The sequence below is a fragment of the Nicotiana attenuata genome, chromosome 7 (genome assembly GCF_001879085.1).
Source record: "Nicotiana attenuata strain UT chromosome 7, NIATTr2, whole genome shotgun sequence".
NCBI classification, from domain to species: Eukaryota; Viridiplantae; Streptophyta; class Magnoliopsida; order Solanales; family Solanaceae; genus Nicotiana; species Nicotiana attenuata.
The window spans coordinates 54,414,406-54,486,494 of record NC_031995.1 but is presented as its reverse complement, the minus strand read 5'-3'; the positions used below and the strand labels follow the sequence as shown (position 1 = coordinate 54,486,494).

General features: G+C 39.4%; 1 pseudogene; it reads right to left on the bottom strand.

Moving 5' to 3' along the window:
• On the bottom strand, nt 39,606–67,049 carry LOC109230053 (annotated as a pseudogene).

Below are 72,089 nucleotides of genomic sequence, written 5' to 3'. Positions count from 1 at the left end.
TATTTCTCAATTAAAGGAAAATAAGTCAATAGGAAAAATATTTTTCAAACCATTTATGTCAATCAAATATGAGAAAATGAAAAAATATTTAATAAACACGGGGATTAGAAATTAAAATGAACCGGATTGGGCTTGAGAAGACAAAGTGTCCAGTACGGACCACTTTGTCTGTCTATTCTGTTAAACTGTCACGACCAAAATCCAATCTGCTAGGCAAGCCAATGCGTGAACCTCCACTTAACTATCCACTTTAAAGTTTTAAAATCGGGAATTTCATTAAATAAATAGAATAAAATCTTGCATTCATAGAAACCTGAGATTTTATTTATCAAAATTCCGAATATAAATAAATCATAAAGTGAAGTGTTCATAATAATGTGAAATAAAATAATGAACATCCACTAGGAAACCCCAAACCTGGTATCAGAAGAGCATGAACATCTACTAGAATAATATAACACTACCACAATATCTCTGAAATATAAAATAGACAAGATATAATAACTGAATAAGATGGAGACCCTGTGTGCTGCGAATCATAGCGTAGAATGCAGCTCACTATAAATTCCCCTCAGCAGCTGCGCCAATGCGCCAAGATAACCACCTAATGTACATGCCTCAGTACCTGCAAATTCAGTGCAGAAGCGTAGCGTGAGTACGTAAATCAACGCGTACCTAGTAAGTATCTAGCCTAACCCCGAAGAGATAGTGACGGTGGGTCGACATTGACACTTACTAGTGGTCCAATAAATCAGATATAATAAGGTAGACAAGTATGAAACATAATAAGTAAATAGTGAGAACCGATATAGATAAATAATATGGTCTACAACTGAACAGTGAACACAAAGTCCTCAATTATAGGATACCTCCTCAGATGGAATACGTAATGGTCAATACAAAATCAATGGTCACATCTCAAGTTAGGAAACTCATGAGTACGTGGACTTCTTATCAAGTATTTCGCACTATTCTGCCGAGGAGAGTGACCCGATCCCATAAGAGTGTTTCATAGAACTGTCGAGGCAAACAGACCGATCCCATAAGAGTATGATACATAATCCTACCGAGTCGAGCGACCCGATCTCATAAGAATATGATACATGCCCATAAGAATATGTTACTTTGCCGAGGCGAACAACCCGATCCCATAAGAGTGTATTACATAATACCGCCGAAGCGAACCGCCCGATCCTATAAGAGTATTGCTGAGGTGTTCAGCCCAATCCCATTAGAATATGAAACTTTGACGGGTCACTGACCCCACTCACAAATATACGTGTGAGTTATAAAATTTAATAAAAACTATCGGACGAATATGCACAACGCAGAAGAAATTCGTAAAGGAAAGTATAATTTCCACGGCTAATCAAGTAGCTTGTCAAGATCTGAAATAGCAAGTCTGATACTCTACGTGAGTCTAGTCTTAGGCTAAATATAAATTAAAGCATTTAAACATGCAAGAATAACTCAAATGTATAAATAATGCATGGTGTGAGTCTAATTCTACCCGGACATGATCAGGAATTCTAGCATACGCACAGACTCTCGTCACCCCATACGTGCATATCTCCCACAACATGTAGCACATAATAAATATAACACCTAAGGGGTAAATTCCTCCTCACAAGATTAAATAGGAGACTTACCTCGTTACGAAATCTGATAACCGGCTCCAACGCCTCTCTAACTCTTCAAATCGATTCCAAACGCGAAACTAATCAAACAACGTGCAAACCAATCAAAATATACTCCAATACTCATAATTTAACAATTTATAACAATTTCCAACTCCGCTCGTAAAGTCAACATAGTCAACCCTCGGGCCCACATGCCTGAATTCTAAAAATTAACGAAAATAATTATTACCCTTAACTTATATAGTATATATCCAGAAAATCATTCAATTTCGTCCATGAATTGACCCTCAAATCAAGGATTTCATTTCTCAACTTTGGGTCTCAAAATCTAAATTTCTACAATCCAAATACGGATAAAGTAATAATGAACGAAAATAATCATAAAAAAATATCAGAATAAGGGTTGTGTATTTATTCCCTTGTTGAGAAGAGAACAACGCCGCAAAAATCACCTCAATTGGAGCTCTAAAATTTAAGATATGCTCAAAATACTAAAATGCTCGGTCTAGCCATTTAAAACACTTCAAGGTAATTTTTGTTCTTCGCCTTTGCGGGACACCTTAAAGTTCGCGAAGAACAATTTTTCGCGTTGACCGGTCAACCTAGAGATACTTCTTCACGTTCGCGGAACCTCTCTCGCATGCGCGAAGAACAAAGGTTCGCACCAGAAACCAACAACCTTTTCCGACACGGAAATGGGCATAACTCTCTCATACGACCTCGGAATTCAACGATTCTTATTGCTATGGTTCCGAATTACGATACAGATCTAATGGTTCAATCTAATCACAAATTAAAGGTTGTTTGATCAATATAGTATCGTTTATACCCAAAGAAACGATGTTGAAACATTAAATAAGAGCACACAACCCAAACACATCTAAAACACACCCGAGGCCCTCGGGACCCCGTCCAATCATACAAACCAGTCCCGAAACATAACACGAACCTACTCGAAGTCTTAAATCACACCAAACAACATTAAAACCTTGAATCGCACATCGATTCAAGCCTAATGAACTAATGAACTTTTAAACTTCTAAAACCCATGCCGAATCATACCAAAGCAACTAGAAATGACCTCATATTTTGCATGCAAGTCCAAAATGACACAATGGACCTACAACAATTCCCGAAATCATAATCCTTCGATATCAACAAAGTCAACTCTCGGTCAAACCTATCAACCTTCTAAACCTTCAATCTTCTATCTTTTGCCAAAAAGCATCAAATCAACCTACGGACTTTAAAATCCAAATTCAGACATATGTCTAAGTACAAAATCATCATCTGAACCTAACGGAACTGTCAAAACTTTGATCCGAGGTTATTTACTCAAAAGTCAATCCTTGGTCAACTCTTCCAACTTAAAGGTACTAAATTGAGAATTATTCTTCCAAACTAACTCTGATCTTACCGAAAATCTAATCCGACTACACGTGCAAGTCATAATACATTAACTGAAGCTACTCAAGATCTCAAACCTCCGAACGACATGCTAGAGCTCAAAACGACCGGTCAGGTCGTTACATTCTTCCCCACTTAAACATACATTCGTCCTCGAACGTGCCAAGAACAGTTCCAGAGTTGCCCAAAATCACTGTTTAACTCCTCGTGCACCTACCCATGCCACCACACCCCATATGAGCACATTAGCTCAAGATACACTAAAGATCCTTCCTGCTACCTTAGCCCACAAGCCTTAGAACCAACTTGCAACAATCAGAATTCTCTACTATGTCTGATTCTAACATACGCACGCCGTATCAATCTCAACTCGCTGTACCAAAACATGATCGTGCACCTATGCTGATTTCATGTAATGCACCGCATAATTCGTATGCTCATAATAACATCCTCCAACCACAATAGTTGCAAATTCACGAACCTGATGCCCGTAATATACCTCATAACGCATATAAGCCCTGTTCCAACCCTCACAATATTACAATAATAAAATAGATGTGTAGAAACTCAAAACCGCCTGCCAAATCAATAACTCATGCAGTTTTTCCGTTCGGCGAGAACCAATGCCTCATTCTGAACTGATTACTGACATTTTCCCTCTAATATGCATTATATAAATCTGATTGCACTAATTCCAGGTCCAACAACCTCGTCTCACCCAGTACAAGTTGCTCGGGCAATAAGCCACCTCAAACACCATCTAAAATCTCATACGACATCGTCAATGCACCAATTAGCCACAACTCGAATATGACCATTAAGGAATAACGAACCCGAATACAAGACTATCCCGCCTGCACAACGAACAAAAACAATCAAACCAATGCTATGAACCTATCTCAGAGATGAAAAACAAAACACACAAAATAAGTATAAGGAAACGTACTCAATATCTCACTGTTGCGGCTTGCATCCCGATCTAAACATCATACCCGTGGCGGCGTGCCACCCAATCCACACATAACGATCAATAAGGAAATACTCATCGAGCCAAAATGCTCATACCCACAAAATGCCCGAATATCGACCACAACACGCCAAATGCAGAAACACTACCTTAGGGAGACAAATAGCGACATGCGCTACAAAATGGCAAGCACGACTAAGGTGAAATAAATGACCTGCATCTCGAGAGCCATCTCGCTCACATAACACCACAACCTACACAGGATCTTAACACACGTGTGAATAATCAAGTCGTCTCACAACCACATAGCATAAAGAGTAGCACCTGAAATAGGCGAAGGCAGGAATATCATCCACCACGCTTGAAGACCCATCCATAAGAGATGCTATGCCGAATAAGCAAATCTTATCTGGTATAAAATATATATTCACATTAGGCCTACCAAGAGACCTCAAGCCGATTCCGATCATCCCAAAATAGGCCAATAACCTTCCAAAGATCCCCAATGACCCTATTCATGGTACATACGATCTACCCTCTAATCTGGAACAAACTCCCGTAGTCCGCAACCAAAGAAATAGAGTGTTTCTCAGATATAAACTCTCCCATCAGTGACAGTTTTAGAATCTCCATACCTAATTTCAATCTCTACCACATAAATGGCTGACACATCACACTTATGCAATCATCCCGCAGGAGATACTCCCATCACCTTCCGTACCAGGTAGAAAAATCTACACATCCATTGCTACCAACCATATTACTATAATGCAAATCAAGAATCCATAAATTAATACACAATGCCTCTTCCATAAAACACCATTCTCAGGCGACACAAAAATAACGCCAACATACTCTGAACATCTGAAATCTCTCCCCAGCTCTTCCGAGCTCGTGACATTCCTGTCAAAACTGGACCGCAACCTTGATCCGAAAATTCCAATTCCTCACCACTCACTGCACCTATCTTGCTGCTACGTGAGAGTATAAGAATTTCATAATAACTCTTGAACCACCAGTAGAATAAGCATTTCATCGGCTAGAACCTTTCACTTAACTCATTTTAGAAGAAGAATCGTGACACAAAACCAACTTCCCATAGCCACAAAAGACATAGAACTCCAGTCGTGTTCTAATCCATCATAACTCTTCCGGGACCTATTTACACATAATCAAAACCATCAGAATCAAATACCTCCAAATCAATCAAATTACGAAGGCTGTCAAGCCTGCACGTGCAACGACAATTACAAAACATTTGTATTGCCTTACCACACCGAAAGAACCGATCATTTCCTTAACTATGCCGATCCAAACCACTACTAGGCTGATTCAGCTTCTTCCGATTTCTTCTTGACATGCCTTCAGAATCAATACCTCTATTCAATCACATAATGGATCCCAATCAACACTCGTCCCGAGTGACCCAAATTACGAGACCACGTCATTTCAATACCCATAAGCCATTTCATACCCTCATCATGCAGTCTATTGTAACTCCAACTGATATACCTAGGCTGATTAGATTTTCTGTGAATCCGAAGCTATTTCTCCTATTTTTCTAACACTGCACCGCAGACTCATTGATAACATAGAAATGCTCCAAGTACCCTTCACACTCTACTACAAAACCCAATCCCCAGCCACATAGAGAACCTAAAAATCCTTAAGCATTATACATAAAATCTCGATTCCACTAGAACCATTTAAGAGTAGCCCACTCTAGTCAAGTCCTGATTATTTAAACAAACTACTAATGCTTCATTAGCACATGAGCACTCCAATGAAACAACCAGATGAATACTTTCCCTTGTACACTATCAAATCCCCTTCTCAAATTAGCCATGATGTTTTCCTCCCTTTAGTAATAACTAATCCACCAACATAATGATAACTCAAAACTGCAAAGGCACGTCACCGCGTGACCCAATCATAGACGGTAGGCTCCCCCACTTAGCTTCAAGCCACAATCACATAAATCCAGAACCCATAATGACTCCTCCTCCTCCTCAGTTACCACGATCTCGCACATTTGCTCAGCCAAATTTCTCATAAGTTCTTGTGGCACTGATCATAAAACATACAAAATTACCAGCCACAATCACATAATCGACCTCCTGACAATCGTAACATCTTCTTCAAGCGATCCAAGCTCACATCACAGTACATGCATCCCATTGGATAGAAGGCAGAACTCTTTATAGGAACTTCATTAGGAGTCATGCAACCCCTAACCTTCTCACAGGAGATAGCCTACCTGTGTAACCTCATACCGACATCCTCCAACGGTATAGTCATAACCACATCCATTATGAAATCAGTTGATTCTCCTAGGTCCACACTCATCCGCCAGCTGCAAGAGTCCGTTCATCCCATTTTCATCAATTGAAGGTCCAATAATACGTTCCATAACTTAAAGTCATGTTGCATCCCAAAATGATAATCAAGCTTACACATCCCTCTACGTTCCAAGCAAACTCTTCTTGTCACATTCAAACTTCCTAAGTAAACTACTCGATCTTTGCTGGTCGTACTTGACCTGCTAACAACTCATCTACTACAAGACATAACCCTCTACGTCCTTCATCATCCTTCGCTACTAAAATACTGCCTCAAATTATAATCCATCTCTGTAGCATCCGAACTAATGAATTGCCACCAACTCTAAGCATCCATAAAGATCATCTTTCTCGAGCCATCAACACTAGAAAAACCGATTCGACCCTGAAGCTTCCACACACTGCCATCTCTAATACCCGCTTCTTAGGTACCATTTCACAAGACCCTGCCCCGAGGACAAATCGATGAAGACCATCACACAGACGAGCCTAAATGCGTTCAAACAAAGACGACGACACCGCATCCCGAACAAGAATTCTACCAAGTTCAAAAATATCCAATCACGCTACTCCATCAACCAGAGCTTGAACATTAATAGTTTGGCTACCTCTCCTCCGTTGGAATTAAATGCCGAATCTCTAAACCATGAACCGATAAATCCTCCTCTAGGAAATTCACTACCGCAAAACATAAATAAGCATCTTACCATTCAAACCAGCACTGCGCGATAACAACGCATGAACATCACAATACACTATGCATAGCCTCGAACCATAGGCAACTCTAACACTAGGCTGAAATGATTAAACACCACTCCACAAGGCGACGATAATAGTTCGCCCGAATACGCAAGGAAAAACATCATGCGCCACATCTGCAACACCACTACAACTCCTCGATGACCAATTGATAATAAACACTCAACATCATATAAGAATGAGTAGGAAGGAAATGAATACATAAAATTCAATAAAATCAAACCGCACGACGAGGAATAAAGAACGAAACTTCTCCTAACAGCCCTGTAGCCTCTCGAAGATAAGTACAGACGTCTCTGCACCGATTACCAAGACTCTACTAGACTTGCTCATGACTCGTGAGACCTAAGAGAACCTAGTGCTCTGATACCAAGCTTTCACAACCCAAATCCAATAATAGGTCGTGATGGCGCCCAACTATGCTGCTAGGCAAGCCAACGCATGAACCTCCACTTAACTATCCATTTTAGATTTGTAAAATCAGGAAGTTCATTAAATAAATAGAATAAAATCTAGCACTCATAGAAACATGTGCTGTTCTTTATTAAATTTTCAAATATAAATAAATCATAAAGTAAAGTGATAATAATAACATGAAATAAAATAATGAACATCCACTAGGAACCCCCAAAATCCGATATCACAAGAGCATGAGCATCTACCAAAACAATACAACACTACCCATAACATCTGTCTGGAAGATAAAATAGGCAAGATATAATAACTGAATAAGATGGAGACTCTCTGTGCTGCGAATCGTAGCATAGAATGCAGCTCACCATAAAGTCCTCTCAGCAGCTGCGCCAAGATGACCACCTAATATACATGCCTCAATAGCTGCACATTCAGTGCAGAAGCATAACGTGATTAAGGCTTGTGAATTGAGAATTATTCTTCCAAACCAACTCTGATTTTCTCGAAATTTAATGCGACTACACGTGCAAGTCATAATATACGAAGTTAACCTACTCAAGGTGTCACGACCCCGGTTCGCCCTCCGTGAACCATCGTGACGACACCTAGTCTCTATGACTAGGTAAGCCTAACAATGCGGAATATAAATAACAGTTGCGGATGAAATAATTTAAAAACCGAAATAGTAAAATAAAATAGTGTTTAAGATGCCACCTGGCACATAACAGTACAAAATCTCAACCTAACACTCCCAAAATCCGTAACCCCATGAATCACAAGCTAAGCGATACATAAGAAGCTCTAACTCCAGAAATGTCTAACAAAAGGAAAACAACAGAAGGGCTATATTATTACAGAAAGACAGAAAGGGACTCCTCGGTTTGCAGATGCGATAGATATACCTCGAAGTCTCTACAGAAGCGCCTTGCCTCAAGGATGATAAGACTGAGTGGAAGTATCTAGATCTGCACAACGAAAAATGTGCAAAAGAGTAGCATGAGCACACCACTGCGGTGCCCAGTAAGTATCAAAACTAACCTCGGTAGAGTAGTGACGAGGAACAGTCAAGACACCTACCGGTCCAATAAACTATACAAATATAGGAACAACAGAACATGATGTCTATATAAGGACTACACGAAATGGCTAACAATACTACAATCACAATAGGGGAAGAAAACAAGAAGTAACAACGAAAATACTAAGAATAATGACATGGAAGAGCGAGCAAAAACACAAACCCAAATCTTAAAGTCACAATACAGTAAAGGTAAGCAATAACTCAGATCCTGTGACAGTGTTCACATCAGGTCTTATCCAACAATTTCCACGAAGTACTGAATCTCGGACAAATTACAGCTCACGAGTCCCAGTACCTGAAATCTAACACTTGGCATCGTGTGCCCTCTTCAACCTCATGGTCATGCTGACAACTCACTTGTTAACTAGAGCCACTCTCACATATATAACAAGTAAACGAGGGTGTACATCTATACTCAGCAAAATCAGGAGGACTTCACATCCAATAGGAGTGTTCAACTACGTGTAAGCTTGTGCAAGTGCTTTAACATAGTTCCTACCAGCTAATAAGCGTAAGGAAAAGAATGGACATCACGTAAGATGTTTCCTCACAACTTCCACGAGATAAAGCTCATACAGGTAAGCGTACCACAACACAATATTAAACAACAAGAATGCCCCTAGGCCATCGCAAATCCTCACAATCAATCCCTGACATAGCCCACATTGTCTCGCCACGTGTGCAAATAATAACATAATAAATGCCGCCTTGTTTCGCCACACGTGCATCATAATGTTCCCACCTTGTCTCGCCACATGCGCAACCCACATATAAGCATATATATATATATATATATATATATATATATATATATATATATATATATATACATACATACCTCGCCTTGTCACCCTGCATGTGCAATATATCAATAGTAGCAGTAGCACGACAGAAACCTCTTGCAACCCCATAACAACATCCGCACGGTACAAACCTCATGCATCATAATATCAACAACCGCACGGCAGAAACCTCGTGCACCACCACAACAAGTATAACAACAACAATAACAATATTGACAAGAACACGACAAGTAAATCAAATCAAGAACTTTCGATCATAAGGAGACGGTAAAACTAGCTCAAAAGGAATAACCATAATAGAGAATACTAAGCGTGATAAGAACAACTCAACAAGGAAGAAAATAATATAAAGCAACGATCCCACAACATGTAATTCAACAACAAGGAAGCTAACACGAATCAAATAATTCCAAATAAGGAAATGTCGACTAAATATAGATTATCTAAACTTCTTTTAAGGTAGGGCAATTTACGAAGGATATACAATAATTTCAATTAAGGATGGGCAGCGGGAAGATAATCATCACCTCAATCCAGACTAAACAATTACAAGAGAGATAATAATGATTTCCAATGAAGACGAGCAGTTATGAAGGATAGCATGACAATAGAAGAGGTAAAAATGTTCAGTTAAGCAAAATAAGAGTCAAGTAGGCAATAAGAATGAATCATGAGCATGTAGAGGTGAAACTAGTTAGTCGAATATTCGAGCATATCAAGTACACATTCATACACAGTGAATATAAGGACCTAAGAACCCTAGAAGGCCAATTATTCCACAAATAAGTCCGAGCACGCACTCGTCACCTCGCGTACACGAACTACAATCAACATAGCAGACTCAAATCCTAAGGGGAAGTCCCCCACACAAGGTTAGGCAAGATACTTACCTCGAACCGGCTAAAAATCAACCCGAAACTACGTTCTTACCACATGTACTAACCTCCAAATGGCCTAAATCTATCCAATTCAATTGCATAATGTAAATAACACTTCACGTAACTGATTCTGCAAACAAATTCTAAGTTAATATGCGAAATTAGGTAAAATGACCAAAATTCCCCTCGGGCCCACGCCTCGGAATCGGGTAAAATTTATATTTTCAGAACCCTTGTACTCTCACGAGTCTATACATATCAAGAACACTAAAATCGGAGTTCAATTGACCCCTCAAATACCCATTTTAAGGTCTCTTAATCTCAAGCCCTAATTACCCGTTTTGCACTGATTTTTCCCTAATTTTTCACCACTAATTAGACCTTTAATCACATATAAACGATTTATTACCTCCAAGTGATTCCCCTTTGGTTTCCTCAAAAATCTCCCTCAAAAGCTTCAATCCCATTAAAAAATGGTGGAAAAATGAAGAAGGGTCGCAGATAGGCTATTTAAATACTACCCAGGTATTTGTACATCGCGATTGCGGGAGAAGAGATGCGATCGCATAGAAGAAATAGTTGCTGGCCCAAAGTGTGCTACGCGATCGCGAACAAATCAATGCAATCGCATAGAAGGAAAATGCTACTGTCCAAATTTTGTGCTACGCAATCGCGAACAAATCAATGCGATCGCATAGAAGGAAAATATGGCAGGTTGACATTGTACTACGCGATCACGGCTATGCCTATGCGATCGCATAGAAGGCAACACCAGATAGCAGAACAACAGTTCAAACATAGGGAAAAATGACCCGTGGCCCACCCGGAACACACCCGAGGCCCCCAGGGACCTCAACCAAACATGCCAACCAATCCTAAAACATCATTCATACTTGTTCCAACCTTCAGAATGCTCAAAACAACATCAAAACACCAATTTTCCATCGGATTCAAGCCTTAAAATCCCCAAAACTCTCAAATTACGCTTTTGATCAATAAGTCTATCAAACCTCGTCCGAATAACCTGAAAGTTTGCACACACGTCACATTCAACACTACGGAGCTACTCCAACTTCCGAAATTCCATTCCGACCCCGATATCAAAATCTCACTATCGAACCGGAAACTTCAAAAATTCAACTTTCGTCATTTCAAGCCTAAATTAGCTAAGGACCTCCAAAACACAATCCGAACGCACGCCTACGTCCAAAATCACCATGCGAAGCTGTTGAGATCACCCAAAACCCATTCTGGGGCCGTTTACTCAAAAGTCCAATTCTGGTCAAATTCTCACCGTTCAAACTTCCAAACTAGATTCCTTCTTCCAATTTGATTCTGAATCATCCATTAACTGAATTCAACCATGCACGCAAGTCGATACTCATATTATGAAGTTGTTCAAGACTGTGCGCCGCCGAACGGAGCTTAAATTCTCAAAACGACCAGCCAGGTCGTTACATCCCCCCCTCTTTAAACCAACGTTCGTCCTCGAACGTGCCAAGATTCGCCTCGAAGTCCTCAAGTCATTGAATGCACACTTACAACATACACCCGCGGGTGATACCACGTCACCCCAGTCTACATAAGCCTTACGACACCATCTCAACTAAAATTTAGCCTTTCTAGCAATACGAATAAGCCTTAGAACCAGAATTCTCACCTTCCATCCATTTCCAAAGACCCAATTCTAAATCTATACCCGGTATCAGTCTCAACAAGCTACATCAATTCTTACCAATGCCCATATAGTACAACCTTACAACATGACACATCATATATAGGCCCACAGTAATATTTCTGATCATAATATTCGCCCGAAATCAAATTTAGCACCGGCCATAAGCCTCATATTCAATAAGAACCCGTTTCAAACCTCCACAACACTGGCGATGATACAATAACCATGAAAGCCACATAACTGAACACCCGAATCACCAAATCTCAGCTAATACCAATGGGCACACACCCCACAAGCTAAAACTCAAGAAGCACAGAACGAAAATGACTGAATATGGAAAGGGAAACGCATAAGGGAACTATCAAACAAGACCGACAAGCACAAATTTTCTATCAACACTAATCTACAAAATAATCTAACAAGAAAGAATTAAATCATATAAAAGAATCAAAAGGATCTCATACTTTTATAACTCCCATCGCGCTACACATCCCGGTCTCAACACATCAAATCACATGAAATCACGAGGGTCCTGCCCTCAACTCTGAATCACAAGTAGGGTGTACATCAAACCAGCTAAAACCTTTCACTAGATCAGTGCCGTCAACAAGATTACAACACGTACTAGCTCCCACACTAGTAGAGCATAAAAAAAAATCACAGCTCGTAGCCAAAAATACTCAAAAATCGCATCAAACCTACCAAAATGGACAACAGGAATATACTACTAGTCCCATAACTCCCGACAATGGCTAAAAACAGACGATAGACACGACTATCACTCATAGAACCTCCCAAAAAGTTAATCACATAAACAGAGTGCTAATTCATGAAACGCACCCATAAATGGAGCAACAAATAGGGGAACTCACCTCGATAAGCAGAACTGTAATGAACTACGGTTTGTGCTACTCTATAATAAACCGAAATCATACCTGAATGACATTCAACTGGCGTAGCAGCCTTAAGCCTACTATATGAAACACATCAACGAGCCGGGCCTCCCCCTCTTGGGCGCCCTCTACTCACCTGAATACCTCGCTGTGACACATTGGCCCGAAGTTTGGGACTATCTCTCACCATATGGCTAGTATCTCCACACTCAAAGCATCCTCTCCGCTGATTAGGCTGTGGGAACTGTGCGGTACGGGTACCTCGAAACCCATGAAAACCTGAGTCACCATGCAAAGCCTGAAGCGCGAACTGAACTGGCTGACCCAAAACCTCTACCATGTCGCACCCTGCCTCCAAAATAAGGACCAGCAGATCTCCCCGGTCTATGAGGCCTCCTCGCCTCCTCAAACTCTCTCTCCTGATCTCGTCCACCCTCTCTCTCGTGGCCCCGCATGTCCTCTCTCTCCCTTGCATGCATACCCTCTATCCTCCTATCAATGCTCACCACCTGCTGATAAGAAATATCCATCTCCAACTCACAAGCCATGCTAGACCTGATGCTGGGAATAAGCCCCTCAATAAACCGGCGAACCCTCTCGCGAACAGTAGAAACCAAGGCTGGGGCATGTCTAGCCAAGCTGGTGTAATGGACAGCATACTCCGAGACAGTCATAGTACCCTGGCGCAAATGCTCAAACTCTGCGCGCCATGCATCCCTGAGGCTCTGAGGGACAAACTCTCTCAGGAACATATATGAAAATTGGGTCCAAGTCAGTGAAGCTGCCTTATCCAGACTGTCTAACTCATAAGTGCGCCACCACTCATAGGCGGCTCCTCGAAGCTGGAAAGCAGTAAATGAAACCCCACTTGATCCTGATATACCCATAGTGCGGAGGATACGGTCACACTCCTCCAGAAATCCCAAGGCATCATCTGCTGCTAACCCACTGAATACAGGAGGATCATACTTCTTGAACCTCTCAAGTCTCCGTTGCTCATCCTCTGAAGCCGCTGACCCATCCTCGGGCTGACCTGAGACTACAGGCTGTACATGAATAATCTCTAGGGCCTGATCAACATGCACTCGCTGCTCAGGAGTGCGGGCGGCTGGAGTCTGTGCTCCTGCCTCGGCCTGAGATGTGGCTGCAGCCAGGGGAAGCAACCCTCCCTGAGCCAAAGTGGTGTACATGCTTATGAACTTCATAAGAGTCTCCTGAAGAGCTGGAGTAGTAGTAGCAGTAGGCGCATCAGGTGCCTGGAATCCGGCTGGAACTGCTGGTGGTACCTCGGTGGCAGCTCGTGCGGGTGCTCTGGCTACACCACGTGCGCGTCCTCGACCTCTACCCCGGCCCCGACCTCTGATGACTCCAGAAGGGGGTGCGGGTGCCTGATCATCTATGACAGCACGTGTCCTCACCATCTGTGAGAGAATGGAAGACAAAGGTTTAGGATTGTGATGTCAAAAATATCGCACAATAGGGAAATCAAATGATATGGAATTTTCCTAACGGTTACATAGCCTCTCGTAGATAATACAGACGTCTCCATACCGATCCGCGAAACTCTAATAAAATGGCTTGTGATTCATGACTCCTATGAACCTAGAGCTCAGATACCAACTTGTCACGACCCCGATTCGCCCTCCGTGAACCATCGTGACGGCACCTAGTCTCTATGACTAGGTAAGCCTAACAATGCGGAATATAAACAATAGTTACGGAAGAAATAATTTAAAATCCGAAATAGTAAAATAAAACAGTGTTTAAGATGCTTCCTGGGACATAACAGTACAAAATATCAACCTAACACTCCCAAAATCCGGAACCCCATGAATTACAAGCTAAGAGATACATAAGAAGCTCTAACTCCAGAAATGTCTAACAAAAGGAAAACTACTAAAGGGCTATACTCTTACAGAAAGATAGAAAGGGACTCCTCGGTCTGCGGACGCGACAGATATGCCTCGAAGTCTCTACAGAAGCACCTCGCCTCAAGGATGATAAGACTTAGTGGAAGTACCTGGATCTGCATAACAAAAATGTGCAGAAGAGTAGCATGAGCACACCACAGCGGTGCCCAGTAAGCATCAAGACTAACCTCGGTGGAGTAGTGACGAGGAACAGTCAAGACACCTACCGGTCCAATAAACTATACAATTATAGGAACAACGGAACATGATGTATATATAAAGACTACACGAAATGGCTAACAATACTACAATCACAATAGGGGAAGAAAACAACAAGTAACAATGAAAATACTAAGAATAATGACATAGAAGAGCGAGCAAAAACACAAACCCAAATCCTAAAGTCACAATACAGTAAAGGTAAGCAATAACTCAGATCTTACGACAGGGTTCACATCAGGTCTTATCCAACAATTTCCACGAAGTACCGAATCTCGGACAAATTACAACTCACGAGTCCCAGTACCTGAAATCTAACACTTGGCATCCTGTGCCCTCATCAACCTCATGGTCGTACTGACAACTCACTTGCTAACTAGAGTCACTCTCACATATATAACAAGTAAACGAGGGTGTACATCTATACTCAGCAAAATCAGGAGGACTTCACATCCAATAGGAGTGTTCAACTACGTGTATGCTTGTGCAAGTGCTTTAACATAAATCCTACCAGCTAATAAGCGTAAGGAAAAGAACGGACAACACGTAAGATGTTTCCTCACAACTTCCACGAGATAAAGCTCATACAGGTAAGCGTACCACAACACAATATTAAACAACAAGAATGCCCCCAGGCCATCACAAATCCTCACAATCAATCCCTGATATAGCCCACCTTGTCTCGCCACGTGTGCAAATAATAACATAATAAGTGCCCGCCTTGTTTCGCCACACGTGCATCATAATGTTCCCACCTTGTCTCGCTACATGCGCAACCCACATATAAGCATATATATATATATATATATATACATACACCGCCTTGTCACGCCACATGTGCAATATATCAATAGTAGCAATAGCACGGCAGAAACCTCGTGCAACCCCATAACAACAGTTGCACGATAGAAACCTCGTGCATCATAATATCAACAACCGCACCGCAGAAACCTTGTGCACCACCACAAGAAGTACAACAACAACAATGACAATATTGACAAGAATACAACAAGTAAATCAACTCAAGAACTTTCGATCACAAGGAGACGGTAAAACTAGCTCACAAGGAACAACCACAATAGAGAATACTAAGCGTGATAAGAATAGCTCAACATGGAAGAAAATAATATGAAGCAACGATCCCACAACATGTAATTCAACAACAAGAAAGCTAACACGAATCAAATAATTCCAAATAAGGAAATGTCGACTAAATATAGATTATCTAAACTTCTTTTTAGGTTGGGCAATTTACGAAGAATATACAATAATTTCAATTAAGGATGGGCAGCGGGAAGATAATCATCACCTCAATCCAGACTAAACAATTACAAGAGAGATAATAATGATTTCCAATAAAGACGAGCAGTTATGAAGGATAACATGACAATAAAAGAGGTAAAAATGTTCAGTTAAGCAAAATAAGAGTCAAGTAGGCAATAAGAATGAGTCATGAGCATGTAGAGGTAAAACTAGTAAGTGAAAAACTCAAGCATATCAAGTACACATTCATACACAGTGAATATAAGGACCTAAGAACCCTAGAAGGTCAATTTTTCCACAAATAAGTCCGAGCACGCACTCGTCACCTCGCGTACACGAACTACAATCAACATATGAGACTCAAATCCTAAGGGGAAGTCCCCCACACAAGGTTAGGCAAGATACTTACCTCGAACCGGCTAAAAATCAACCCGAAACCACGTTCTTGCCACGAGTACTCAACTCCAAATGGCCCAAATATATCCAATTCAATTGCATATTGTAAATAACACTTCACGTAACTGATTCTATAATCAAATTCTAAGCTAATACGCGAAATTAGGTAAAATAACCAAAATGCCCCTCGGGCTCACGCCTTGTAATCGGGTAAAATTTACATTTTCAGAACCCTCGTACTCTCACAAGTCCATACATATCAAGAACACTGAAATCGGAATTCAATTGACCCCTCAAATACCTATTTTAAGGTCTCTTAATCTCAAGCCCCAATTACCCATTTTGCACTGATTTTTCCCTAATGTTTCACCACTAATTAGACCTTTAATCACATATAAATGAGTTATGAAGTCAAGAATATTACCTCCAAGTGATTCCTCTTTGGTTTCCTCAAAAATCTCCCTCAAAAGCTTCAATCGCGTTCAAAAATGGTGGAAAAATGAAGAAGGGTCGCAGATGGGCTATTTAAATACTGCCCAGGTATTTGTACATTGCGATCGCAGGAGAAGAGATGCGATTGCATAGAAGAAATAGTTGCTGGCCCAAAGTTGCTACGCGATCGCGAACAAATCAATGCAATCACATAGAAGGAAAATGCTACTGTCCAAATTTTGTGCTACGCGATCGTGAACAAATCAATGCGATCGCATAGAAGGAAAATATGGCAGGTTGACACTGTACTACACGATCGCGGTTATGCCAATGCGATCGCATAGAAGGAAACACCAGATAGCAGAACAACATTTCAAACATAGGGAAAAATGACCTGTGGCCCACTCGGAACACACCCGAGGACCCCGGAACCTCAACCAAACATGCGGACCAATCCTAAAACATCATTCAAACTTGTTCCAACCTTCGGAACGCTCAAAACAACATCAAAACACCAATTTTTCATCGGATTCAAGCCTAAGAATTCCAAAAGCTCACAAATTACGCTTTCGATCAAAAAGTCTATCAAACCTCGTTCGAATAACCTGAAAGTTTGCACACACGTCACATTCAACACTACAGAGCTACTCCAACTTCCGAAATTCCATTCCGACCCCGATATCAAAATCTCACTACCGAACTGGAAACTTCAAAAATTCAACTTTCGGCATTTCAAGCCTAAATTAGCAACGTACCTCCAAAACACAATCCGAACGCACGCCTATGTCCAAAATCACCATACGAAGCTGTTGAGATCACCCAAAATCCATTCCGGGGCCGTTTACTCAAAAGTCTGATTCCGGTCAAATTCTCACCGTTCAAACTTCTAAAACTAGATTCCTTCTTCCAATTTGACTCTGAATCATCCATTAACTGAATTGAACCATGCAAGCAAGTCGATACTCATATTATGAAGTTGTTCAAGACCGTGCGCCGCCGAACGGAGCTTAAATTCTCAAAACGACCGGCCGGGTCGTTACACAAGGTCTCAAACCGCCGAACGACATGCTAGAGCTAGGTTATTCAATAAACCCTCTTAAACATATACCTCCACAATGAAGTCTATTTTAGGATTTATTGAATTGATTTTTTTTGGATATTCAAAATCAATGTGGAGGAGGAAAGGATGCATCCCAGTTGCAGTGGAAGTTACAACTTCAATATAGAAATTCGGCAGAAAGAACACATGTCGCCTTTGTAAAAAAATTAAAGGAGTTTTATACTTATTAATTTGTTATGTTGATTTATCCTCTATGTCTTATTACTTGGGTGTCCTGAACCGAACCTTTTTCTTGCGAATTTTTATAGGTGGAACACTCAGCAAAAAAAATTCTATGTTATATACTCCTGTTCAATTTATGTGTGTATATATTTTCTTTTTAATCAATTTTAAGAAAATGAACTCTTTCATAATAAGGTTAATTTTAGGATTCCATGATATGCTATGTTTTACATCACAAGTTTTAAAATATTTATAGCCATACCAAAATTATGACAAATGTTTACAACCACAAGTTTTAAAAGTTTTGTTATTTTTCTTCAGGCAGAATAGTTTGGATGACACTCGTACTTATTCTGATTTGGTATCCTGGTTCCTATGCTTTACAAAGTTTCATCTAGATACCTGAACTCGATCAAAACTAGCATTTTAAACGCTTCTGACTATTGACTAAGCTTATGTGGCATAAATATTGGTGATTGGACAGAATACCTGCTATGCACGCGCATAATGAGCGTAAAATGGTGATTTTAATCTTTTTAAAAGACTAAATCAGGAAAATGGACCAAAAATAAAAAGAGAAAGAAAAAAGAAGTTTAATAACTCATATCATCACCAACCCACGTTCCTCTTCGAATTGGTGTTTGCGCCGTCGCCTTCTCCCATTCCACCACCACCACCACTACCTCCTTCTACTCTTCCACTACCATCATCACCTCCCTAAATTCAAGAATCGTTTCAGAGCCATTTTTTGTGCTGCCACTACCACCACCTTCACTATGACAAAGCACCTCCTCTTCTCCCTATTCCTCCACCAATTCATACCGTACAGGAAAACAAATAAAACAAAAATTTAATTTTTTGAAGTGTTGGTGACTATTATGAATGAATTTGTTGAGTCCTAAAATAGGTCAAGCTCAACAGATTGGGTGATTTGGTTCTTAATGGCGATATACCATCAACATTAATTGGAATTTTACAGGCCTTCTTGTCCACATATCTATGCCCTTAAACAATTCAAGTTCTCTGTTTTCTTTTTGTTGGCCTTAAAGAATGAAGATTTGCGGCTATCGGCAAGCTTAGTTGTTTAATTATTACTCCTTGTGCAGAATTTAGATTGTTATATTGGGTGGAATTGAGGGTTTTGACTTTTTGTAATTTGGGAAGAATAGAGTAGAAATAGTTGGTTAAATAGAGGAAAAAACTATGAAGAGTGGCAAGAAGTAACTTGTCACCATGTGAGAATTTTGTGAACTTTCACTATCAAAAATTCAGGGAAAACCGACCAAGCGACACCAACCAACATTGGTTTGTCAACAAAAGCGACCGTACCGTCCAATACGGACGGAAACTACTAAAAAATATTTTATATTTTTTTAAAAATTATACCGATCAAAATTGATCGGTATATTGGTCAAACATTTGACTGCAGTGGTCAGAGTTGCTTAGTTAAAGCACCTTTTTGATTACCGACCAATATTGGTCGGTAATGTGGACCCACTTTTTTAAATTTTAATAATTATATTATTATTTAAAATATTTTATAAAATTTATAGTTAAATTTACCAACCAAAGTTGGTCGTGTCACGATCCAAAATTCATTAAAGGTCGTGATGGCACCGGCACCGTTGTCAGGCAAGCCAACAATTAAATAGTTAATTTAGTTCTCATTTAACATTTTAGAAGTCATAATTTCCTTTGAATAAATAGTGAAAGTAGACTTTACAGAGTAAATAATAATGTTTTTAACAATTTCAATAATGAACAACTCGAAATAACCCCAAAACCCGGTATCACAAGTGCATGAGCACCAACTAGGAGAATAAATTAACTACAACATCCGTCTGGAATACAAATTTGGACAGGAAAGAAAAATACAAATACTCTGAAAGAGACTCTGCTGGCTGCGGATCGTGACATACGATGCAACTCATCTAAGTCCTCGTATCAACCATGCCGTTGCGCCCGCTAGGCCACTATACATACATATGCCTGTACAACAAAATGTACAGCAAGTGTAGTATGAGTATGAAAACCACGCGTACCCAGTAAGTATCCAGTCTAACCTCGAAGAAGTAGTGACGAGAGGTTGACTCTGACACTTACTATGGCCAACAATAATATACCGATAATATAATTAATCATGGATTTTATAACACGACTATAAACTCAATAACATGAAACAAGTAATTAATTCTTTTGTTAATAGGAGATTTTCAAATTTATTTCATCATTTATCAATTTATCTCAGGCCAATGAGGAAATATCATTTATTATAAATGCCAAAGCAATCAATTCTGTCATGCGCAAATCATGCCGAGGTCGTACAGTCCGATCCAATGTAAATATTTAAACGGTGCACTGCCGAGGGTCAAACGGCACAACCAACATATAAATATAAAATGTGCACTGCCGAGGGTTGAACGGCACGAACCATAGATACATCTATTTACATGCTGAGGCAAACGGCCCGCTCCTATGAGAGTTGTGGGAATTTATCCCGCTCGCTGAATATAATTGCGATGCCGTTACACATAATATTCCTCAATTCTTTTTTTGAAAATACGAAGTTCAAATGAAAATTTTTAAATCTTAAATTCCTTGATTTCAATTCTTTTCAAGACAATTATTACGCAACCTCAATCTTGCTCCTTCTCAAGGCAAACAATAACCATAAGTCAAATAGTAATATCAATAAGGTATGATGTAAACCTAACACTACCCGGACATAAGCATAGCTAGTAACTACGTACGGACTCTTGTCACCTCGTGCGTACGTTTCCCCCACAATTAGAAGCACATATTAATGATTTAGTTCACTTATGGGGTTAATTCCCTCTTACAAGGTTAGAAAGGAGATTTACCTCGCTCTGAAGCTCCATAACCGGCTCCTAAGCCTTTCCAACATCTCAAATCGATGTCCAACGCTCCAAAACTAGTCAATAAATGTGAAAACCCATAAATATACACTCAAATACTCATTATAATCCTATTTACAACAATTCCAATGTAACGACCCGACCGGTCGTTTTGAGCTCTAGCATATCGTTCGGCGGTTTGAGGCTTTGAGCAGCTTCACTTCAGGCATTGTGACTTGTACGTGTGATCGAAATTGAAATTTCGAGAGTTCAGGGTTGATTTGGAAAGAAAATTCTCATTTCAGAAGCTTTAAGTTGGAAGAATTGACTAAGATTGGATTTTGAGTAAACGACCTCAGAATCAGGATTTGAAGGTTCCAGCAGGTTCGTACGATGATTTTAGACTTGGGCATAGGTCTAGATCGAGTTTTGGATGACCCGGGAGCATTTCGGCGTCTATTGTGGAAGTTCGCATTTTAGAAGAATTTCATAAGATTTGGGTTGAAGTGCATTTCAATGTTTTCGGTGTCCGTTTGGGATTCTGAGCCTGGGATAGCTCCGTATGATGATTATAGTATTGGGAGCGCGTCCGGAAGTGGATTCGGAGGTCCGTAGGTCATTTTGAAGTCATTTGGCTAAAGTTAGAAATTTGAAGGTTTTTGAGAAGTTTGACCGGAAGTGGACTTTTTGACATCGGGGTCGGAATCCGATTTTGAAAATTGGAACAACTCAATTATATCATTTATGACTCGTGTGCATAATTTGAAGTCATTCCAGATTCATTTAATAGGTTTCGGCACGAGTTTTGTAAATTGGAAAGTTTGAAAATCAAAAGTTGAATCGAGGTGTGAATTGTAACTTTGACGTAGTTTGGTGTGATTTGAAACCTGAGTAAGTCCGTATTATGTTTCGGGACTTGTTAATATATTTGGACGGGGTCCCGAGTAGCCCGAGTGTGATTCAGATCGAAACCGGAACAAAAGAATTTGACCGAAGCAAAGCTAGTTTCACTGTGTCTCTCATCTCGCCTCTTCTTCTATCTTCTATCTAACTAATTCCTATTCACACGTCCAAATTTGAGCCACCCCTTAATTCAACTCGATTTGATCTTATTGTTTTCATGGGAAATCTTAGCCTCATCAATTCTGAAAATTGATTCTTGTGGGAGTTATGGCCCAATAATCAGATGTTCTATGTTTGTCTATATCTTAATCTCAGAGAATGGATCCGGTTGTTTCTTGTTGGAGTAGTGGTAGTTTTGGTTGTAATCTACGGTCAGTTGTTAGTCAATTGATTGACGATGGATTTGAATACAATGGAGATTTCCATCTCTAGATCTACCAATTCAAGATTTTATCTTTTCTCCAACTTGGGAGGAATTGAATTGTTCTTAAGCTTCCTTTCCAGATCTACCAAACAAGAAAGGTCCATGGCTCGACTTTATATGCACGTGAACTAAATTACATATACAGAGAGACATGGCTGAGAAAGCATCGAGTGTTTACCAGTGTTGTTGCATCACTGAGAGGAAGAGATTTGAGTATTTCGGATACAAATTCGCGAGGCAAAAATTTATTGAATTTTTGAATTTGGTTGAAAAGCTAGGTAGTGATTTCTTCCCATTGTGAGTTAAATACATGAATTATACATGGATTGTATCATGAAAATTAGTAGAAATTAGGGGTTTGTTGGAAAAACCTAGAATTTGTATTTTTTGATTTATACCACGAATTTGGGCATGAAATTGAGAATAAATTATATATTTGAGTTCGTGAGGCTATGGGTAAAGTTTATTTTCGAAAAATTTCGGAATCCGGGCACGTGGACCCGAGGGTATTTTTATCGTCTTTTCGGTCGGGGTTAGAAATTGTTATAAATTGAATTATTATGAGTAATTGAACATGTATTAATGAGTTTACATAATCATTGGCTAGTTTTGGAACGTTGTGCATCAATTTGAGTCTTCGGAAGGGCGTGGAATGCCGGTTATGGAACTTCGGGGCGAGGTGAGTCTCCTTTCTAACCTTGTAAGAGGGAATTGTCCCCATAGGCGAGTTAATTGGTTATGTGCTCCTATTTGTGGGGGCTACGTACGGACAAGGTGACGAGAGTCTGTGCGTAGGTACTATTATGCTTAAGTCCGGGTAGTTTAGGGCCCAAAAGCATGCTTTACTTGTAATATTTGCAACCATGTTGACAAATTTAAAAATGCTTAAAACATATCGAACGTGTAAATGAATTTCTAAAGGGCTTGATATCATTTCTTGACTTTTAAAAGAGAAACTTGCCTTTTCCTGAATAATTGCTCCTTGATGAATTATTGATTTGACTGTTGAATGTGTTTATCTATTGTGGAACGGGCCGAACGCCTTGGTAGATTAAATAGATGCATCTATAGTTCGCGCCATTCGACACTCTAGCAGTGCACAATTTATATATTGTTGGATCGGGCTGTACGACCTCGGCATAATTTGCGCATGCTTGTATTTTTTGCCTTGAAATTTATTGAAGTGATGTTGTTTCTTCCCGGCTTGAGAATAAATGTATAAATGATGAAAAGGAATTTGGGAATTTCCTATAAAAGAAAGAATTGTTTACTTGCTTCATTCTATTGAACTACACTCATGTTTATAAAAATCCTCGATTTATTATATTATTGACGTATCATTATTGGACCACTAGTAAGTGTCGAAGTCGACCTCTCGTCTCTACTTCTTCGATATTAGGCGGGATACTTACTGAATACACGTTGTTTTCGTACTCATGCTACACTTGTTGTGCATTTTTGTTGCACATGCACATGTATTTCTAGTGGCCTACTGGGCGTAGCAGCATGGATGATACGACGACTAGGTGAGCTGCATTTCTCGAGGCGACCCGCAACCAGTTAGTCTCTTTCAGCGTATTGTATTTACTTTCTGTCCAGTTTGTATTCTGGACAGGTATTGTACTTTATTCGATTCCTTAGTAATTGCTCATGCACTTTTGACATCGGGTTCTGAGATGTCTATGGGATTAGTCAGTATTTTGAAATTGTTAAAGATATCATTATTTATTCAGTGGAATTTATTCTTTATTGTTTAAATGTATAAAAGAAGTGAATTCAGAATTATCTAAAACGAGAAGTTACTAGTTATCTAGTGTTGGCTTGCCTGACAATAGTTCCGGCGCCATCACAACCCTTAGTGGATTTTGGGTCGTGACATCCAAACTCCGCTTGAAAAGTCGATAAAATCACCCTCGGGCCCACGTGCTCGGATTCCGAAAATTTTCGAAGATAAAATTTACCCATAACTCCACGAACTCAAATAAATGATTCATTCTCAATTCGATGCTCAAATTCGTGGTAAAAAATCAAAAATATTAAATTCTAGGTTTTCTACCAAAACCCCACAATTTTTACTAATTTCCATGTTTAAATTCTTATACAAACCATGTATTTAACTTAAAATAATTGGGAATCTTTTACCTTGTGTTGCTCGATGAAAATCTCCCTTTGAAGCTCTATAAAATCTGCCCAACCAAGTGAGAAATGAGAAAAGAAGAGCCAAATCTTGCTCTTAAAACCATTCTGCCCAGCGCCATTTCCGCACCTGCGGCTTCTCAGGTGCAAGACACCTTCCGCTTTTGCGCCTTCTTCCGCATTTGCGCTCCATCCTTTGCTTCTGTGCTTGCGCAGATGCGGCTAAAAACTCCGCACTTGCGGTCCTTCACCTGGCCGACCTACTCCGCTTATGAGACTCCTATGTCGCTTCTGCGCCCTCCGCACCTACGGCCAAAACCTCGCAGATGCGGTTACACCTGATGGCAACATCCCTCATCCCTTCTTCCAAGTCCAAACTCGATCCATTGACCATTCGGATTCCACCCGAGGCCCTCGGGACCTCAACTTATTATACCAATACGTCCAAAAATACATTGCGAACTTAGTCGAGCCTTCAAATCAAATCATACAACATCAAAATAACGAATCGCAGCCCAATTCAAGCTTAATGAACCTTAGAACTTCAAACTTCTATATTTGATGCCGAAACCTATCGAATCACGTCCGATTGACCTCAAATTTTGCACACAAGTCACATTCGACATTACATACCTACTCCAAATTTCGGAATCGAAATCCGACCTCGATATCAAAAAGTTCACTTCCAGTCAAACTTCTCAAAAACCTTCAAATCTCTAACTTCCGCCAAATGATTCCAAAATGATCTACGGACCTCCGAATCCTCTTTCGGACGTGCTCCCAATAACAGAATCACCATACGGAGCAACTCCCAGACTCGAAATACGAAACGGACATCAATAATTTGAAATGCACTTCAACCCAAATTTATGAAATTCTTTCCAAATGCTAACTTCCACAATAGGCACCAAAACGCTCCCGGGTCATCCAAAACCCGATCCGAGCATGCGCTTGAGTCTGAAATCATCATATGAACCTGCTGGAACCTTCAAATCCCGATTCCGAGGTTTCTTACTCAAAAATCCATCCGTAGTCAGTTCTTCCAACTAAAAGCTTTCGAAATGAGAATTTTCTTTCCAAATTAACTCCGAACTTCCGTAAATTCAATTCCGACCACGCATACGAGTCATTATACCTGAAGTGAAGTTGCTCATAGCCTCAAACCACTGAACGACGCGCTAGAGCTCAAAACGACCGATCGGGTCATTACAGGTCGGTTATTGCAGGGGAAGATTTTACCGACCAACTTTGGTCGGTAAATGTAATTTCTAGAAAATAACTGATCAACTTCGTTCGGTTCATAGGTCAGACGTGGTCATTATTTTGTATCACATTAATATTTACTATCTAAATAATATAATTGTAATTCGATAACACTTTATTTTAAAATACTAATAATGATTACACTAACATATACAATAACAAGCTATATATAGTTAAAGTAGTACAAAAAAGTGTGTTTTTGTGTGTGTGTGTGTGTGTGTGTGTGTGTATATATATATATATATATATATATATATATATATATATATATATAGCCGCATCTAAGAACATGAAGCGCTAGGGCCATAAGGTCGGGTTCTTTTGGGGATAGACTTGTGAAGACGCAATAATCTAATTGGTATATATAATTGATCATCATCAAATATATCTATTTGTAAGTTGATTCATCGACTTATAACTTACTTAGATATATCGATGAATATTAAAAACAAAACGTCTCGGCCTATATCGATTAATCTATGTCATACATTATTAGTGATGAATGAATGAAATGTAGAAGAATTAACACTAAACATCTTTGACATATATATATGGATCACAAATTAAAGAAACAAAAGAAGTTATTAGCATTAAGTAAATGAGTTAATATGACAATCAACTAATCATATTTAAAATAGAATAATATTGGTTTATCAATTCATCAATTGATAAAATTTTCGTACGTAGTAATGTATGTGATTGATCATCAATAAAAATATTTTTTGTGTATGTTTGTGTGTGTGAATGTGACGACCCGGCCGGTCGTCTTAAGAATTAATGCCCCGATCACCTATTAACTGCTTCCCCTAAGTTCATTTTTGCTATTTTGGTTTGCCGGGACGTTCGGTGTTAAGTTTCGGAGAGTTTTGGGACACTTAGTCCCTAAATGAGAGCTTAAGTGTTGAAAAGTGGTCCGTAGTCGGAATAGTGTGAAGAAGACCTCGAATGGAAATTCGATGGTTCCGTTAGCTCCGTTAGGTGATTTCGGGGTTGGGAGCGTGTTCGGAATGTATTTTGGAAGTCCGTAGCTCATTTAGGCTTGAAATGCCGAAGGTTGAATTTTTGATGTTTCCGGTCCGATAGTGAGTTTTTGATCCGAGGGCCGGAATGGAATTCTGGAAGTTGCAGTAGCTCCGTCGTGTCATTTGGGATGTGTGTGCAAAATTTCAGGTCATTCGGACGTGTTTTGGTTGGGTTTTTGATCGAAAATGTATTTTGATGGAATTGGAAGTTCTTAGGCTCAAATCCTTGAATTAATCGAGTTTCCGACATTGTTTTAGGTGGTTTAAGGATTGGTACAAGTTTGAATGAGGTATTAGGTGTTATTGGTGCTTTTGGTTGAGGTCCCGGGGGGCCTCGGGATGATTTCGGGTGGTTAACGGAAGATTGGAGAGGTGTTGCAGCAGCTGAACCATTGCTGCTTCTGGTATTTTCGCATCTGCAGCTTGGGAACCGCAGAAGCGGCTAAATGGCCGCAGAAGTGGCTTTGCTCCTTTCCCTCAGAAACCGCAGAAGCGGTGCTATTCCCGCATAACCGGAGCCGCTGAAGCGGCTCAGGCATCGCAGATGCGGCTCCAGCGTTTCCTTAGGTTCCGCAGAAGCGAAAGTTCCCCCGCAGATGCAGTTTCGCACCTGCGACCCCTTTATCGCAGATGCGGTCCCTGGCCTTTTAGTGAAAATTGCAAAAGCGGCTCTTGTTCCGCAGAAGCGGGACCGCAGAAGCGGTCCCTTGTCCGCAGAAGCGGAAATGCCTGTGCAGATATAGAAATTTCGAGAGTTTGATTTCATAAGTTAGAAAAACCAAATTTGAGCTCGGGTAAGGGCGATTTTCGGAGGGTTTTGAAGAGAAGACTATTGGGTAGTGTTTCTTTAATCCCTTCTAGTTATATTTCATCATTTTGTAGTTAAATCCATCATTAAAATTCGAATTTGGGATCAAAATTGGAAGAAATTGGGTAAAACTTCATAGGCTAAACTATTGAATTTTGAGTAAGCATTTGACCTCCGATTTGGGAGATTTTTATATGGTTAGACTCGTGAGAGTACGTGGGTTCTGAAAATGTGAAAATTATTCAATTCCGAGACATTGTCCTGAAGGGCATTTTGGTTATTTCACCTAATTTCACCCCGTAGCTTTGAATTAAATAGCAAAACCAGTTGTTTGCAATGTTATTTACGATATGTAATTGAATTGAATAGATTTGGGCCATTTGGAGTCGGATACTCATGGCAAGGGCGTGGTTTCTAGTTGATATTGAGCCGGGTCGAGGTAAGTGGCTTATCTAACCTTGTGTGGGGGACCTTTCCCCTTAGGATATTATTACTTGGTATTTTGAGTGCCTTGTACGCGAGGTGACGAGCGCGTACTTGAGCCAATTATTGAAAATTCGATTTTACTTAAGATATTGCGATTGAGTTTCTTTCATATTTGCTTTATTCTACTTGCAATTATAACCTGTGCTAGATTAGGAAAGCATGTTTAGTTGATTTAACTTGCATAATTGCTTAGGTTTCCTTGGCTGTACTACGTGAAGCATGCTAGGCCAGTACTACCTGTTACTTGTCTTTTGTACTTCATTTCTGTGTATCTTCTGGTTGTGATTGCGCATTTATATTGGGACTACGAATGTGGGATTCCGGTAGCTCCCCCCTTTGTTTGTTTACTTTGGGACTACGGGTTCGATTCCCCGGTAGATCCCCCTGCACTTTTACTTTGGGATTGCGGGTTAGATTCCCGATAGATCCCCCTGCACATTGATAGTTGGACTACGGGACGGTATCCCGGGAGATCCTTCGGATTTACATATATGATGGGATACGGGACGGTATTCTGGGAGACCCACTGGACAGTTGAGAAAAGGACTACAGGACGGTATCCTGGGAGATCCTCTTGTTATCATTCGTATTGAGATGTACATATTCCGTGTTTACTCCGTTTCCTTGTGTAGATGTTATTGCCTTACTTGACCTGTCTTATCTCACTACCGTACTCATTATTACTGTCAGATTTTCATACTGTTAATTTATTATTATATTTTATCTCAGTAGGGCCCTGATCTTCCTCATCACTACCCAACCGAGGTTAGGCTTGGCACTTATTGAGTACCGCTGTGGTGTACTCATGCCCTTCCTGCGCATGTTTTTCATGTGCAGATCCAGGTACCTCCACTCAGGCGCACTATCCTTGAGGTCAGGAGAGCTACAGAGACTTCGAGGTATATCTGCAGCGTCCGCAGACCGAAGAGTCTCCTCCCTTATTCTATCTGTAGTGTTTAGTTCCTATCATACTTTTGATATAGACATTCTGAAGATTAGAGCATTTACAGTATTTCTATTAGCCTGTGGTTCCCGTGAGTTTTCGGATTTTGGGATGAGATTTTAGACTTCTGCATTTATTATGAGTTGTATGTGCCAAGTGGCAGTTTTATACAGATTTCCTATAGTTGTTCAGCCTTAATTTGTTATTTTCGTAAGTTATGTTGTTTGTTCCGCACTGTTAGGCTTACCTAGTTGTAGGAACTAGGTGCCATCACGACATGTTCATGGAGGGTGAACTGGGGTCGTGACAGTGAAATTACTCATATACTTAATTATAACTTACAAAATTAACTTAGATAGATGAATACAAAAGGTAAAACGTCTTGACTGATATTTATTAATCTATGTGATTTGTAATTAGTTATAAAACGAATGAATATATAAGACGAAATGTAGAATTCGAATAAAATAAACGTCTCATATATATACTTTTATTTTTTTATTATGGTGGTTTAATTATATATACGTGTGAATAAAATATATCCTTATAATTTATTAAAATTAATTAGTTAATACAATTATTTATAAATATTATGCTTATAGTTTATAATTATTTATAGTAAATAAATATGTGAATGCTTATAGTTTATAATAATTTTTTTTAGTTTATAATATTTTAAGAAATAAAAACACACAAAAAATAATTTAGTTTTTTTTTTTTTAAAATAACCAACTAAAGTTTGCCGGTTAATGGTCAAACACAGTCAACGCTCGGTCACTTAGTGTACCGACCAACGTTGGTCGGTAATTCTAAATCTAGATCCCAAATACGGGATTTCCCCCTCATTTCTCTTACTCTCTTCTCAAATTTTCTAACTCCCCCCTCTCTTCTCCCTCACACACACAACACCTTCCCCCTCTCCTCTATTTCCCTCACAAAAATCCCATTCCCCACCCCACGTCGCCACTACCCCCCACCGCCACCGCCGCTGCCCGTTGCTACGGCCTCCACTGCCCCTCCCCCTCCACCTCCTAAAAATTCCAGGTTTTGATTTGAACTTACATTGTTTGTATAATTTTAATATCTTGCTATTTTGTTAAGAATTAGTTAATTATTGTTTAAATTTAAATTTTATTGAAATCTAGGGTTTAGGTCATGTTAAAATTGAATTGAATTGAATTGATTATCTAGGGTGTAAATTCAATGTTTAAGTTTGTATTGACCTGAGTAGTTTTGTTAGGAATTGAATGTTTAACTTTGAATTGAATTGTATTTTTAGGATTTGTTCTTATAAATTGAACTTTTAGTTATGAATTGAACTTTTAGGGGTAATTGAATTGTTTAGGGTATTAGTTGAATTGATTAGGGTATGGGTTGAACTTTTAGGATATGAATTGAACTTATAGGGGTTGGTTTGTCACGACCCGGATTTTCCACCCTCAGGAGTTGTGATGGCGCCTACTAGTGAAAGCTAGGCAAGCCAATTATTTCAAATATTTCTCATTTTTAATCCTTTAACAGTTATGAATCAACATTATATAATCAACGGAATTAAACAAGCGGAAGAAAAAATTATAACCCTTAAAATATCACCAATACAATTCCTTAAACATAGACTACCCAGAACTGGTGTCACAATTTCACAGACTGTCTAAGAGTACTACAAATAAAAGTTCGAAAAATAAATACAAACTGTTTCAGAAATACATAGAAGAAACAATAGAGAAAGATAGAAGGAGACGCTAAGGCCTGCGGACGCCTGCAGGACTACCTCGGCTCGCCCGAATGGACTGAAGACAACACCCTCACTGCTGTCCAAACCGTCCGGTATCAGTATCTACACACAGTGCAGAGTGTAGTATCAGCACAACCGACCCTATGTGCTGGTAAGTGCCTAGCCTAACCTCGGCGAAGTAGTGACGAGGCTAGGACTAGACTACCAAATAAACCCGTGCAGTTAAATCATATACAACGAAAATAAAGGAAGATATTTACAGTTAAAGAGGGGAGGGGAAAAGCATGCTGCGGGGAGTATCAGATAACAACAGAATACCATAGAGGAATGTAAGGAAACCAAAATTCAATTGCTAACAAGAATAAGAGAAACAAACACAATATTCACTTTCATCTCTTTCTTGTTGCAGGCGTGCAACCCGATCCCATTTCAAATATCTTGTTGCAGGCGTGCAACCCGATCCCATTTCATATATCTTGTTGTAGGCGTGCAACCCGATCCCATTTCATATATCTTGTTGCAGGCGTGCAACCCGACCCCATTTCATATATCTCGTTGCAGGCGTGCAACCCGCTCCCATTCATATATTTCCGTTGCAGGCGTGCAACCCGCTCCCATTTCATATATTACCATTGCAGGCGTGCAACCCGCTCCTACTTCATATACCTCGTTGCAGGCGTGCAACTCGCTCCCAATTCATATATCAACACCAATCATAAAAAGAATCCCGGCGAGGGAACACTAATATAACAACAAAATCCCGGCAAGGGAACAACAATACAACAATAACATCTCGGCAAGGGAACAATAATATAACAACAATATCCCAACAAGAGAACCGTAACATAACAACAACATCCCGGCAAGGGAACCACAATATAACAACAACATCCCGGCAAAGGAACAATAATGATAATCATCATATTAAGCATGAACAAACCACTACAGAGTCACAACAATTTACAATACAAGACTCACGGGCATGCTTGACACTGACGTATAGATACTCGTCACCATGCCTATACGTCGTACTCCACAATTTACACATAGAAAATAAGACACCACTCCTAATCCCTCAAGCTAAGGTTAGACCGAACACTAACCTCGATGCCACGAACATAATTCAAGCCTCAACTACTGCTTTACCTCTTGATTCCACCACCAATTCGCTCGTATCTAGCCACAAGTTACTCAACTATATCAATAAATGCTAAACGAATCAATTCTAATGCATGAAAATAGATTTTCTAAAGTTTTTCCCAAAAAGTCAAAAATCAACCCCGCGCCCATATGGTCGAAACCCGAGGTTCGAACTAAAACCCGATTACCCATTCACCCACGAACTCAAATACATAATTTATTTTGAAATCGGACCTCAAATCGAGGTCCAAATCCCCAAAATTTGAAAAACCTAAGTTCTACCCAAAACACCCAATTTCTCCCCATGAAAACCTTTGATTTTGAGTTGAAATCATGAGAAAAGATGTTAAAGATTAATGAAAATGAGTTAGAAATGACTTACAATCGGTTTGGAGAAGAACTTTTCTTTAGAAAATCGCCCAAAAGAGTTTAGGTTTTGAAAAAGTTGTAAAAATGGTTGAGATCCCGTCTAAAATTCATTTAGCAGGTCTCTGATGTCGCAATTGCGACCTGAGTTCGCATTTGCGAACCCTTAAGGAACCTGAATTCTTCACATTTGCGATAGGGGGTTCGCATTTGCGAACCCTGAGGATTTCTGCTTCCTTCGCATTTGCGAAGGTATTGTCGCATTTGCGACAGCTGGGGAGTTCTGAGTACTTCGCATTTGCGAAGGAAATGCTCGCAATTGCGAGCAAGGCTGGCCAGGGCTTACTTCGCATTTGTGAAGAGCCCCTCGCAATTCCCAAGATCTCAAACTTCGCGATCCCTGATCTCGCAATTGCGAGATCAGAGGCCAGCACCGGACCTGCAACAATTTCCTAAGTACAAATTTCACTCCGTGGCCTATCCAAAACTCATCTGAGCCCTCGGGGCTCCAAACCAAGCATGCACACCACCCTAAAAACATCATACGGACTTGCTTGTGCAATCAAATCATCAAAATAACATCAACAACTATGAATTAAACCCCAAATTCATGCAATCATCCAAGAACACCAAAATTTCCAATTTCTCAACTTTAAGTGCGTTTTATACCAAACCAATCCCTATCTTTACCAAATTTTACAGATTCAACCAAACTATTATTTCAAACTCGTACCGGGCTCCAAAACCAAAATACGGGCCCGATACCATCAAATTCAAACATATTTCATTTCCAAAAACTCATATATGTTCCAGAAAATAATTTTCTTTAAAAATTTAGTTCTCGGGCTTAGGACCTCGAAATTCGATTCCGGGCATACGCCCAAGTCCCATATTTTCCTACGGACCCTTCAGGACCGTCAAATCATGGGTCCAGGTCCGTTTACATAAAATTTTTACCGAAGTCAACCTAAATTCATTTTAAAGGCAAAACTCATCATTTTTCACAGATTTTCACATAATGGCTTTCCGGATACACGCTCGGACTGTGTACGCAAATCAAGGTGAGACAGAAGGGGAGGTTTTAAGGCCTCGGAACAAATAATTTACTTTCAAAATTAGTGATGACCTTTTGGGTCATCACATGGTTGATCTTTTTGGATGTGAATTGAACTTTTAGGGATAATTGTTGAACTTTTTGGGTGTAATTATTAAAAATTAGTTATCTTAATTAACTAAAAATGATTTAATTAATTTATAATTATAGAATATATTAAGTAGTTGTAATGCTTATGGAAATATCTCAATTTTTTATTTGTATAGATGGAACATCGTACTTGGATGTACAATAGGAATTATCCTAACCTGCGGGGATTGCGGGAGGATTTTATAGAAGTGGTTGATGACTTTATTAGACATGCAATATCACTTTCATCATACCAAATTGAAGGAGTAATTAGGTGCCCTTGTGTCAAGTGCGATTGTGTGAAGTTTAAAAATCGGAGGAAGTTAAGCTTCATCTTTATAGGAAGGGGTTTATGGAGAATTACTTTGTGTGGACTAACTAATCATGGAGAGATCGATGGTAGCCTTGGAATATTCATAACATGGTTGTTGGTGAAAGTAGTAGGTCGGTGGAGAATAGAAATCATGATTCTAGAATTCAGGATATGGTTGCGGATGCTTTTGGGGTGCACTCTGGGGGTGAGCCCAATGAAAATGTTGAACAAACTCCTAATGATGATGCAAAACGTTTTTATTAATAGTTAGAGGAAGCTAGTCGTCCACTACGTGAAGGAAGTCCGCACTCTGAGATGTCTGTTATAGTTAGATTACTAAGTATCAAATCTAATTGGAATATTTCTCAAGTGGCCATGGACTCTTTCGTTGACCTTATGAGTGAACTAGTTGACCAAAATATCAACTCATGGTGATTTCTATAAGTCAAAGAGATTGGTTTCTAAGTTAGGACTTCCGTCGATGAGAATTGATTGTTGTGAAGATGGTTGCATGTTATATTATAAAGATGATGCAAATTTAGAAAGTTATAAATTCTGCGAAAAGCCTCGTTACAAGAGGCTTTCCAGCGGTAATATGGTCGTTGTGAAGGAGATGCATTATTTACCTCTTATACCTAGGTTAAAGAGGATATATGCGTCGATAAGTTCGGCTCCTCACATAATATGGCACTTTGAAAATAGAAGACCACCTGGTGTTATGTGTCATCCTTCAAATGGAGAAGCTTGGAAGCACTTTGATAGGACATAGCCAGATTATGCTAGTAAACCAAGAAACATTTGGTTAGGTTTGTGTGCGGATGACTTCACGCCTTTTTCTATATCTGCGACACTATATTCATGCTAGCATGCCCATATTCAATCAATCAAGCCGATGTTCTAAGGATGTTAGAAAGAGAAGATTGAGTGATATGGTGTACAAGTCAACTACAATTCATGTGTTGCTAAATTGTCCCGAAGTTGTACCATTTCTTAAGTAAGTACTTATTTATTAGTTATCAAAATGTAAAATTTACCGTGATTACATATTGATGCAACTACTAAAGATATTTGACGTGTCACAGTCACTTCGTGGGTCAATTTGGCCATGATGATGTATATACGAGTTTTGATACGCAGTTCAAATAGTTTGTAAGTTTATCCTAATAACGTTCTTCTAAAGTTACCGCTATATATATATGTTCGTTTATGCTAACCTATGAATTTCTTTTAACACTATGTAGGTAAATAATCCAAATAATGGTGTAAATCTAGTTTTGAAATGTATATCTTGGGGACCTGGGCTTCAGGTCACAACAATGTCCAAGTACGTAGTGAATGGTTATAAGTTTCATACAGAGGATTGTTTTAAAAATAAAAATAGCAACAACAGCGAGGTGTGGGTTCAAGGTGGTGATGGCAACAAGTTGGAGATATTGATTATTATGGTGTGGTCAAAGAAATATACAACTAGAATATATACAGGTTGGCCATATAAGAAATTGATACTCTTTAGATGCAAGTGGTATGACCCAAATCTAGCAAGAGGTACAAGAGCACACCACCAATACAACATAATTGAGGTTAATCATACGAGGGAGTATGATCGCTATGATCCTTTCATAATTGCACATAACGTTAGGAAAATGTATTATGCTCCTTATCCATTGCGGCGGAATAAGTCCAATTGGTGGGTTGTAATCAAAACTAAGCCTGTAGGTAGGGTGGAAGTCGAGAATATGTTAGATGTTGCATATCAAAATGATATCTCCAGTGTTCACCAAATAGTAGACGATCAGATAGAAAATGATTTGGTACATCCTGAACGCATATTAGAAGAAGTTGATATAAATGAAGTAACAATTATAGAAAATGAGGACGAAGAATCAACTGATGAAATTCAAACAAGTGAGGACGAGGAATTCTCAGACGGGAACAATACATCGACGAGGATAAGAAAGTTGGTTTTCTGAAGCACTCTCGTGTTATAACTAGTTTCTTATATGTTTCAACCTAAATATGTATGTTATTATGCAGGTGACAGACGAGGGTCAAGGTAACAATGACCTTACTAGTTCTCGGGGTCGAGAAAAGGCTAGGAAGGGAAAGAGGAGGGTACAAACTGGGGATAATAATACTCCCTCTTTTCCACCCTCTTCAGAGATGACTATGCCTTATCCTCGACTACACGACTATACTGAGCTGCCACAGCATCACGAGGCCTACACCTTCATCCAGACACCGGGTCTTCCATCACAAGGCCATAGGATTATACGTCCGACATACAGTCCAGCTGCCTCACAGCCACGTGGATCGCAACCATCTGCATCATAACCACGTGGATTGTGTCCTTACATATCACATCCACATGGATCGCAACCATCCATATCACGGCCACTCGGGTCACAACCATCAGTATCACAGCCACATGGATCACATCCAGCTATGTCGCAGTCACATGGATCACAGCCATCTTCATCATCGGCTCCATCCATTTCAGAACTTCGCTTGCGAGCGTAGCTCTGAGCCCCCTACACCGTCTACACATGCCTCTAATATACATGCTGAGGATGATGATCAGAGGTAGTGAATTATGATCTCACTACCTTGTAATACACCTATTATAAGCCACTTTGCAATACACCTAATACAAAGACTTCAACTCATGACTAACTCTAGTCACGACACAAACACTAAGGGCTTATGGTTTTACAAGGGGGTTCCTAAGAAACGCTTCTAGATAAGCAATTAGGAATTACAATGAAGAACAATTACAAAGTTACAACTTAACTAAGGACAACAAGATACTAGATTTAGGAACTTGTCTGTAGTAGTGTTAAACTTTGTTCTTGATGCACTTGAAAATTGAATGCTTGATCAGTGAACGGTTGGAGTACTTGAATGATCAAGTTGATTCTCAGGTGTTCAAGTAATGCTTTGTTGTAGTGCACTTGTTAATCTAACATATATGACACCACTTGAGTGATGTAATCACTTGGTAGGTCAAACGAGAAGTGACTGCAGAACTTGCTGCCTGTTTCTGTGTACAGTGGAGGCAGTCACTTTCCAGTTGTAGACAGTTGACTTCGTACTACTTTCAGGGAAACACAATGGTATCAGGTCCCTGTGTTGATTCTCTATCTTCTGATGTCGTAGCAGTTCTCGTTAGCTAGAATCCGTTGATTTGAGTTGAGTACCAAATGATAGCAAGTTTGTTAGATCATCAAAATACAAAGCTAAGGCATTGTAAACCTATCAATTTCCCCCTTTTTGATGATGACAAACTTAGAAATTGATAACAAATGTTTAGAGCAAGACTAACCAGATGACGTAACAGGAACTTCACAAGTTCCCCATGACTTTATACTTCCCCCTTAAACAGATCCCTATTTTCCCTATCATACACATGAAGTCTAGTTCCCCCTGACATTATACTTCCCCCTTTTGGCATCATTAAAAATACACTAGCAGGAAATTAGCAAAAAGAGGGTAGTTTTTTATTATAAAAAATATGCCTTTGCTATATAGCAAAGGCAGAAATTGGCTGATTTCAGTGAGAGCAGTACAAGTACATCCCATCCATACCACAAAAAGAAACACAAAACAAACAACAATTGCCAATGCCAACAAAACAAGAACAAAATTAATCCAGAAACTGGTCACTGAAGGGTTGCCTAAGGGACACTAGGAGTAGAGGGCTTGGAGGCTGCATCAAGGGTATTGAGAACTAGATCTATTCGGGCATTTGCCGATGTTTGCTCGGTGAGGAGTTTCTCCTTCAGGTTCTCCACTTGTGCCCTGAGATCAGCATTTTCCTTGGTTAGACGAGCTTTCACCTCATTTTACCCTGGACCCCCTTGGGCCTGCTGACCTTCCAATATGGCATTCCTTGCCTTCAACCTTCGAATCTCCTCAGTTGCACTGTTTTGAGCATTGATGAGCTGAGAGATTGTCGAAGTGCTGCCAATTCCTCCATTCTTTTCGATACACTCACATTCCTCTAAAGTTGTTTGACAGAAGTTCTGCTTCTTGGTCCCTACTTTGAACTGTCCCAATGGCACTTTGAAGAACATAAAGACGGGCATAAGAAGAAACCCACATGGAAGACCATGGTTTCCATCCCTGAAAGTCACCACCTTCTGCATATGCTCAATCATGATGGCAGGCAAGTTTATAACTTTAAACCCATCTAGTGCTTCCATCAGATACGAATTAGATATGGAAGTAATGGACCTTCTTTCAGCACGGGGTAGAAGAAACTTGTTCACCAACTCGAACAATAACTGATAAACAGGAAGCAAGGCTTTCTTGTCACATACTACTTCTCTATTTTGCACCAATCTCTTTTTTTTCTTCTTACTGCTCCTTTTGCTCTTTTGTAGTGCAGACTCATAAGCCTCTTTTGCTTGCAACCTAGTAGTAGGTCACTTAGCAGAGGACTCAGGAGTGGCTACTGCCCTTCTTCTGACAATAAAAGCATCTAGAGGAACATTATCTTGATCTACTTCATCACTAGACCTCATCTCAGGAAACAAGATTTCCAAGGGCTCAACAACAAAGTGTGGAGAGGGAGCAGGGGCGAAACTGGCTTGGGAAGAGGATCCTTGATCTTTTTCCTCTAGAAAGGGATCAGGTCCTCTACTAGCAGTTCCAGTAGTTTCTGCCAGTGTAGTGTTCTCAAAAAACACCAAAGGTCCTTCTTCCAATGACCCCTGTGTCTCATTCCTCTAAGACTCAGGCACACTAGAGATCACCTAATACACTATTCCATCAGCAGACATGACCAGTACATTTTTACGGCCTCTTTCTCTAGAGACTCCACGGTTACCACAGACTTAGAAGTTGAAACAACTGTAGACTGATCAATACTCACCTTTGAGACTTCAACTGTCTACAGAATCTTATCCTGTTCTCCACCCTTGCTTTGGTCGGTGAGAAACTCAGGCGATAGGAAAGAAGGATTATCGAAGATTGGGGTTTTTGAGTTCTCAACATTTTGAAGGGGAGAGAGGTCTGAAAGAGTCGAACTAGAGGGATTCCGAGAATCTGGGTTGGAAGTGTCTTCACCAATGGTGGTTGAGATAGGGATAGTGAGAGACGACTTTTTAGAGACAGATGAATCAAGGGTTTTCTCTGGGGTTTTCTCAACTAAGGAGGGGACCATTGATTGATTTTCAGCCATGGCAAGGATGAAGTAGAAAATTTTGGAGAAGGACTGAAAAGAGAAATATGGTCGTTCAAGAAGAAGAGAGGGTTTTAATGGGAGAAGAGATAATTATGAGGGAGAGAGAAAGGAACCGGTTCTGAAACGTCGGTAGATATGTGGGGAGTTGCAACGTTTCGGAGGGAGATGAAAGGATTTGAAATGAAAAGGCGTGACATACAGGGTCTAAAAAGGTAGGTGACATGGCAATCATTTTTTGCATATTTTTAAGATATGTATGAGAAGGCACAAGACTACTAACCTATGGTACAATAACCAGGTTCTTGACCTGTCTTTGAAAGTTTTCAATCGTCTTTTACCATCCATGCAGTGCATCTACAGCTTCTATAATAATCATGTGTGTCTACCTTCAATGGTATTGAAGTGAGTTAAACTTGGCCGAAAAACAACCCTAGCTAATGTTACCTGAAAGTGACTTTCATAGCCAACTGATAGGAATCAGGTTCTCAATTGGGCTTTATTAGTCCTAGCTCCAGCCTATTTCTCTCAAAATGTTCTCTGCTCAGTGCTTTGGTGAAGATATCTGCATTTTGGTCTTCTGTACTGCAAAACTTCATGCAGATAAGCCCTTTCTCCATATTGTCTCTCAGAAAATGATGTCTCACATCAATGTGCTTGGTTATTTTGTGTTGAATCGGGTTTTTGGCCATGTTGAGTGCACTGGTGTTGTCACATAAGAGAGGAAGTGTACACACCAAAATCTTCCAATTGTTGTTTGATTCATAAGAGCTGAGCACAGTAGGAAGCTGCAACAAAATATTCTGCTTCAGCTGTTGAGAGAGCTACTGAGTTTTGCTTCCTTGTCCTCATGATATGAGACATGATCTTAGAAAGTGATCCATTACAGAAGTACTTTTCCTGTCCACAAGATAACCTGCATAATCAGCATCAGCATACCCAACACTATTAAAATTATCACCTGAAGGGTAGTACAGGACCAGGTCCTGTGTTCCCTTAAGATATCTCAAAATTCTTTTGGCAGCCTTTAGATGAGATTCCTTGGGATTTGACTGAAACCTTGCACATAGCCCTACACTAAAGACAATATCAGGTCTGTCGGCAGTGAGATAGAGAAGAGACCCAATAATGCCTCTATACATGGTTTGATTTACAGGAGAGCCAGATTCATCCATGTCTAGTCGAGTGGCAGTGGCAATGGGAGTGTCAATTACTTTTGATGCTTCCATATCAAACCTCTTCAGAAGCTCCTTAATGTATTTCTGCTGGCAGATGAATGTACCATTTGTGGACTGCTTCACTTGAAGACCCAAGAAGAAGTTCAACTCACCCATCATGCTTATCTCAAACTCACTTCCCATGAGTTTTGCAAATTCTTCACACAGTGAATTAGTTGTTGCCCCAAAAATGATATCATCAACATATACCTGAACGATGAGCAGGTTCCTCCCTCATTTCTTTAGAAATAAAGTGCTGTCAATTCTTCCTCTTGTGAAACCATTTTCTAAGAGAAACTTTGACAGTCTTTCATACCAAGCTCGGGGAGCTTGCTTCAACCCATACAGTGCCTTGTCCAATTTAAACACATATTCAGAATGTTCATGACATTCAAAACCCGGAGGTTGCTTTACATAGACTTCTTCCTTAAGGAATCTATTCAGAAATGCACTTTTGACATCCATTTGGAACAGAGTGAATTCCTTATGTGATGCAAATGCAATGAGGATTCTGATAGCTACCATGCGAGAAACAGGAGGAAAGGTCTCATCATAATCAATTCCTTCCTCCTGATTGTAACCTTGAACCACTAGCCTAGCCTTGTTCCTTGTAGTGTTTCCATGTTCATCAAGCTTATTCCTGAATACCCATCTGGTTCCTATGGTTGTTCTATCTGAGGGTGTAGGTACCAGGTGCCATACATTGTTCCTTCTGAACTGATGCAGCTCATCTTGCATGGCAGTGATCCAGTCTGCATCCTTTAGGGCTTCCTTGATGTTTTTGGGTTCTATTTGGGAAAGAAAGGCTGAGAAGGCAAGTGAATTTCTGGCTTTTGATCTGGTTGTACTCCTGAATCTAGAGGGGTGATTATGTTATCAAGAGGATGGGAGCTTTTGTGTTTCCAGTTGGGCACTTGAATCTCATTCGTAGAGGAGCTGGGTAAGTCTGACTGGTTTTCTTTCATTCTTCTCTTCGCGACCTGTGGAGTACCTTGAACTGCATCAACCACTCTTTCTTCAGCTTCAGTGGTTGTGATTGTGGCACCTGGTTCCTCTCCAACTGAAGAAACTTCATTATCTTCACTTGGCTCCTTTACTTGACTCATCAAGTCTGCCTTTCCGTTTCCCATATCTTTGACTTCACCTGGAACTGACAAGGGCTCTCCATCTTGATCACCATTGTTACTTCTCTCACAAGAAGGATAGGACTCGTCAAAGATTACATGTACACTCTCTTCTACACACAGAGTTCTCTTATTGTAGACCTTGTAGGCTTTACTTTGAGAGGAATATCCCAAGAAGATTCCTTAATCACTTTTGGCATCGAATTTTCTAAGCTAATCCTTTTCATTGTTGAGAACATAGCATTTGCACCCAAATGTTCTTAAATGAGTTAGCTTGGGCTTCCATCCATTCAGCAACTCATAGGGAGTTTTGTTCAAGAGAGACCTGATCATGCACCTGTTCACCAAGTAGCAGGCAGTGTTAACAGCTTCAACCTAGAAGTTCTTTGCTATCCCACTATCGATCAACATTGTCCTTGCCATTTCTTCAAGAGTTCTATTCTTCCTTTCCACAACTCCATTTTGCTGTGGAGTTTTGGGGGCAGAGATGTTATGGGTAATGCCGTTCTCGTTGCAAAAATCATCAAACTTAGCATTGTCAAATTCTATCCCATGATCTGATCTTATGCAGGCTACTTTTGAATTAATCTTCACTTGAATTTTCTTCACAAATGCTACAAAAACTTCAAAGATTTCAACTTTTGTTCTGAGGAACAAGGTCCAAGTAAATCTGGAATAGTCATCCACTATCTGAGGTGCTGACATCCTTCTTTGGCTTAAATGAAGATTTCCTTCTTTGGCTAAGTGTTTGAATTGTCAACAGGTCAAGTATGAGCACCAGAGGCCAGGTGGCCTACTTCAGCGAATGCCCATTCCTGAGTGGAAATGGGAGCGCATCACTATGGACTTTGTAGTGGGATTACCCCGGACCTTGCAGAAGTTTGATGCAGTATGGGTCATTGTTGACAGGTTGACCAAGTCGGCACACTTTATTCCGATTGTGACTACTTACTCTTCAGAGAGGTTGGCTCGGATTTACATTTTTGAGATAGTCCGGTTGCACGACGTGGCTGTTTCCATCATATCAGATAGGGGCCCTCAATTCACTTCTCATTTCTGGAAAGCTGTTCATGATGATTTGGGGACCCGTATGGAGCTTAGCACAATATTTTATCCACAGATAGACGCGCAGTCGGAGCGGACAGTTCAGATCTTGGCGGACATGCTTAGAGCATGTGTGATTGACTTTGGGGGTCAGTGGGATTCTTGCCTTTGGCAGAGTTTGCTTACAACAATAGTTATCAGTCCAGCATTGAGATGGCCCCATATGAGGCTTTATACAATCGGCGATGTCGTTCTCCGATCGGGTGGTTTGAGCCTGGGGAGGCTAAGTTGTATGGTACGAATCTGGTGAAAGATGCCTTGGAGAAGGTGAAGCTAATTCAGGAAAGACTTCGCACAGCACAGTCCAGACAGAAGAGCCATGCAGATCAGAAGGCGCGTGATGTATCATTCATGGTTGGCGAGAAAGTCCTCTTGAAAGTCTCGCCAATGAAAGGTGTCATGAGGTTCGGGAAGAAGGGCAAGCTGAGCCCAAGGTTTATTGGCCCATTTGAGGTGTTGAGGCGAGTTGGGGAGGTTGCTTACGAGCTTGCTTTGCCCCCCAGTTTATCGGGAGTTCATCCAGTTTTCCACGTGTCCATGCTCCGGAAGTATTACGCCGACCTGTCCCATGTGTTAGACTTCAGTACTATTCAGTTGGATGAGAGCCTGAGTTACGAGGAGGAGCCAGTTGCCATTACTGATAGGCAGGATCACCAGTTAAGATCCAAGAGGATTTCAGCGGTAAAGGTCCAGTGGAGGGGCCAACCAGTCGAGGAGGCGACCTGGGAGTTCGAGGAGGACATGCGAAGCAGATACCCTCTTTATTCAGCATCTCAGGTACTTTTCTATGTTTGTTCGAGGACGAACGTTTGTTTAAGAGGTGGAGGATGTAACGACCCGACCGATCGTTTTGCTTTTTAGAACCCCGTTCCCCCAAATAAAACTTTCCGTGCTTGCTTTAACTAAATTATGACCCGCGGGGATGGTTGGTTCGGGATTTGGACGAATTTGGGTTGATATATGCTCATTTGATTCCTTAAGAATTTCATAAAAAAGCTAAGTTTGACTTTGGTCAACATTTTTAGCAAACGGGCCCGGATTCGTGTTTTGATGGTCCTGGAGGTCCGTAGGAAAATATGGGACCTGGGCATATGCTCGGAATCAAATTCTGAGGTCCCTAGGCCGAGTAGTGAATTTTTATTAGAAATTGTTAAACTGAAATTCCAAGGATTTAAAGAAACTAAATAATGATTTATCACATTTTTATCGGGCTCGTGGATTGATTCAGGAGCCTAGGACAGGTCCAATATAATATTTAAGACTTGCCCGCAAAAGTTGGTGTCAATCCGAGTGGTTTAAGTGCGTTTCGGCTCGTTAGAGGAGAATTAAGAACTTGAAGTTCATAAGTTTGATTCAATTGGTTTTACGGGGTGATTCTTAGATTTAGCGTTGTTTCGGGCATTCCGAAGGCTCGAGCAGGTCCTTTTCATGATTTCGGACTTGTCGGTATGTTCGGACGGGGCACGGGAGCCCCGAGCGTCAAACGAACGAGGCTCGAGTGAAGTTGAAAAAGTTGGAAGTGCTGAAGCTGCTGCTTCTGTCATAACCGCACCTGCGGTTGGTTGGCCGCAGGTGCAGGACCGCAGAAGCGGTCGTCCCCTCGGAGATGCGGCCAAGCCCAAAATCGCAGAAGCGGCTTCCAAGCCGCAGAAGCGGCTACAAGACCGCAGAAGCGGTCCCAGCCCTTTTGGCCAACTTCCGCAGATGCGGTCTCTTCCTCGCAGATGCGGGACCGCAAATGCGGAAATTGCTGAAGCAGTGAGCTTCATTTATTGCGGGTTCTAAGTCGAACTTTTCCATATTTCACTCCTCCATTGGGCGATTTTAGAGCTTTTGAGAGAAGACCTTCACCTAGCATCTTGAGGTAAGTTTATTCTACCTATTGTTGGCTTAATACTTGTATCTTAGGTAGATTAAACACTAGTATTAAGGTAAAATCATGGGGTTAGAGAAAAAACATAGGGTTTTGACAAAAGTTAGATTTGACCACGAAAATTGTTATGAAATGAATTAGAAATCATATATTATTGATCCTTGGGTTATGAAGAACAACTTCCCTTGAAAGTTTTTGGAATCCGGGCACGTGGGCCCGGGGTCGGATTTTAGGAAACTTGTGTTTAAGGGTGGGGAGTTGCTTAAATAGTTAGAATATGATCTTGTAAGCTTGTATTGACTAGTTCCTACCACGTTTATCTAGTTTTGGATTGTTCGGCTCCAAATTGAGAGTTCGGGCTCCTTCTTGGTATTGGAAGTGCACTTTGGAGCGAGGTGAGTCTCCTATCTAACCTTGTAAGAGGGAATTGTCCCTATAGGTGATGTAATCTAATAATTTGCTATTAAATGTCGGGGCTACGTACGCACTAGTTGACGAGGGTCCGTGCGTAGCTACTATTGTGCTAAGTCCGGGTACTTTAGGACCCAAAGGCATGCTTTATGTGGTATTCTTGCAACTCTATGTTTAATTTGGATTGTTTAATCGTGGTGATTATGATAAATGAGATTAATTAAGAGGAACATGACCATTCTTGACTTTTAAAAGAGAAGATGATAATGCAATGAGTAATTGCTTCTCAGTTATATGTTATTGTCTGCCTGTTGATGTGTTTAATTACATGTGACCGCGTCGCATGGTTGATTCGCGAGCGGGGTAATAGATGCACGCTCGACCCTCGGTAGTGCACAATTTACTTTATGTTGGATCGGGCCGTACGACCTCGGCACTATTTGTGCCTGCTTTACCCCGTAATTTCTATGATTGAGATTATTACTTGACTTGAAATGAAAGTTGCCAGTGGTGACATTACTTAGGAGAGAACCTGTTAGTTCTTGCTATATACTGCTATTCATTTGCTTTTATCCATGCACAATATTATTCATATCTCATATTATTTGACCCTAGTAAGTGTCAAGTCGACTTCTCGTCTCTACTTCTTCGAGATTAGACAAGATACTTACTAGGTACATATTGTTTATGTACTCATACTACGCTTTTGTACTTAATTATACAGGATCTGTGGCAGGTACATCTGGCTATCAGTCTAGTGCATATCATTGAGCCTATCCCGAGACTTCCACAGTGAGCTGCTCCCCTCCTGTGCCGTTCAGCAGCTTGATGGAGTTTCTCTTATTTATTTTTGCTGTCTATTCTATTTCGGACAGTAGGATAGAATTGTTCTTTTGTATATTCTACTAGTTGCCCATAACTTGTGACACCGGATCTTGGCACACACTTTAGTAGAATATTCTTTTGGGATTTGTATAATTATTTTGGGTACCTTACTGGTTATTACTTGTTTTAACCTTAATTTAAGAGATTTCTGAAATTAGTTGGTAAAGGTAAAATGAGAACTTATTTATATTCCGCGTGGGCTTGCCCGGCAATGGTGTTGGGCGCCACCATGACCTATTGTGGAAATGGGTCGTGACAGCCATCACCGCACATGGTTTGTTGTCTATAAAATCTTCAATGCTGTTCAGGCAAGAAATATGTTGGAATCTGAAGGGATTTGAGCTGCTGACAAACTGATTGCGGATCCTTTCATTCATGGAATTGATGTAACTCTCATAGACAGACATACACTTTCTTGCAAGTGGAGAAGCATAATATATGGGGAAATTAGCAAGTTCAGGATGGTTAGACCAATATTCCTCCAGGATAAGGACAAGTTCTTGTGCACGCCCCAAGGCGAAAGCAAGAATCAGCACCCGACCGCCTTGCATGAGTGTTGAGTGTATCACATCAGTGAAAAAAATTCTCTCTTATCTGACGTGGCACATGGAGTTGAACACCATAAGTTGATTCTATAATGCAAATATATGGAGAAAATTCTGGGGTCTCAGCAGCACGGAGATGCCTGTCTTCTTCACGGGAGTAGTCTCCTGTATAGAGAACTCCAACACCAGCAATATCAACCATAAACATGGCAGCACCAAGGACATGACCGGCAGTATAACACCAAAAGCGAATGCCATTTACTTCCATAGTCTGATGGAAGTCGATAACCTACAGAACAAGTTTTCACATGTCAAAATAACCCTAGCCGTATATGTAGCAAAAGAATGATAAAGTGATAATTCATTGATATGGTGGGGAAAATCCAGTATACAAGTGGCATGAAAAATGTAACAAAGTGGTGAACCTGCACAAAAACATGGTTCTCTACAATATGAAATAAGAAAAGAAAAACAATAACCATAAAACTGGTCTAATCAAAACATGAATTAGTGCCTATACTCTCTGACATTCATAAACTGCATGTATTTCTCCCAGATTGCAGATGTCCAATGGGGCATGAAGGCATATTCAAGGCACAATCTATCCTTTTTCTTGGTAAAAATATTAATTTATTTGATAACCAGTAAGAAGATTAATTATATTCATTTCATGGAACCCAGACGCTACAGCGAATACACACAAAGGTCTGAAGCTAAATGAAAAGAACAATCTATCATCAACTGCTTCTCTAAGAATCATTTTATTCTAAGTTACATTTAACACTCTTCGCGACAATTAAACAAAAGGGAAACCAAAAGAGTCCATAAGATTTAAATTTCCACTGCAGAATCCTACCTTCTCGGTGAAGAAATAACATATTGCCTTGATTCCATATTCCAGTTCATTGGCCAGGGAAACTTTTTTGTGTTAATGTTTCCATCGCATCCCAAAATTAGCTATACTCTACTCATCCCGCCAATAACACCACACCTACACCCCAACCCCGCCTCCATGCCACCTATTCCACCACAATTTAATACTTTAGCAAATCGGTTTTTATATTGATTTATTTTAAACTTTATTTTGATAATTGAGAAATTCTCGAGGTCAGTGGTCACGGTTTGAAGCCAAGTGGATGATGGGCCCACCCCTCTACTCCCCAACTTAAATACCAAGCTATTGTCTGGGGCAGGGTTCGAACATGTTGCTTCATATGAACTTATTTTCATGTAAAAATGTTTAATTACATGAGAAAAGAGAAGCTACCATTGAATTAGTGAAGAAAGCGTATAGGAAAGAGCTCCTCATATAGGAATCTAGGGTACATGAAATAAAGGGAAGTATCATAATTACTAACAAGTATTTCTAACATTCTAGATGTTGACCATAGGAAATGGTTCAACGTAACCCTTTACAATTTGAGTAGAAGAAAATGACCCTCCAAAGATTTTTTGCATGTAAAAGTAAATATCTCTCGGCATATTTGACATAAAACTATAAAGAACACCAAATGTAATACCTTCTAAAATGACCTGAAGCGCATGTACTTACCACAAATATACTTGTCTCAGGAGAGCTTTGGGGGTATATCTGCCAACTAAGTAAGCTAACAAAAATAATGAAGAGATACACTGAAACTGTATTTTCTTGCAGATGAAAATATTGGCTTAAAAGCAATATGAATTGCAATTTGATTATCTTAAATCAGCTTAATCTGCATCGCTGTCCTAAACTTCACCTCCTCTTGCAACTACTTTAACCACAGAAGCTAATATGAAATCAATGTACATCCATATATTCAACCTCTACACTTGACGCAGTAACTATACCATACTTTTTTTTAGGAAAAAGTTATTTTTTGAGAGATTAGTAACTATATCATACTTATTTTCAAGAAAAGGGATTTCTCCCATTAAGACAACTACTTTTTTGATAAGGTATGTGATAATAGGCTAGATCTAGGTAATTTAGCGATTGTTTATGCTCCCGCTTGATTATATTCCAATGTCATAATGTGGTTAAATGGTGAAAAATGGGCTCTAATTGTGAATTTTACACATTGCAGGATGAGGAGCCTATGTGATGCCTTAAAGTTGTGATTGGAGCTAATTTGGAGCAAGAAATATCCCTCGGAGCTAAGTGTGCGCGAAGACTAGACAAAAAAAATGAGGAAATAAAGATCCAGACTAGCGCGAGCAGTAGCGCGATCGCGCTAGTCTAGATACGGGAGGCAGAATGTCAGTCGACTAGCGCGAGCTCTGGCGCGAGCATTAGCGCGTTCGCGCTAGTCCCAGTTCTGGAAAAGACTTGTTAGGGGCAAAATTGGAAATCTGAAGGAAATTTCACTTAACCTATATAAAGTCAAGCTCGCCCGAGGAATGTATATCAAGGTTTTCATAGTTTAGTGCAAGGAACATAGAGGCAGGAGGCAAGGAGGAAAATCCAAAGTTCTTCTTTTCTTCTTCTTGTTTTTTACGTTTTGAATGAAATTAAACATTATTGAGATGAACACTGCTATGAGTGGCTAAAACCTATTGTTCTAGGGTCATAGGTGAAACATGATTGTTGTTGTTCAGCGTTTAATTTAACAAAGTTGGTTTAATCATATTGGGTTGTTTATTTAATTCTGTTCTCAATTATTTTGCTGAGTAGCTAACAGTGGAATATTATCTACGAATCTATAGTTGAACTCGAAAGTGGGAACTTTGGATTGCATATAGAATTAAATAGAGCAAGTTCTTGAACCTGGGCATCGGGGATGGATTCGCAATTAGGATAGACATATACCTAATTGCCTTGGTTGGTTGAAATACAGGATTTATAAATGCATTCTTGTTAATTTTAATTCCATAGACATATAGGCATTAAGTTAACTTGAATAGGCGAGTAAGAACTCGACAGATTCTTATGAGCAATATTAACCCTGTCAATCAACAACCCAGATAAATCGATTAGTTATTTTAAGCTAAGAACGCAACATGATTGCTAACTAGCCCGTGACCCTGGAATATTCTCCCCTACTGCTTGTCATTCGAAATTGCTATTTGTTTGGTTGATTATTTTAGTTAGTTTATTAATTGATATTTTAGGTAGTAAATTAAAGACGAATATCCTTTGTGAAAAATCTCTTGGATCGATAAGTTAATTGAGTTTAAATCAGTCAATAGTTAATCACAAGTCTTCGTGCGAACGATACTCTACTCACTACTTTATTACTTGATGATCACGTGCACTTGCGTGAGTGTTTTGGTCGCAACAAATTTTTGGCGCCGTTGCCGGGGACTTAGAAATTAGCTACTTGACTGAGTTAAGCTTTTATTAGTTATTTGTTCAAGCTTTAATTTTCAGTTTACCTTGTTTGTGTTAACACAGGCTCTTCTCTTGAATGCGGAGTAGAAGCGCAAACAATCTACTTCCCCTTGATCCTGAGATTGAACGAACACTTCACAGAGTGAGGAGGAAAGTAGACGCAAGAGCCAGAATTGAAAGAGAGTTGGACATAGTAGTCCAACCACAGCCAATAGAGATGGCAGGGAATGAGGAACGCGCGGTGATTGAAGCCGCAAGGCCCAGTCTTGCTAACATGACTCAGGCTATTGTGAAGCCTATATAACAGGGCACTTTGAACTCAAACAATACATAGTGCAGCTTGTCACACCTCCTTTTTACACACCTACCCCGAAGGATAATGTATAAGGGAGTTTTTCCATTTAAAGTGACATTATTCGAAATGGGATTATTTATTTATTTTTAGAGTCGCCACTTGGGATAGGATTGGCTTTTGGTGTCCCAAGTCACCGATTTAATTTAAATCCCAAATCGAGGAAAATTTTGACTTCCCAATTGGAGTCTGCGAACCAGAAATTCTGAATAAGGAATTCTGTTGACCCGAGGGAAGGTGTTAGGCACCCCCGGATCCCGTGGTTCTAGCACGGTCGCTTAAATTATTATGATTGACTAAAAATCTAATTTTTGCATGTCCCAACCTATAGTGCAATTTTAAGATTATTTACCGCTTTTAATTGATTTTTAGGAAAGTGAACGCCGTTTAAGAACGTGTTTTTGGATCACGTCATATGAAATGCACCCGGATCCTCGACATATTCTTATTCAACGTTTTGGGATTTGGATTTGGGTTGCATGAAATGCACACCCGAATTTAAGAAGGTAATATTATTAAAACGCACCTAAAGCGACTAACGGGTTATTATCTTCGTGGGAGGCCGTGAAATTCGCTAAACGGCACGCCCCAAATTCTAAGTATTTTTATATAGACGTTTAATGAGGCCCCGCAGTTTATGGGTTTTGTTTGGCGAGGCTCATCTCATTTTTATTTAAAGGCCAACCTAAAGCGACTACAATTTTTCTATTTATTATTTGTCTCTAAAAGGGTCTAATTAATTTACATTTATAAATTCGAGCCTCGAATTCAAGTCTGAATTCAAACAAAAGGGAGGACCCTCTTAATTTGAACCCACCACCTAACTCGAAACACAAATTTATATTTGCAAATTAATCCCCTATTCCTAACATAATTTTTAAAAGGAGTTTTTTTTTTTTGACTTCTAGCGATTTTTGGGCCCTGAGAAGTTGGCCCAGGTCTATGGCAATAGCAGTCTGCGAAGGGAGCCTGCATTGGGCTTCTGGGAATTGGCCCAAAGCCTAGTTATATATGGAATTGATTTATATAGGCCAATTTTCAGCATTTGCCATGTTTGGGCCTCTTAATAGCCCAATTCAACTTAAACTCAACTTAAAGAAAATTTCAACCTTATAAATTTTAACAAAGAAAATTTTTATGCAGAAATTGTGACTACTTTCTGAAAATAATTGAATATGCTGAACATGCTGAAATTTAATGTTAAAATCAGAACTAGTTTAATGTTGATCCTGCTAAAATTGAACATGTCAAAGCCAATACTATTGAATAAGCAATATGGAACTCGAATTATGACTTATTCCAGTTCGAGTCCAGTCCCATTTATATATATATCCAGTCCGTATATCCAATTCCAGCACTCCTATATATCCATCTCTATTTAATTGCAACAGTAGATGAGATGCATTATAAAAAAAATGGAACATGGTAAACTACTTGGCCGTCCTCAATTATTAACTCCACACGAATACCTGACCTTAATTTCTGCACTTATGCTAATGTTTAACAATAACAATTAATACAAACAGCAGTCCAAATTATACACAAACAGTCCTATATAACAATCTATGATTATAAAGTAACTAAGTCTATATCAGCTTCTATCTATTTAGCTAATCCTACATAGCATCCCAAAACACACTTTGGAGCAAATGAAGGAGCATTTTATTCCATTTTTCAATCCAAGCTACAGCACATCAAAGCTCGAATATGTACCTGGAAATTGGGGCAAAACAAAGGTCAATGGATTGTCAGCAAGGTCGCAGCAGTTCAGCAGCAGAATCAGAGGCTCGGAGTGATGTTATAATGCTAGAAATGATGTCAAATGGCACAGGATCCTTTGCAGTTAATGAACCAAGCAAAATAGCTTAAATGCACCCAAATCAACTTGAGATTGAACCCAGGAATGCTTAGATGATTTCAGCAACCAAAACAATGAACTAGAAGATGTAAGTCAGCAAACTAAAATCGAAATTAACCTAAGGTTTTCAATGTAACAGTTTTTTTTTGAATTTTATTGGAAGTTTTTGTTGTTTTTGGGTTTTTTGGGCAGAAATTAAGATCTAAAGTGAAGGTTTCTACAGCTATATGATTTCAGATTTGAACCTCTTAAGTGTTGAGGTTCAAATTTGAATTTCAGACTTGAGGAAGGGGATTTTTAAGGGGAAGTTAAAGCTGGCAGGGATTTGGGAATTTTCAGACTTCTAAAAACATGTAAAAGAAGGCATTAGAGGTGCCTTTTATAGGCAAGGAGTGGGGCAGAAGGTTCTGGAAGCATTTTCCTATTTTCCCCCTTTTTATTTCATAAATTGGCTATTAGACCCTGATTTTATGACTTGTTACCCAAGTTACTGCATTAAAATGCAGAAAACTTACACTTAGGCCCCCTTTTAGAAGGCCCTAGGATATTCTTTTAGCTATGAAAAACCTAAACTACCCTTGCTTGAGTTCTAAAATTACTATGTCTTAACAAACCAACCCTTTCCCATGCCCAAATTACCCCTGACTACTCCCTGAAATTACTAACCCAAACAACCCCTTCATTTTAGTTAAAGTTTAACTATGATTAATCCTAGTGAATCTAAATCGACTGCAACCAACCAACAAAACTAAAACTTAACAATCAGAAAACAAAACTAAATAACAATTACTTAATCAGACTATTAAACATAAGGATTGAAACGAGCAGATTATTACTAGGAAAAGAGTAGACATGTTGAATCAAAACTAACAAAAAATCCTATTGAACTAACAAGTGATCTCTTGAACTAATTAACCCGATATTTGAACATTAAAACTAACAGAAATACAACACAAATCAGATCAGAATTAACTAAAACCAGAAATAACACAGAAAACAAGCTAACTAAAAACAAAAGCACGAATTAACTAATGAAAACAAAAAGAAAAGAAAAGAATAATAGAAGTGAGAAGAGACACTTACAGATTTTTGGACTCTACAAGAAATTCCCTTCGAAATTGGTTTCCAGTTAATATTATATGTCTATTCTGTCGAGAATAGGCCTATAATATTAACTAGAAATCAATCGCCTTTGAAAATTTTCAAAACAAACTCGAAACCCAGGAACCCTAGATTTAAAATCCGCCCAGTTTCGCTTAGATTCGAGTGATTTTGGTTAGGGATTAGGGGTGAGGAGGGTTAGGGGAGTGTGGGGTATGAATTTGGGCCGTTTGGACAAGGTAAGGTTTTGGCCGGAAAATTTAGATTCAATATTTGAGCTCTTTGGCTATGATTCGAAGAAAACCAATACCGGATATGGAAAGAGGAGGACGAGGAGAGATTGAGGTGTAATTTTGGGCGGAAAAGGACGCCGGCTGCCGGCCGCGGCGATTTCCGGCCGGCGGCGTTAGGGCGGAGGGCGGCGGAGATGTCGGGGAGTCAATGGCGGCTAGGGTTTCTCTAGGGTTTGGGGGGTGAGAGACGGGAGGTTAGAGGGGGTAGGGGGGCACGGTTTGGACACGTTTTATACTTAGACACCCTAGCTTTAGGACCGTCCGATCAAGAAACCTCGACGGTCCTGATCTAATCCCACGAAACGACGTCGTTTGAGGATTTAAGGTGCTGGACCGGGTGGAATCATTTGGGCTTGAATTCGACCGGATTTGGGGAGGGGTTTTGGTCCAATTTGGGCTGCTATTTAGCACTGGCCCAATATCAGGGCAGCCTGATTTGTATCTCTTTTCTTTTAATTCTTTTCATTTATCTATTATTTACTTATTGTTTCAACTTTAAAAACCAAACAAAATTAAACCTAAACATTAATTCAACCTACCTAATTAAACTACAATTAAACCAAAAAACCTAAAACTAAAATTAAAATCAATCAAAACAAATCAAAGTTTCTTCATGATTTTTATATTTTGTACAAGCTTAATTACTAATTAGTCTAAGAAAAATATAAAATTAAATCCTAAATGCAAATGTGCTATTTTTGTATTTTTTATGAATTATAGCAACTAAAAATGCACACAAAATGCAAACAAGACACAAAATCATGCAATTAACTCCTGAAATTCAAAGAATAAAAGAAAATTCCTAATTCTAATGAATTTTATAGGAGTAATTTAAGCGTGGCAAAAATCACGTGCTCACACAGCCGATCCAGTCCACAGGGCAATATGTGGGTCTACCTAGTGAAGACCCGCAGAGGCACATTCAGAATTTCTTGGAAATCGCGGACACTTACAATTATCCAAATGTTTCCAAGGCTGACACTATTCCCTTTTTCACTGCTTGGGGACGCTAAGGAGTGGTTGCAGAAGCAGCCCGCAAACTCAATCTGCACTTGGGATGATCTAGCAAGGAAATTCTTAATCAAGTTTTTCCCCACTAAGAAAACAAAGATATTGAGGAGTAAAATTCTTGGGTTCGAACAACGAGATGGCGAGACACTTCGTCAAGTATGGGAAAGGTACAAGAAGATGCTCAGAGACTGTCCACATCATTGTCAAACTGACGAGGTATTGGGTCACACTTTCGTGGATGGGTTAGATGATGCATCAAAGATGAATCTTGATTCAGCTTGTGGGGGTAGTTGCATGACCAGACCGTACAGTGAAATCCAAATCTTGCTAAGTAACTTCACTACTAATGATCATAATTGGCAAGGTGAAGGTGATTCACGAAAGGCAATTAAGCAAAAATCAGTTGGATTACTTGAGCTCGATGACTTGTCAGCCATGAGAGCCGATATTGCAAAGTTGGCCAATCAGATGACTAGGATGACAATGCAGCAACCACAAACAATGCAACATGTACAACAAATGGCTATTTGCTGCGAATTATGTGGTGACAATCATATGAGTGACATGTGCCCCACGAATCCTAAATCCATATACTATGTAGGGCAGCAGAACAGAGGTCCACCGAATCAGCATGCACAATACGGGAATTCTTACAATCCAAATTGGAAGAATCATCCCAACTTCTCATGGGGTGGAAATCAGCCGAATCAGAATCATTATGGGCCCCAAGGGAATTTCAATCCACCTCAGAAGCCACCCCAACAAATGGAAGAGAGTACAAATGATTTGCTAAAGAAGTTGTTGCTTGACAATCAGCAGCTCAAAACCCATTTCAGAAATCTTCAAATGCAAATGGGGCAGTTGGCAACGAATCAAAACACTAGACCTGCAGGCGCTCTCCCCAGTGATACAGAAAAGAATCCTCAAGTGAATGCAGTTACACTCAGAAACGGGAGAGAGCTGGAGGAAGTGCCAAAGAAAAGAAAAGACAAGGCCACACCCGAGGGGGAGTTGATACCTAAGGAAACGCATGAATCAAAGAACACTGATGCAATTCCAGAGCCAGTGGAGGCTACAAGGCCACCACCACCTTTCCCCCAGAGATTGCAGAAAAAGAATGATGATCGCATGTTCAGCAAATTTCTCTCCATGTTGAGCCAGGTTCAATTAAATATTCCACTCGTTGATGTACTGCGTGAAATTCCAAAGTATGCTAAGTACATAAAAGATATAGTGGCTCACAAGAGAAGATTAACTGAATTTGAGACAGTTGCACTTACTGAGGAGTGCACCTCAAGGGTCCAGAACAAGCTTCCTCAAAAGCTTAAGGATCCTGGCAGTTTCACCATTCCTGTGCGCATTGGTAATATTGATGTGGGTCGTGCTCTTTGCGATTTGGGGGCGAGTATAAATCTGATGCCCTTATCTTTGTTCAAGCAATTGGGCCTGGGAGCTCCAAGGCCAACTACTGTGATGTTGCAGCTGGCTGATAGATCAATAGCACACCCCGAGGGAGTGATTGAAGATGTGTTGCTGCAGATTGGAAAATTTATCTTCCCAACTGACTTCATTATCCTGGGTTATGAGGCTGACGAACTGGTCCCAATCATATTGGGGCGACCTCTCTTGGCTACTGGTGATGCAATTATTAAAGTGAGAGAGGAAAAAATAATTTTGAGGGTGGATGATGAGGAAGCAGTCTTTAATGTGTACAAGGCAATCCAACTTCCCCGCCACTATGAGGAGCTCTCAATGATATCCGTTGTTGAGGCGGATGAGCAAATTCTTGACACGAGTGTATACCTAGACGACTCTCTAGAGAAAGCACTTATGTTGTTCAATAGCATGGGAAACGATGAGGAGGTTGAGGAGATGATGCACATCCTGGATACATCTTGTGCTTACATGCAGGGGATACACCCCTTTGAGCCCTTGAATAGTCCAAAGGATAAAACATTATTGGAAAAAGCCAAAGGATAAAACATTATTGGTACCTTCTTAGCGTGAACCCCAATAATGTTTTATCCTTTGGCCATTTACCAAGAAGGTACCACTTGAGCTCATATCCCGCAACTCCACAGCTTCATGAGGCTTCACACTCACCACAACAAAAGGGCCTAACCAACGAGACTTAAGCTTTCTAGGAAAAAGCTTTAACCTCGAATTGAATAAAAGAACTTCTTGCCCCGGCTCAAACTCTCGATATTGGATGTGTTTGTCATGCCACCTCTTAGTCTTCTCTTTAAACAATTTGGCACTTTCATAGGCGTGCAATCAAAACTCATCAAGCTCGTTGAGTTGCAACAACCTCTTCTCTCCAGCTAACTCCATATCCATATTCAGCTTTTTAATTGCCCAATAAGCCTTGTGTTCAAGCTCGACGGGTAGGTGACATGCTTTCCCATAAATTAATTTATATGGAGAAGTACCTATGGGAGTTTTGTATGCAGTTCGATATGCCCACAATGCGTCGTCGAGCTTTCCAGCCCAATCCTTTCTATTTCTATTCACTGTTTTCTCCAGAATCTGCTTCACCTCTCTGTTTGACAGTTCCACTTGACCACTCGTTTGGGGATGATAGGTTGTGGAAACCCTGTGCTTGACTCCATATTTTGCACGGATATTATTCAGCAATTTGTTGCAGAAGTGCGATCCTCCGTCACTTATCAACACTCGTGGAGTTCCAAAGCGTGTGAAGATATGCTTCTTTACAAAACTCATCACTACCTTTGCGTCATTAGTGGGAAGAGCAATGGCCTCCACCCACCTAGACACGTAGTCCACTCCCACCAAGATGTACCTATGCCCATTGGAGTATGGGAAATATCCCATGAAGTCGATCCCCCAAACATCAAAAAGCTCTACTGCTAGTATATTCTGCAAAGGCATCTCATGCCTCTTGGTGATCGTTCCGGTTCTTTGGCATCTGTCACACATTTTAACAAAGGCATGTGCATCCTTAAACAATTTTGGCTAATAGAAACCCGATTGTAGAACTTTCTGGGCGGTTCTATCTCCACCGTGATGTCCTCCGTATGGTGACGCGTGACAGTCATGCAATATTGCATTCCTCTCTTCCTCAGGAACACATTTTCGCACCAACTGGTCTGCGCATAGTCGATATAAGAATGGCTCATCCCACATGTAGAGCCTCACATCATGTAGGAACATTCGTCTAGTATCAGGTGTCAATTCTGGTGGTGTCACCCCACTTGCAATAAAATTCACATAATTTGCATACCACGGGGCTTCACTTGAGGTGATTGCCAATAACTGCTCATCAGGAAATGTTTCTTTGATAGACCCACCTTCAGCTACATGGCTCCGATTTTCTAATCTGGACAAGTGATCAGCCACTTGGTTCTCTGTTCCTTTTCGATCTCGGATTTCTAAGTCAAACTCTTGCAAGAGAAGGACCCAACGAATCAGTCTCGGCTTGGCGTCTTTCTTCTCAAACAAGTATTTGATAGCTGAATGATCTGTGTAGACGATGACTTTGGTCCCCACAAAATATGATCTGAACTTGTCAAACGCCCACACCACTACAAGCAACTCCTTTTCAGTAACTGTGTAATTCATCTGGGCTGGATTCAGAGTTTTGCTCGCATAGTAGATGGAGTGAAAGATTTTATTTCTCCTTTGCCCCAAAACAGCTCCAATAGCTATGTCACTCGCATCACACATCAACTCAAAGGGTTGCTCCCAATCCGGGGCTATGATAATTGGTGCAGTCACTAACCTTCCCTTCAGCTCCTCAAATGCTTTCAGACAGGCATCATCGAACTTGAAAGAGACATCTTTCTCAAGCAACCTGCATAAGGCAATTTTCGAAAAATCTTTAATGAAACGACAATAAAAACCTGCATGGCCCAAGAAACTGCGAATGCCTTTGACGGACGTTGGTGGGGGCAATTTTTCAATTGCTTCCACCTTTGCTTTGTCCACCTGCAAACCATTTTTAGACACCTTGTGCCCCAATACTATAACTTCACGTACCATGAAGTGGCACTTTTCCCAGTTTAGCACCAGGTTCGTCTCTTCACATCTAGCAAGTACTTTATCCAGATTTATTAAACAGTTATCAAAAGAGCACCCAAACACAGAAAAATCATCCATGAATACTTCTACAAATCTTTCAACCATATCAGTAAAAATAGCCATCATACACCTTTGAAAAGTCGCAGGTGCATTACAGAGACCAAAGGGCATTCTCTTGAACGCATACGTGCCATATGGACACGTAAATGTGATTTTCCCATCTAAGAAACAGTAATATTCCTGGCCAGCTAATCTTTCAAGCATTTGGTCAATAAAGGGAAAAGGGAAGTGGTCCTTTCGGGTGGCATTATTCAATTTTCTATAATCTATACAAATCCTCCACCCAGTGACAGTTCTTGTGGGAATCAAATCATTATTTTCATTAACAACCACAGTCATCCCTCCTTCTTAGGTACACATTGAACGGGGCTTACCCATTTGCTATCTGAGATTGGAAATACAACACCTGCGTCAAGCCACTTAATCACTTCTTTTCTTACCACTTCTTTCATGATTGGATTGAGTCGGCGTTGTTGCTCTACACTGGGCTTGTGTCCTTCCTCCATGAGGATTTTATGCATGCAAAAAGCTGGACTAATGCCTTTAATGTCAGACATTGTCCACCTAAGTGCTCGCTTGTGCTCACGTAGCACCCTCAACAGCTTCTCTTCCTGCAAGTTAGACAATTCAGAAGAAACAATAACAGAAAGTGTCAGAGTCACCCAAATAAGCATATTGAAGGTGAGGAGGCAAAGGTTTAAGCTCCAATTTTGGAGCTTCCTCAATTGACGGTTTTGGGTAGGGGTGTTCAAAACCGAACCGAAATCGAAAATCGAATCGAAACCGAAGCTTAATGGCTTATTGGTATCGGGTTAACGGTTTAACGGACGGGGAACGGATTGAAATTTTTTTATTAACGGCTTATCGATTTGGGGGCGGATTATTCAATTTTCTTAACGGATAATCCGTTAACCCGTTAAGAATATATATATATATATATATATATATATATATATATATATATATATATATATATATATGTCCAATGGCTGTCTTTGTAGGGACTATTTCTGAGGAAGTATATTTTTTAAGCTTGCAGAAATAAGAAGATTTTGCAGTAGTAATTGTGAATCGCAGTGGATTTGTATATCAGAATGAATTAAGTGGTTGATATACTTTTTTGTTAATGGCCAATTTTAGCACAATTAAATGCGTTCGCTTTGCTTTTTTGTTGTTTTTATATTTTTATCCGTTAACTTTCTGTTTCCTTTTGCCCTTTCCTCTACTCCTTTTCCCCGAATCCAAGTGCCAGTTCATTGTTTGTATCCCAACAATATAATAAATGCAGCTTAGTCTAACATCTCGTTGTCGGTGTGCGATTGGTTCCAAGCTAAACCTCTTCTATTTGCAGCAAAACAATTAATGCACGCAATATAGATTAAATTAAGCCGATAAGACACCCGATAACCACCGATAAGAGCTTAACCGATACCAATCCGCCCGATATCTTATCGGGTGACTAGCGGATTAATACATTTAAAAGCCGATAAGCCAAACCGTTAAGAATAAATAACCGCCCAATCCGCCCGATAAGCAGCCCTAGTTTTGGGGGCGGCCCATCTGGCCTACTCAAGGGCTCAAAGGGGTGTATCCTCTACATGCACAGGATGTATCCAGGATATGCATCATCTCCTCAACCTCCTCATCGTTTCCCATGCTATTGAACAACATAAGTGCTTTCTCTAGAGAGTCGTCTAGGTATACACTCGTGTCAAGAATTTGCTCATCCGCCTCAACAACGGATATCATTGAGAGCTCCTCATAGTGGCGGGGAAGTTGGATTGCCTTGTACACATTAAAGACTGCTTCCTCATCATCCACCCTCAAAATCATTTTTCCCTCTCTCACTTTAATAATTGCATCACCAGTAGCCAAGAGAGGTCGCCCCAATATGATTGGGACCAATTCATCAGCCTTATAATCCAGGATAATGAAGTCAGTTGGGAAGATAAATTTTCCAATCTGCAGCAACACATCTTCAATCACTCCCTCGGGGTGTGCTATTGATCTATCAGCCAGCTGCAACATCACAGTAGTTGGCCTTGGAGCTCCCAGGCCCAATTGCTTGAACAAAGATAAGGGCATCAGATTTATACTCGCCCCCAAATCGCAAAGAGCATGACCCACATCAATATTACCAATGCGCACAGGAATGGTGAAACTGCCAGGATCCTTAAGCTTTTGAGGAAGCTTGTTCTGGACCCTTGAGGTGCACTCCTCAGTAAGTGCAACTGTCTCAAATTCAGTCAATCTTCTCTTGTGAGCCACTATATCTTTTATGTACTTAGCATACTTTGGAATTTCACGCAGTACATCAACGAGTGGAATATTTAATTGAACCTGGCTCAACATGGAGAGAAATTTGCTGAACATGCGATCATCATTCTTTTTCTGCAATCTCTGGGGGAAAGGTGGTGGTGGCCTTGTAGCCTCCACTGTCTCTTGAATTGCATCAGTATTCTTTGATTCATGCGTTTCCTTAGGTATCAACTCCCCCTCGGGTGTGGCCTTGTCTTTTCTTTTCTTTGGCACTTCCTCCAGCTCCCTCCCGTTTCTGAGTGTAACTGCATTCACTTGAGGATTCTTTTCTGTATCACTGGGGAGAGCGCCTGCAGGTCTGGTGTTTTGATTCGTTGCCAATTGCCCCATTTGCCTTTCAAGATTTCTGAAATCGGTTCTGAGCTGCTGATTGTCAAGCAACAACTTCTTTAGCAAATCATTTGTACTCTCTTCCATTTGTTGGGGTGGCTTCTGAGGTGGATTGAAATTCCCTTGGGGTCTATAATGATTCTAATTCGGCTGATTTCCACCCCATGAGAAGTTGGGATGATTCTTCCAATTTGGATTGTAAGAATTCCTGTATTGTGCATGCTGATTCGGTGGACCTCTGTTCTGCTGCCCCACATAGTATATGGATTCAGGATTCGTGGGGCACATGTCACTCATATGATTGTCACCACATAATTCGCAGCAAATAGCCATTTGTTGTACATGTTGCATTGTTTGTGGTTGCTGCATTGTCATCCTAGTCATCTGATTGGCCAACTTTGCAATATCGACTCTCATGGCTGACAAGTCATCGAGCTCAAGTAATCCTGCTGATTTTTGCTTAATTGCCTTTCGTGAATCACCCTCACCTTGCCAATTATGATCATTAGCAGTGAAGTTATTTAGCAAGATTTGGATTTCACTGTACGGTCTGGCCATGCAACTACCCCCACAAGCTGAATCAAGATTCATCTTTGATGCATCATCTAACCCATCCACGAAAGTGTGACCCAATACCTCGTCAGTTTAACAATGATGTGGACAGTCTCTGAGCATCTTCTTGTACCTTTCCCATGCTTGACGAAGTGTCTCGCCATCTCGTTGTTCGAACCCAAAAAATTTTACTCCTCAATATCTTTGTTTTCTTAGTGGGGAAAAACTTGATTAAGAATTTCCTTGCTAGATTATCCCAAGTGCGGATTGAGTTTGTGGGCTCCTTCTGCAACCACTCATTAGCGTCCCCAAGCAGTGAAAAGGGGAAAAGTGTCAGCCTAACATAGTCCTTGGAAACATTTGGATAATTGTAAGTGTCCGTGATTTCCAAGAAATTTTGAATGTGCCTCTGCGGGTCTTCACTAGGTAGACCCACATATTGCCCTGTGGACTGGATCAGGTGCACCATGTATTGTTTGAGTTCAAAGTGCCCTGTGATATCAGGCTTCACAATAGCCTGAGTCATGTTAGCAAGACTGGGCCTTTCGGCTTCAATTACCGCGCGTTCCTCATTCCCTGCCATCTCTATTGGTTGTGGTTGGACTACTATGTCCAACTCTCTTTCAATTCTGGTTCTTGCGTCTACTTCCCTCCTCACTCTGTGAAGTGTTCGTTCAATCTTAGGGTCAAGGGGAAGTAGATTGTTTGCGCTTCTACTCCGCATTCAAGAGAAGAGCCTGTGTTAACACAAACAAGGTAAACTGAAAATTAAAGCTTGAACAAATAACTATTAAAAGCTTAACTCAGTCAAGTAGCTAATTTCTAAGTCCCCGGCAACGGCGCCAAAAACTTCATATACGAGCCCACACACCACTAAAATGCACGTCCCAATAACTATTACGATGATACTATAGGAACTTACTATCCTAGCTAATAGCATCAATACATATGATGAGAAATAATTTGGCTTATCAGAAAAACCTCCTGCAACATCCAAGATCTGTTAAATGCTCCCTTATCCTAGAAATAACTTAGCATTAGGTTCCATAATCTCAATCTCCTCCAAAATATCTAGGGCATGCTTCATATGCCAGATAGCCACAATTAAATTGGACTGTGCTACCTCTGTTCCATGAAAGTACTTAACACGATGTGAAACTTTATACTAGAGTAGGTAAAAGATGTTTTTTCAGTGCATAAATGTCTGCATGATGACATGATTGTCACCAATAATAACAATTTCATTTGCATAACTCTGGGATACATACAAGTATACAACAACCCTATGCAAAGTGATGGTATGCCTACATGATGACTAATCAAATTCATAAGTGTCTGCACGACGACTAATCAGTCACTGCTTGGAGATCAATCATGGGATGTTGAAAACGAACCTCAATTTTGTCCATGGAGCGAAGAATGTCATGTTCATCAAACAACATATCTTCAACCGAGGCTCTGCTCACTTTAACATACTCTGACAAAAGCAACTTGTACAGGGCCTTTGTTGCATGAGTCATAAATACGCTCCCTTTAAATGTAGTCTGAAAATAAAAGAAGCTAATATGAATCAACAAAAGAAGTACTAAACAGTTGCAAGTAAAGATTTTGAACCCCTGAACAAACCTTTTCAATTAGGAAATAAGGGAGGGAGGCAGCATGATCTAAGTGAAAACTGCAAAGCATTAGAGCATGTTAATGCAATTATTTAGAGTAAGATAAAAAGGAAAAGGAACCAAAAAAATTCAGGATTAAAAAAAAACAGCTAAACAAAAGGTCAACAGTTAATATGCATGTCAAGGGACTTGAACGCACTGTGGAGAAAATTAGCGGGTGCACGAGTAATTCACTGAAAATCAGGACCACATAGAATAGATAATAAAATGAACTAGATCCGTCCACTCCCCTATCCCAGATTCACAGTGGAGGCAAAAATACTAGGTGATTTCTCCCCATCTATCCAAGTTTTGATGGACAGAGTTACCTAGTATTTGTGCTGGTGAGAGGTAAAATTAGTCAAGGTCCATGCAAGCTCGCCCGAACACCGTGGTAATTGTAAAAAAAAATATCAGTCCACTTCCTCCACTCAACTAGTCAATCCTACCACGGCTACATAAAACGATAAATAACTACAACAACAACAACAACAAACTCAGTATAATCTCATGAGTGGGATCTAGGGAGGGTAGTGTGTATGTAGACCTTATGCCTACCTTGAGGGTAGAGAGGTTGTTTCTGATAGACCCACGGCTCAAGGAAAGAAAAAGAAAGCAGTAACAACCAGCAATACAAACAACAAGATAATAAGAAAACAAGCAGTAACAACATCAAGATAATAAGAGGACATGTTGTAATCAAGACTGTCAATAACCGAATACAAGGAAAACAAAAAATAACTATTGAAATGGAAAAAACAACTCTATCCAGGAACCATTGACATAATCAAAGCCACAACTTCACAATTGGAAGGGTGGGTGACAATTCAAAAGAACTACTAGTAAAGCTTTTTTTTCTCTGGACACTGGCCGTTTTGCTTCTAATAACTTGTCAAGGGCTCTTTTAAGCATTCGCCCCCTATCTGCACCACTTTATTAATAATAACAAAAATTATTTCAAATAATGATGAGCTAGTCCATTGATAACTTCATACCATTTGAAGTTTGTGCACTCCCAAACATGTGAGAGTATAATCACAAAATGAAAATCTTCTTTTTCAACTGATAGGTATGTAATCACGAACATAAAAATATTACGAGTCAGCGTCGATAACGATATAAAAAGTTACTTCCTTTGTCCCATATTATGTTTGAACCATTTTAAATGAGCAGAACAATAAGGAATTAGAAAATAGCACCTTTGGTCCTTACGTTACCAGTTAATTCCAATTTTAGTCCAATTTTAGTCCTTGTGATATTAGACGAAACACATTTAACCTTTAGTTAAACAATATGAGTACTTTTGGTCACTTCACTAAAGGTACTTAAAAAAACAACTGACAGTGGCTACTAAGAGGCGCAATTTGGATATTACAGGTACAACTTTCAGCAATTAAACCTCACAAAAGAATCATCTAATTTTAACATTTTAATTTAAATTGTCTCCCCATCAAAGAAGCCCTTTTCCTCCCATCTTCCAACGAAAAATTAGGTGTTTTAGTTGGTTAATGGCAGTGCTTTTTTTTTCTCTGAGTCCTCTTGTATAAGAAGATCTGCCAAAAGCTCTACCAAGTACCAAGAACACATAGAATCGCCCAAACATAATAGCTGATAATATTAATTCTACTCAGTTGTGCAGCTTCTTTCGTCTTTATAATTTGTTTCGTCTTGCGTTGAAACTTAACCACTCTTCTTCTGGAGCCTTAGCAACATGAACTTGATAAAGAATCAAACCAACATACAGTCAAAATAAGCTCCACCGTGAATTTAGCTCAGATGAGCTTTGCATTTGTTTAAGCAATAGAACACTTTGGGAGAAGTAGTACTGTAATGCAATACCCATTCAATTTATTGCCACTTAATATCAATATGACTAACCCACTATTAACCTAAATGGAGGCATGCAGGGGCGGATTTAGGGGGGCGGAAGGGGGTTCGAACCCCCTTCGCTGAAAAATTACACTATATATATAAGGTAAAATATGTTTTTTACCTCTATATATTAAGTTTTGAACCCCCTTAACACAACTCAAAAGTATAATTTAGTAGTCAAGGGGATTCAAAATCTCCATAAAGTCATAGGTTCAATTCCCACTAGCTACAAAATAATTTTTTGAACGCCTTTCATGGAAATCCTGCCTCCGCCACTGGAGGCACGTATTAAAAACTTAAAATCAAGCTGAAATTTAAATGTCTGAATTCCCAAACCTATTATGCTACTTCTATTAAGCAATAAAATAAGGACCAACATTCAAAATCATCCACCAAGAGAAACATATAAACAAAAGAAAAAAGTTTAAGAAGCCAGTCATGGAGTAAAGCTGGAAAAAGAAAATAGAAAGGAAAAAATAACTTGTACTGAGACAGAGTCTTTCAAACAAAAAAATGAACATTATAGAACTAAGGCACAGAAAACTTACTGGGTAATGAGAAGAACATCAATAGTTGAAGGATCAATTTCATCAAAATACGGCAAAGCAGCCATGCCTGAGTAAGCTGGATGAATGCCACAGTCAAACTGCCAAAAAACATCAAATGTAATTAATCGAGTTCAGAACTTGTGGCCCAAAAAAAAAAGATTTTGAAGAAGAATGACAAAGACGTGTAGCCAACCAAGACTGTTTTTCCTTTGAAAGACATGTAAACACAGGACCGTCCCACTTCATTCCCAGCCCCTAAAGGAGTGATAATGAGTTTATCTCCTTCTCTGTTAACTGCAGGACTAGGTCTCTTCAAAGTTGACTGTGGTTGTCCAGTAGACGCCATTCTTACATCCAAAGAACATATAAAGTCAAATTATGAAAACACTAATCTTCATGCAAGAGTTAAATAATAAGAAGAAATTCAAAATTTAACTGGTTAAACAATCATTCAGCTTCATTATACCAAAACCATAAAAGTCAACAGAATTCATCTAGTGCGCCTCAATCCTAAATTAGTTGACAGCTACAAGAGTCCTCGGATATCCATTTATGCTCTATTCAACATAGTTTGAGGAATTTTAAGCTTGCTGCCAACCTACTTAGGGTCCATTTATTATATTGTGTGGTTCACGCAAAGAAAAGATCAATTAAAATAGGCGCTGATAGAATACTAATCAGTAAAATTGAAACAAACATTGAACAAACACAATCTCGAAAAAGGCAATGTTTTTGGCAGTGGCAAAGCCACGTGATCATAAGGGTGGTCAAAAATTGCACTGTATACATAGCTAAAATATTACGTTTTAGAGGTATATAACACCCTTTATCGGGAAATGTTTTCACTACTTTTAAATTTGAACACCCTTGGAAAAATTTAGCTTCGTCACTGGTTTTTGGGGTAATTTTTACCAATGCCGGCAAAAAATAAATTGGCAAGCGAGAAGAATGTTGAATCATCAAAAACTTTAATATTACCAATAAGAACAAAGATTCAAGAGAAAATAAGAGTTAGTAACCTGAACTCTAATAACTTGTTTAGATTGTTATTACATGTTGTTTTATAATGTATTGTATTGTTTGATGAATACAACGTATGGATAGATTGTGCCATCGTTTTACGATATCACGCACCAACAATACGAAGAATAAAATTTAAGTAACAATTAAAACAAACATTGTATTTAAAGTAACAATATGATAGAATACAACAGGTAACAACCATCCAAACAAGCTGTAAGTCCTGAACCGAAGACTGAATATGCTTACAAGGTCTATTCGAGTATTACTTACTTCCGGGTGGAGATATGCTCGGAGATCCGTCGGGTTTTCACCGGAACGCCGCCCCAGGTAGAGAGGGAGAGGAAGCGCTGTTTTGCAATAAACGTTTGGAATTGAAATTGTGCTGTTTTTTTTTCACTTTTTCGCTTTTTCACTTTGTCTTTTTCTTCTTTCTTTTAGGAATTAGAAATTAAAATGGACCTGGCCTGAGAAGTGTCCTCTTGTCCTTCCAGGTGTTTTTCATTTTTGTGTTAGTATTGCCCATGCACAGATTAAGGTTTTGTTCTACGGTTTCTTTTTCAGGTTAGGCATTTGACAAACAACATCTAATTTATCTTGGACTGTAAGTACTATATGTTTGGACTTATTAATTTTAAGGTAAAATCGCTACTACTTTGTATTATTATTAATGTATTTGGACAATCGTTGTTGAAAAATTAGTACTATTCCAGTTGTGGACATCGGACAGAACGCAAAAATGGGTATTATACTATATGTGAATTCTTTTCTGTTTTGTTTAACTCCGGTGAAATGTCTTCTCTTTTTCTCTTAACTCTAGATTGAGTTATCTTACCGGGTAAACCGATAACCGAAACGATAATGATCGATAACCGATTAACCGATAACCGATATCTTATCGGTTCGGTTATCGGTTTATCAAATTTGTAAATCGATAACTGATAATATTCCTAACCGAACCGACCCGACCCGACCGATGCCCACCCCTACTTAAACCTTCACCTCCACGAAGGAGTCTGTTTTAGGGTTTATTGAATTGAATGTTCTTTATATTTTTGGGATATTAGAAATCAACACGGAGAAGGAGAGAATGCATCCCAGTTGCAGTGAAAGTTACAGCTTCAATTATGGAAATTCAGCAAAAAGAACACATTCCACCCTTTATTAAAAACAAAAAACAAAAACAAAAAGTTAAAGGGGTTTTATAATTATTAATTTATTGTGTTGATTTTTATCCTCTATATTTATTGCTTGGTTGTCCTACTGAACCTTTTTCTTGCATGTTTTATTGGTAAAAATGCTCTACAATCAGTAATTTTTTATGTTCAATTTATGTGAATTTAATTTTTCTTTTTTAGTTAATTTTAAAAAAAATGAACTTTTTCCTAATAAGGAAGCTATTAATTTTAGGATTTCATAGCATGCTGTATTTTACATCACAAGTTTCAAAAGATTTATAGTCATACAAAAGTTATAACATATTTATAAACACTATTTTCAAAAGTTTTGTTCTTTTTCTTTGTGTCCGCCAAATATGTTCACATGAATTAAAATTGCATAGCAATTATGAGGTATATTTGTCACCACTTTTTTCTTTTTGTTTCAAAATCGCGATCCATTTGTTTGATTAGCGAGAATGCCCTTTTTTTTTTAACTTTTAAGTTATATTACTTGTATTCCACTTGGCAGAATGATCTCTTATATTTGGAAGAGACTTAGAATAATCTTTTAAATATATTTTTGAGTAGTTTTGTTTAAAACTTTGTTAAATAGCGTAATCTCCATTAAATATTTATTTAACTCTGAGTTAGATTTAACACGAACCATGAATAAAAATAACACATTTGGCAAAGATTTCAAAAAGTAGTTATATATAACACATTTTATGCATGAAATGATCAAACACACTTTTTAATTTTTAAAAGATCAGACGTGTTTGATTATATCGCATGGATCAAAATCAAAATTTAACAAATGTCAAAGTACTATTATTTGAGCTGCTAAAATATACTTTATGTTGATCAATTAAGATGTGACGACCCGGCCCGTCGTCACATGAGTTACCGTCCCGTTTCTCCCATTTTCTGCTTCTTTATGCTTCATTATAAGAGTCTTGTGTGAACTAGTTGATTTGGATTGGTTTTAGAAGGAAATTAGACACTTAGAGCCCGTTTGGCCAAGCTGCCAAAATCTGCTTATTTTGAGAAGTACTTTTTTTCAGAAGTACTTTTTCTAAAAGTACTTTTGAAAGAAAACGGATTGTGTTTGGCCAATTCATTTAAGAAGTACTTTTTGTAACATTTGGTAAATAATTTGTATTTGGCCAATTATTTCAAAAAGTACTTTTGAGTGTCAAATTACCAAAAAGGATAGTACCTTGGTCGTATAATTCTTTTAATTATAAAAATAAACTTAAATATTTATCGTAAGAGACTTTTATTATTTTTTTATTTTATTTAATTAAAATATAAAACATAAAGTAAACAAACATATTAAAGATTTAAATCAATTTTGCATGTATAGTTATACTAAAGTATATGATATTATCCAGTACCATTACTTATTTTTATATGATGATTTGGATAATTAAAATAAGATCATTCAGTATAAATTAGAAGTCTATCAACAAATTACTATATATTGATAATCCATCGTGAATTAATAAGTAAAGTCACTCACACTTGATAATACTTCTCAACAATTTCATCTCTACTTCTATCACACAACGCTTTAATATTAGTACAAGACTTGCTTCGCATTTCTAAAGGAATATCAGAAGGCTGATCTCCTTCATCAATCTCTGCAGTAATGTCTTCATTAGCATAATAGTTGAATTCTTTATCGGTAAAAGAACGTTGTCAGATGAAATTATGTATAGCCATGGTAGTTGCAACAAGATGATTTTGAGTCAAACTTGAAAGATGACATTGAGCATAAAATAAAAATAATTTTAAATATATAAAAAAAATCGTAAAAGAAATAGTTAGTTATGTTTAAATTCTAACTCAAAAAGAGTAACTAATTGTTAGCAACACGTAGTGTATAATTTTCTATTTTTAGAAATTTAAATTCAAAAAGAAACTAATTATTACCTAACCTTACTAACTTTGTCTAAAATGCCAAGTGGCCTATTATGAGGCTGCCACTTGACTAAATATGGATGCATTTTCTTCTTCTTTTAATAATATATAGATAGATTATGCAATGCAATTGTAAATTTATTACCTATTTGTAGGTCATTTTCACAGATCAGATCCGATAACTATTTTAAAAATTTGGGAACTAATAACATATAATAGAAGAAATTATAAATAATTATTTGTAGGAAGAGAATTGATAATCCAAAGAAAATGTAGATAATTTGCTTTAGTGTGAAAAGGAAGAAGATAATTTGGAAATTTACGAGACATTATACAAAGAAAAGATCAAAAACACGAAAAATCAGTAAAATTTTTGAAAAGTTACAATATAATTCATATATATGATATCTTTAATTTTAATAGGATGGTAAAAGCTAGAAACAACAATGAAAAGAAAAAACTTAAATTAGTAAGGGATAATTTGAAAAATATAAATTTATGGTGAGGATAATTTTGTCTTGAATAAATTAATTTTCTACTTCTGCTTCTGCTTCTTGGAAGAAGCTAGAATTTTCTGCTTCTTCCCAAAAGCAGAAAAACTGCTTCTGCTGCAGGCAAAAAGTACTTTTCTGTGTTGGCCAAACAACTCAAATTTTTTAAAAAGTACTTTTTTGATGAAAAAAAGTACTTTTGGCCTCCGAGAAGCTTGGCCAAACAGGCTCTTAGTCTCTTTAAGGAAGGTTTGTTTTGGAAAAGTCAATCGGACGTTGACTTATGAGTTAGAGGGCTCGGATGTGATTTTCGGTGATTCGGTTAGCTTCGGGGGATGATTTGTGACTTAGGAGCGTGATCGGAATTGGTTTTGGAGGTCCGGTGTAGAATTAGGCTTGAATTGGCGAAGTTAGTATTTTGGTGAATTCCGGTTGATAGGTGAGATTTTGATCCGAGGGTCGGAATGGGATTCTGAGAGTTGTTGTAGCTTCGTTAGATGATTTGGGATGTGTGTGCAAAATTTCAGGTCATTCGGGGTGTTTTGGTCGGGTTTTTGATCGAATGCGTATTTCGGAAGTTATAGAAGAACTTAGGCTTGAATCCGATGTAATTTGATGGTTTCGGTGTTGTTTGTGGTGTTTTGATAATTGGAGCAAGTTTGAATGATGTTTTAGGATGGGTTGACACTCTTGGTTAAGGTCCCGGGGGCCTCGGGGTGATTTCGGATGGTCATCGGGATGGATTTTGGACTTGTGGGATTGCTGGTGTTTGCTGATATCTGGTATTTCCGCATCTGCGAAAAAAGAGGCCGCAGATGCGGTTCCGCAGATGCAAAGACCGGGTCGCAGGTGCGAGTGTTGGCTATTTGGAGAAATTACGCAGAAGCGGATGGTTTCCGCAGATGCGGTTATTGACCGCAGAAGCGATCCGTGTTTGTGCAGGGTGTTCCGCAGAAGCGGGTAGGAGTGCGCAGATGCGGTGACCGCAGAAGCGAGATTAGACCGCAAAAGCGGTCCTGGGCGTAATAGTGATTTTCGCAGAAGCGGAGGAGATACCGCAGAAGCGGTGACCGCATATGCGGTAAGGTAATCGCAGATGCGAAAATGCCTGATCAGAGAAGGGTTTTTATAGCTCATTTTGTTCCGCGAGCAAAGGTTTATTCCACCATTTTTGAGCAACCTTAAGAGCTTTTGGACGAAAATTGAAGGGGATTTCGACTGGGTGTGATTGGAGGTGAGTTCTATGACCTAAATACATGATTTAATGGAAGAATTAACCTAGAAATTTATGGAAATTCATCAAAAAGGGAGAAAAGTTAGGGCTTGATTTTTGGTAATTTAAAGTCGGTTTTGATCGAGCATTTGGGCTCGGATTTGGGAGTTTTTGGTATGAATAGACTCGTGGTGAGATAAGGAATCCGATGATGTTAATTTTTCTGATTTTCGAGAAGTGGGCCCGGAGCTCGGGTTTCGCAAATTTCGTGAATTTCGATATTTTTCGAGTCTTTTCGATTGGGTTATGTCCCCTTAGCCTATTGTAACGTATTCGTTGTGGTTTTGATCAGATTCGACGCGCGAGGAGGTCGATTTGCGAGGCAAGGGCTTAGCGAGCTAGGATTTTGGCCGGCTTGAGGTGAGTAATGATAGTAAATGATATCATGAGGGTTTGAAACCCCGGATTTGCACAACGTAGTGCTATATTGAGGTGAAACACGCGCTCAATGGCGAGCGCGGGGTTGTTTACTACTGGGGATCGTGACTTGGTCCGTCCCGTTTGATATTTTACCGCGTATTTGACTGAGCTGTTCTGCTTATCATCATGATTTGGCTTATTGCCATATTTTGGGCTTAATGCCAACTACTTGAATCCTTCAGGGATTGTTATCACTGTTTCCTCACTGTTTTGATATAATACTTGAACTC